Source organism: Panulirus ornatus, chromosome 2 (genome assembly GCF_036320965.1).
Source record: "Panulirus ornatus isolate Po-2019 chromosome 2, ASM3632096v1, whole genome shotgun sequence".
In the NCBI taxonomy this organism is placed as follows: domain Eukaryota; kingdom Metazoa; phylum Arthropoda; class Malacostraca; order Decapoda; family Palinuridae; genus Panulirus; species Panulirus ornatus.
Window position 1 is genome coordinate 101087346 of NC_092225.1, and position 72089 is coordinate 101159434.

Here is a 72089-nt window from a genome sequence, read left to right on the forward strand (position 1 = left end):
CTCCATATGTCCAAGCCATTTCAACACACCCTCTTCTGCTTTCTCAACCACCCTCTTTTGATTACCACACATCTCTTACCCTTTCATTACTTACTTGATCAAACCACCTCACAGCACATATTGTTCTCAAACATTTCATTTCCAAAACATCCACCCTCCTTTGTACAACCCTATCTATAACCCATAATGAGTTATTGTATTTTACTGTATGTGGCAGATGGACTTAGTTGTTTTAAAGCAAGGCAGATAGTTTTAAGCAGTCATTCAATCCCATGTACTCTTCTCTGGAAATTTCCCTTCTTCCCTAATCTCCCTTCCCTCTCAACACACATACATGCACCAAGTAATTTTGGAAGCAATGAAAAAAACACATGTATTTAATGTAATTCAAACATTTCTCTAGTCTTCAGCAGTTTATGTATCAACTGTGCATAGTCTATCTTCAGTACAATAATGTCAGTTAAGTAGAAGCTGTTTTATATACATAATATCATTGTAATCTTAAATTACATAAGCTAAGCTCACTGATACTACCTCTACACATGACTGGCAGGATTTCAGAATATTTCTGAAATCTGTAAACTACAGACCTTAATTACAATCATCATGGCAGTATGAAATTAAGTTATTTAAGAGATCATAATTACAGTTTTCAACATGACCAACACTGCTATTTACATCAACCAGGATCAGGCAATACAACACAGCCATCATATCCTGTTAGCTTTAAACTTGCCTATTAAAAAAAATCAAAGGTATATACACAAGCAAGAGCTTTATCAAATTATTAGCTGAAGCTGCTTAATCATAACTTAAGCATAATAGGTAGGTACAAAAAATGAAAAAAAGAAAAATGAGAATCACAGGCATACAGTCCACGTTCCACTGAGTAGCAGTAAATTATACTGTCAAAATACAATAATACCAGTACATAACTGATTGTCTAACCATGTGGAAAATAAAATTCCACATCAATGGAAAATAGGTACAACAACACACGTTATAAAACTGAAACATGGCGTGAAAGGAATATGTGGGCTCCCATAAAAAAAACTTATGTACAACACTTAATGATGCTTATGGAAGATAGTTCTTCACATATTCAAAACACATTATGACTAGAAGCATTATCAGTACGAGCCAACAATGCAGTTTATATATTATCTTTTTCAACACATAAAATACTGGAATGTGGACATTTAACATACATAATTCATGAACTTATGTACAAAATTGCTTTCCAAGCTTCATAAGCCCTATAAAACTGTTGTGACAATGTCACACTAATGTAAGTTGAGCTTTACAAAAAATATCACAAGTAAAGTCTCTCTTTGAGCTGCATGTCCCTGCATTAAACATTTGCACTTCCAATGAAAAAATGCCAACACCATCTGAAGTACACAAAAATGCAGAGCCATCACTTCACGTGATGGATTAAGTGTAAAGTACAGTAGGTGTTGGCATGGCAAAAGAATAATATACTTCTTACTATTTTTGTGACGAACTTCTCAAACACATAATAACTGCCATTATCTTGATTGCTGGACCTAATTTTATATGTAATAAACTAACTAAGTCATTTTGGGTCATCATTAAGAGAGCTTCACCATCAATCTGTTGTTCATTAAAGACTGTTGCCACTTGCTCACAACCAGGGATTCGTGCCACCAATTGCTGTACTTGCTCTACATCCCATGACTCGACATCAGACCGTTTGGCATCACCTAAAGAAGCAGTTAGGTGGCGGTGACGTTCCCAAGAGTGTGGAAGGGGAGCAGAAGGATGTGGATTGTAACCAGGATTAAAGACCGACTGATGAACCATCATGTCCATACCATGATCAGGAGGAGGAGCCTGTTGTGGTGTGAGGTTGTTTAAAGCTGGATGTGTAGAAGAGGTAGAGGGAGCTAGGCTTGTGGAGGACATAACAGTTGATGGTGTGACTGCACTGGATACCAGAGTATTTGTTGCTGTTATGGGCTTCATTTCCTCATTTGAGAGCTTAGGAACCTTTTGTGGCCTGTTAGGTTCTGGTGGACTAAGTTCATCAAAAAATTTTCTTCTCTTTCTAACACGTTTTTTCTGACAATCTGCTTCTTCAGTTTCACCATTTCCATCTTTATTTCCACTGTAAGGCCGAAGGTCCAACTTAACTCTTGGAGCAGCTTTACTCTTCTTCCTCTCAAGTGGAGGTTGTAATCTGTCAGGAATTATGCTGTCAAGATCTTTGTTAATGTTTTGGAATGAATAAGGGCAGCCATATGCAGTGTGATGAGTAGTATATATAGGGCCCTTGACATGACCAATTCCTTTACATCCTGGAGTCCCACAACCCATTCCTGAGTCTACATCCTCTGCCTGCTGCTCAGGAGTGAGAGGGGGTTGAAGTGCATGACCAGTTTTATTACACCACGATGGTGGGTGAATATCTGGGGAATCATCATCCACCAAGTAATCATACTCGTCACCCCATCCATCGAAGTGTATTTTCAATAGATAATCCTGAACATCAACTATGGTAGCAACACGGATTAAAGAGGGGTTCCGTTTATCAACAACCTCTAATTTCATATTCTTCTTGAATTCTCTTGGAGGCCTCGTCTTGAAAGCTCTTGCTGGAACAGCCATAGAATTGGTTTCTTGGAGATATTCATGCCAGTTGAAGCTCTCGGGGTTTGGATAGTCATTTGGGGGGTGAAGAATGATATTGTTTTCTGCACACCAGCCTACAGGATGGATGTATGGTGAAGATACTTCATTCCAAACATCAAAAGCTTTGTCCCACCCATCAAAGTGAATCAAAACACGGTTATCTAGCACATCAGCCACCGTAGCCACACACACCCATATATTCTTGCGATCCTCTGCCTCTAGTTTCATGCCTACTCGAAAGTTATTAGGAGGGATTATTGTAGAGCTTCCCTTATTTATAAATGCTTGTCTAGGTGCAGTCTGAGCTTTACAATGCTCTAAATAAGCTTTCCAAGAAAAGCCTATAACCCCAAGAGGAGGCTCCAATTGTCGGCCATTCTTTTCACACCAGCCAGCTGGGAAGATATTTGGTGAATCTGCATTAATCCAGTAATCATACTGATCTGAGTAACCATCAAAATGGAGTCTGAGCCTATAACCAATTATTTCTGCCACAGTCATCACACAAAACAGAGACTGGTGAGCGGGATCAATGGCTTCCAGTTTCATTCCAGGTTTAAACAAGTTTCTGCTAAAAGGGAAAGGTTCTGGCCATATTTTCAGGGGTGCAGCTTTTGCCAGTCCTTTAGCACGACCACAATGCTCAAGATATTTCACCCAGGAGAAATTATTTTTCCCGTCCTGCCATGGGTGCTGAAACCTACTAACAAGAGATTCAGATGTCAGTGAAACATTTTTAGAGTTTCTTGAATCATCATCACTTCCTCCCTGTGCACCTTCACCATCACTACGATTTCCTTCTCTTTTCCCTTCATTACCAACTGCCTGCTCTTCATCAGGTTTCTCACTTTGCTTGAGGCGTTTCCTCCTCTGCCGTTCCTTCTCCTGCTTCAAACGCTCCTTACCCCATTCCAGTTCTCGGGCATCATGCTCCTGAAATAACTCAAATAATAAATATCCTATCAAAAAGTACATGACTAACAATTACAAGAAATGCCTTAAAAATGTGATTATACATTCACAAATGTAAAGGATAACAAGCAGGGGTAACAATTAAGAAAATGAATTTTAAATCTGAGATGTTGATATATTCATTCCCAATATATCATTATATATACTTTGTCACTGTCTCCCGCATTAGCGAGATAGCAACCATTACTAACAGTAATTCTGAGTTATAAAGTTTAATAGTAGATACAGATTCACGAAAAATATGAAAATAGATGGATAATACATAGTAGAGTCGGTAATTTAAGAGAACAGAGTAAAGAATGAAAACACAAAAGGATTCATACAATGAATATATTAGAAATACATGAATGAAAGCCTTTTATGATGATCTGGCTATTTGAGTATATAACTTATGACAGCCTAAAGATCTAGGTAGAACTGTTGAAGACACAAAAGGCAGACTACAGTAGTAAACATGTACTGAATCACTGGCTGAAATTTTTAAGGCTACTTCAATTTTGTTTGTGAGGATACCAAACTCATAATTTGTGATCATGTCCAATGGGGAAGTTTAGTATATGATGAGAGTTTGAACTGAATGAATGGATGATACAGTTGAGGTAGAGGGGCGAATATGCACAGTTATCTCATCTGATAAATGAATGAAAAAAAAAAGCACTTAGAGTGGCAACCTATGTTCACTTCAGCATCCTTGATATAAGTTCAAGATGTGTGAAAAAATGATGGGCTGGATGCACTTATTATATTGTATGGGAATGTAATTTTGCATGAGAAATATATAGATCCAGAAAACATTATCATGATTGTGGAATTCTAAATTACTATCAGTTCATATAAACTAAACTCTGCCATAAAAAAATAAATAAAGTATATGCATATACACATGTACACAATTCATACTTCCTGCCTTTATTCATTCTCATCGCCACCCCACCACACATGAAATGACACCCCCCCCCCCCCACATGTGTGAGGTAGCGCTAGGAAAAGACAACAAAGGCCACATTTGTTCACACTCTGTCTCTAGCTGTCATGTATAATGCACCAAAACCACAGCTCCCTCTCCACATCCAGGCCCCACAAAACTTTCCATGGTTTACCCCAGATGCTTCACATGCCCTGGTTCAATCCACTGACAGCACGTCAACCTTGGTATACCACATCGTTCCAGTTCACTGTATTCCTTGCACACCTTTCACCCTCCTGCATGTTCAGGCCCCGATCGCTCAAATTCTTTTTCACTTCATCCTTCCACCTCCATTTTGGTCTCCCACTTCTCCTTGTTCCCTCAAACTCTGACACATATATCCTCTTTGTCAATCTTTCCTCACTCATTCTCTCCACGTGACCAAACCATTTCAATACACCCTCTTCTGCTCTCTCAACCACACTCTTTTTATTACCATACACCTCTCTTACCCTTTCATTACTTACTCGATCAAACCACCTCACACCAGATATTGTCTTCAAACACCTTATTTCCAACACATCCACCCTCACATCCATACAACATTGTTGGAACCACTATTCCTTCAAACAAACCCATTTTTGCTTTCTGAGATAATGTTCTCGCCTTCCACACATTCTTCAACGCTCCCAGAACTTTCGCCCCCTCCCCCACCCTGTGACACACTTCCACTTCTGTGGTTCCATCCACTGCCAAATCCACTCCCAGATATCTAAAACATTTCACTTCCAGTTTTTCTCCATTCAAACCTACCTCCCAATTGACCTGTCCGTTCATCCTACTATACCTAATAACCTTGCTCTTATTCAAATTTACTCTCAGCTTTCTTCTTTCACACACTTTACCAAACTCAGTCACCAACTTTTGCCATTTCTCACCTGAATCAGCCACCAATGCTGTATCATCAGCGAACAACAACTGACTCACTTCCCAAGCCCTCTCATCCACAACAGACTGCATACTTGCCTCTTTCTCCAAAACTCTTGCATTCACCTCCCTAACCACCCCATCCATATCAAAATTAAACAACCATGGAGACATCACGCACCCCTGCCACAAACCAACATTCACTGGGAACCAATCACTTTCCTCTCTTCCTACTCATACACATGCCTTACATCCTTGGCAAAAACTTTTCACTGCTTTAGCAACTTAACTCCCACACCATATATTCTTAATACCTTCCAAAAAGCATCTCTATCAACCCTATCATATGCCTTCTCCAGATCCATAAATGCTACATACAAATCCATCTGTTTTTCTAAGTATTTCTTACATACATTCTTCAAAGCAAATTCCTGATCCACACATCCTCTACCACTTCCGAAACCACACTGCTCTTCCCCAGTCTGATGCTCTGTACATGCCTTCACCCTCTCAATCAATACCCTCCCATATAATTTCCCAGGAATACTCAACAAACTTATACCTCTGTAATTTGAACATTCACCTTTATCCCCTTTGCCTTTGTACAATGGCACTATGCATGCATTCCACCAATCCCCAGGCACTTCACCATTAACCATACATACACTGAATATCCTTACCAACCAATCAACAACATAGTCACCCCCTTTTTTTATAAATTCCATTGCAATACCAAACAAACCTGCCACCTTGCCAGCTTTCATATTCCACAAAGCTTTCACTACCTCTTCTCTGTTTGCCAAACCATTCTCCCCTGGCCCTCTGACTTCGCACACCACCTCAACCAAAACACCCTATATCTGCCACTCTATCATCAAACACATTCAACAAATCTTAAAAACACTCACTCCATCTCCTCACTTCATCACTACTCATTATTACCTCCCCAACAGCCCCCTTCAACAATGTTCCCATTTGTTCTCTTATCTTTTGCACTTTATTTACCTCCTTCCAAATCATCTTTTTATTCTTCCTAAAATATAATGATACTCTCTCACCCCAACTCTCATTTGCCCTCTTTTTCACCTCTTGCACCTTTCTCTTGACTTCCTCCTGCTTTCTTTTATACATCTCCCAGTTATTTGCATTGTTTCCCTGCAAAAATTGTCCAAATGCCTCACTCTTCTCTTTCAATAACAATCTTATTTCTTCATCCCACCACTCACTACCCTTTCTACTCTGCCCACTTCCCACCATTCTCGTGCCACAAGCATCTTTTGCCAAAGCCATCACTACTTTCCTAAATACATCCCATTCCTCCCGTACTCCCCTTACGTCACTTGCTCTCACCTTTTGCCATTCTGCACTCAATCTCTCCTGATACTTCCTCACACAAGTCTCCTTTCCAAGCTCACTTACTCTCACCATTCTCTTCACCTCAACATTCTCTCTTCTTTTCTGAAAACCTCTACAAACCTTCACCTTCCCCTCCACAAGATAATGATCAGACATCCCTCCAGCTGCCCCTTTCAGCACATTAACATACTATCAATTAACACGTAATCCAATAATCCCAGACGCCTCACATGCCCTGGTTCAATCCATTAACAGCACATCAACCCCGGTATACCACATCATTCGAATTCACTCTATTCCTTGCACGCCTTTCACCCTCCTACATGTTCAGGCCCTGATCACTCAAAATCTTTTTCACTCCATCTTTCCACCTCTAATTTGGTCTCCCACTTCTCTTCATTCCCTCCACCTCTGACACATATATCCTCTTGGTCAATCTTTCCTCACTCATTCTCTCCATGTGACCAAACCATTTCAAAACATCCTCTTCTGCTCTCTCAACCACACTCTTTTTATTACCACACATCTCTCTTACTATATTATTACTTACTCGATCAAACCACCTCACACCACATATTGTCCTCAAACATCTCATTTCCAGCACATCCACCCTCCTGCACACAACTCTATCCAAAGCCTACGCCTCGCAACCATACATTGTTGGAACCACTATTCCTTCAACCATACCCATTTTTGCTTTATGAGATAATGTTCTCGACTTCCACACATTCTTCAAGGCTCCCAGAATTTTCACCCCTCCCCCACCCTATAATTCACTTCCGCTTCCATGGTTCATCCGCTGCCAAATCCACATCCAGATATCTAAAACACTTCACTTCCTCCAGTTTTTCTCCATTCAAACTTACCTCCCAATTGACTTGACCCTCAACCCTACTGTACCAATAACCTTGCTCTTATTCACATTTACTCTCAACTTTCTTCTTTCACACACTTTACCAAACTCAGTCACCAGCTTCTACAGTTTCTCACATGAATCAGCCACCAGCGCTGTATCATCAGCGAACAACTGACTCACTTCCAAAGCTCTCTCATCCACAACAGACTGCATACTTGCCCCTCTTTCCAAAACTCTTGCATTCACCTCCCTAACAACCCCATCCATAAACAAATTAAATAACCATGGAGACATCACACACCCCTGCCGCAAACCTACATTCACTGAGAACCAATCACTTTCCTCTCTTCCTACACGTACACATGCCCTACATCCTCGATAAAAACTTTTCACTGCTTCTAACAACTTGCCTCCCACACCATATATTCTTAGTACCTTCCACAGAGCATCTCTATCAACTCTATCATATGCCTTCTCCAGATCCATAAATGCTACATACAAATCCATTTGCTTTTCTAAGTATTTCTCACATACATTCTTCAAAGCAAGCACCTGATCCACACATCCTCTACCACTTCTGAAACCACACTGCTCTTCCCCAATCTGATGCTCTGTACATGCCTTCACCCTCTCAATCAATACCCTCCCATATAATTTCCCAGGAATACTCAACAAACTTATACCCCTGTAATTTGAGCACTCACTCTTATCCCCTTTGCCTTCGTACAATGGCACTATGCAAGCATTCCACCAATCCTCAGGCACCTCACCATGAGTCATACATACATTACATAACCTTACCAACCAGTCAACAATACAGTCACGCCCTTTTTTAATAAATTCCACTGCAATACCATGCAAACCCGCTGCCTTGCCTGCTTTCATCTTCCGCAATGCTTTTACTGCCTGTTCTCTGTTTACCAAATCATTTTCCCTAACGCTATCACTTTGCACACCACCTCGACCAAAACATCCTATACCTGCCACTCTATCATGAAACTAATTTAACTTATTAAAACATATTCTCTGTATCTCCCATAATGCAGAAGACAAGCAGAATCTCTATAACCCATGATCTCTAACCATTTTTACATATTACTCTACTAAGACAATCACACACCTTACCTCATCGTTCAATTCAACCTTTGGTCTTCCTTAACAGTTATTACCGATATAATCACTTTGTACAAAAATAATATACTTAAGACTATTTCAAATATTAATCAGAAAATACTTACATCTCCACATGCAATGGAGCAAAAGCTGCTATCTCGGAAGAATTCAGAGCTGAGGCCATAACAACCACAATTTTTACAGCGACATATATCATCTGATTCACGTGTAGACTTATTCCCTTGAGGTTCTGAGTCTTGAGAATTATCAGAAAATATTTCCTCATCTTTCAGTGCCTCACGATAGTTAGGTTTGCGAGCATGATGTCGAGGTGTCAACAATTCTGCCTTTTTGCTTTGATGGTTTTTAATTTCTTCTAAATCCCTATCTTCTACAATCTCGACTGCATTAAATTCATTCATTTTGAATTTCAGATCACTACCATCAAGTTTACCCACCCCATTTTCCCACTTTAAGAGGTCAGAAAACTTTATGTGCTCAGGCTTAACATCATCGCTGACTGAAGAGTACTCAGACTTCAAGGTTAACTTAGAATCTTTAAAATCTGTGTCATTATTCAAGGGTTTTTCTACAATGCTGTCTTCTACATTTTCTTCTTTAACTTGTTCTTGTGTATCATTTTTAGCCTCTCTCATTGGGCTTGAACTTCTTGTTGGTTCCTCTGATTTGCAGAGAACAGTTCTCAATACATCCTTCTTAACTTCCACAATCTCTGGCTCATCATCATTGCTCTCAGACTCATCTCTTGTGTTGTCGTCATCTACATCCAAGCATTCAGATAGAGTTTTTGGTCTGTGCTGACTATCAGAAAGTTTTTCTGGTATCAATGGATGAGAATCATTTCCATTTCTGTTGTCCTCTAGAGCCCCTCCCAAAGTGCTCACAGCCCTCTGGAGTATATCATCTTTCTCCCTAAAATGTGAATAAAAGTTTTAAAAAAATTTCATGTTTCTTTATCAATAACCTCTGAAACTACATATAATTCATAAAAAATTACCAAAAAAAACTCTGTCATTTATCCTACATACTCATTACTATTTTATACAACACCAGGACCTCTTCTGAAGTTGGACTCTTTTGAGGTAAGAAGTTACATGACTAGATTGTGCTCCCTTTAGTTAACTGATGATGATAATTTCACACATGATGTTATCAAAAGCAGGCAGAGATTAATGACTATTATATAACTATGAATGACCCTCACTGCTTACCTCTTTGTTGCTATTACAGTAACATCTTTGAGATTTGGAAGAGTATCTTTATCAGGTACTGGGCTTGAAACATGTTCTGGCATTGTCTGTGAAGCCGGGACAGTCACTGGAAGAACCATAGGTTCAGGTATCTTAAGTGTTGCAGGTACTGATCCTGTTACTGATACAGTCACAGACCCTGTCCCAACAGCATGGGCCAATGCAGTTCCAGCAACAACCACAGGAGTGTCTTTCCGCTCTTCAAGCTGCTTTCCACTTTGAAGCAAAGGACGTGCTTCTCGTAGCACTGCAGAGAAAAAAAGATTTCCTACATTTTCCTTCACAGTACAATAATTCAAATCATTTTTCAGTCCTTTGATATTTTACTGTCAGACAAAATAAAATATTGCTGGAACTGGTTGCCTACCTAAGCTACGCTGCAGATATTTCAAACAGCCTCCCTTCCATTCCTAGTTCATATTTTGAAGTCACATGCTTTTACTATGGATCAGGTTAGTGCTCTTATACCCTCTTAAACATGATGTAATTTTAAAAGAATTACTTCCCTCATTGCTGAACTACATATATTCCCTAAATCTTTCTTTAAAAACTTGGTGTACCTTATAAATAAAGAATCGCATTCTTTTCATGTTAATCAGCATATGTTCCTGAAAAAGCAAACAATATACAGCAGAGTATGTTATTTCAATATGTATGACAATTGTTCGGTTTATGACATTAAAAGTACTACTGTGTATCACGACAGATTCTGTATAATTTCTATTTGTAAAATGAGCATAGATCAAAGATTATGCAAGACTTTGCTTACATTTTCAGTGATAAGTAATTCTCAAAGATATGTTAGCTTTTACCTACCTATGCAATGACTGGAGCATTTGGAGGATGCTGAAAGTTTCTACCTAATTCTATACCAATATGCAGTACATATTTTGCAAGTTTGTACCTTCTTTTATCATGACACGTTTACAATGAAAAGAGTATCAAATTATGACTAAGTGGGACTCTTAACTGTTGGAGGATTGAAAAAAGAAATGTCAATAAGAGGGCTAGAGTTTTGGAAGTGGCCCACACTGTTACTTTGCAAGCCTTCTCTTACTAGCAGTAGAGTCAGAAAGAAACCCTAAAATTCTGTGTATCCATCAAAGCCAGATATTGGGGGCCATAAGAACTGTATCAAAAATTATTCAAAATACGAAAGGTGGAACATATGGAGAGAATGAGTGAGGAAAGGTTGACAAAAAGGATATATGTGTCAGAAATGGAGGGAACAAGGAGAACAGGGAGACCAAATTGGAGATGGAAGGACGGAGTGAAAAAGACTGAATGACTTTGGCCTGAACGTGCAGGAGGGTGAAAGACATGCACAAGATAGAGTAAATTGGAATGATATGGTATGCTGGGGTTGATGTGCTGTCAAAGGACTAAACCAGGGTAAGTGAAGTGTCCAGGGTAAACCTTGGAAAGTTCTGTGGGGCCTGGTTGTGGATAGGGAGATATGATTTCAGTGTGGTACACAAGAAGGGCCACAGAATGCATGTGAGTCGATGTGGCCATTCTTCATCTGCCCCTGATGCTACCTTGCTAATGCAGGAAACAACAATCAAGTATGAAAAAAAGATGGAGGAGAAGAAAGGATGTAAAGAAAGATAAAAAAAAATTATTTATTATTTTGCTTTGTCGCTGTATCCCACGTTAGCGAGGTAGCACAAGGAAACAGATGAAAGAATGGCCCAACCCACCCACATACACATGTATATACATACACGTCCACACACGCAAATATACATACCTATACATCTCAATGCATATATATATATATACACACACAGACATATACATATATACACATGTACATAATTCATAGTCTGCCTTTATTCATTCCCATCGCCACCCCGCCACACATGAAATAACAACCCCCTTCCCCCTCATGTGTGCGAGGTAGCGCGAGGAAAAGACAACAAAGGCCCCATTCATTCACACTCAGTCTCCAGCTGTCATGTAATAATGCACCGAAACCACAGCTCCCTTTCCACATTCAGGCCCCACAGAACGTTCCATGGTTTACCCCAGACGCTTCACATGCCCTGGTTCAATCCATTGACAGCACGTCAACCCCGGTATACCACACTGTTCCAATTCACTCTATTCCTTGCACGCCTTTCACCCTCCTACATGTTCAGGCCTCGATCACTCAAAATCTTTTTCACTCTTATCTTTCCACCTCCAATTTGGTCTCCCACTTCTCGTTCCCTCCACCTCTGACACATATATCCTCTTGGTCAATCTTTTCTCATCCTCTCCATGTGACCAAACCATTTCAAAACACCTTCTTCTGCTCTCTCAACCACACTCTTTTTATTACCACACATCTCTCTTACCCTATTATTACTTACTCAATCAAACCACCTCATACCACACATCTCTCTTACCCTATTATTACTTACTCAATCAAACCACCTCACACCACATATTGTCCTCAAACATCTCATTTCCAGCACATCCACCCTCCTGCGCACAACTCTATCCATAGCCCACGCCTAGCAACCATACAACATTGTTGGAACCACTATTCCTTCAAACATACCCATTTTTACTTTCCGAGATAATGTTCTCGACTTCCACACATTCTTCAAGGCTCCCAGAATTTTTGCCCCCTCCCCCACCCTATGATTCACTTCCGCTTCCATGGTTCCATCCGCTGCCAAATCCACTCCCAGATATCTAAAACACTTCTCCTCCAGTTTTTCTCCATTCAAACTTACCTCCCCCCAAAAAAATGAGATAAAAATTTATCCCTGGGATAGGGGAGAAAGAACACTTCCCATGTATTCCCTGTGTGTCGTAGAAGGCGACTAAAAGGGGAGGGAGCAGGGGACTGGAAATCCTCCCCTCTCATTTTCAATTTTCCAAAAGAAGGAGCAGAGAAGGGGGCCATGTGAGGCTATTCCCTCAAAGGCTCAGTCCTCTGTTCTTAACACTACCTCGCTAACACGTGAAATGACATATAGTATGAAAAAAAATCAAATATGAGTGGATTTATTATATATGGCTTAGCCATCTGTTCCAGACAGTACTTAGCTCATAATAGAAGAAACAGTGTATTCACATATCAAAGAAAAAATAAATTATCAAATATGCAGGAAGTGGCTTGAAACAATGTGAGACAGGCATACCTTACATTCCTCTTAACAATAATAAGAAAAATTCCTTCCCTGGGTGCTTGTGGTATACTACCTACTACATTACCTATCGCACTAAGATGCTCTAGCAGCTCATACAAGTATCGTATGTTGTAACACTAAACTCCACTGGCTAAATGTGTTAAAAATGCTCTTGAGAATTTACTGAAATGTCATAACCTGAGTGTGAATTCTACAACTGGATCTCCTCTGAAACTTTCTTAGTTATTTAACGGAATTTTTTTTTTTTCACTTTTATGTAGTCTGCATACAGTTTCTTTATTTAACAAATATTCTACCACAATTCTATGAGACAAAGAATATTTATTTTGCTTTGTCGCTGTCTCCCGCGTTAGCGAGGTCGCGGAAGGAAACAGACGAAAGAATGGCCCAACCCGCCCACATACACATGTATATACATACACGTCCATACACGCAAATATACATACCTATACATCTCAATGTACATATATATATACACACACAGACATATACATATATACACATGTACATAATTCATACTGTCTGCCTTTATTTGTTCCCATCGCCACCCCGCCACACATGGAATAACAACCCCCTCCCCCCTCATGTGTGCGAGGTAGCGCTAGGAAAAGACACCAAAAGCCCCATTCGTTCACACTCAGTCTCTAGCTGTAAATGTAATGATGCACCGAAACCACAGTGCCCTTTCCACATCCAGGCCCCACACAACTTTCCATGGTTTACCTCAGATGCTTCACATGCCCTGGTTCAATCCATTGACAGCACGTCGACCCCAGTATACCACATCGTTCCAATTCACTCTATTCCTTGCACGCCTTTCACCCTCCTGCATGTTCAGGCCCCGATCACTCAAAATCCTTTTCACTCCATCCTTCCACCTCCAATTTGGTCTCCCACTTCTCCTCGTTCCCTCCACCTCTGACACATATATCCTCTTGGTCAATCTTTCCTCACTCATTCTCTCCATGTGACCAAACCATTTCAAAACACCCTCTTCTGCTCTCTCAAACCACACTCTTTTTATTTCCACACATCTCTCTTACCCTTATATTACTTACTCGATCAAAACACCTCACACCACATATTGTCCTCAAACATCTCATGTCCAGCACATCCACCCTCCTCTGCACAACTCTATCCATAGCCCACGCCTCGCAACCATACAACATTGTTGGAACCACTATTCCTTCAAACATACCCATTTTTGCTTTCCGAGATAATGTTCTCGACTTCCACGCATTCTTCAATGCTCCCAGAATTTTCGCCCCCTCCCCCACCCTATGATTCACTTCCGCTTCCATGGTTCCATTCGCTGCCAGATCCACTCCCAGATATCTAAAACACTTTACTTCCTCCAGTTTTTCTCCATTCAAACTTACCTCCCAATTGACTTGACCCTCAACCCTACTGTACCTAATAACCTTGCTCTTATTCACATTTACTCTTAACTTTCTTCTTTCACACACTTTACCAAACTCAGTCACCAGCTTCTGCAGTTTCTTACATGAATCAGCCACCAGTGCTGTATCATCAGCGAACAACAACTGACTCACTTCCCAAGCTCTCTCATCCACAACAGACTGCATACTTGCCCCTCTTTCCAAAACTCTTGCATTCACCTCCCTAACAACCCATCCATAAACAAATTAAACAACCATGGAGACATCACACACCCCTGCCGCAAACCTACATTCACTGAGAACCAATCACTTTCCTCTCTTCCTACACATACACATGCCTTACATCCTCGATAAAAACTTTTCACTGCTTCTAACAACTTGCCTCCCACACCATATATTCTTAGAAGAATATATGGTCTGAAAATATAGCCAATCTGCCTAGTAATTCCATGATATAACATGCATTTATCTATCTTCCTAACTCCATGTTCATCTCATTATTACATTCCCAGTGCAATAGGGTAAATCAGGAACATACTGTCTCTAAACATAACTCATAATCTTCAACCTATGCCAAAAGAGTTAAAGTGAAACATGGACTTCCACCCACAAAGAAGTACTTATTACATCATCATTCTACAAACAACTTTTTGAAACCAAGTCCATTCATACTAACATCAAATATAGAATATTTATAAAGCATTCTATCCCAACATTCCTTCGCATCTTCATCTGAAACATCCTTAGCCCTAATCACAACTCCCATTGTATTTATCCATTTCCTCTGTAATCTACTTCCCCACCTTTTACCTTCTACTGTATTGCTTTATATCTTCTTGACCAATCTAACATTGGCTTATGTTCTCCATGACTATACCTTCCTTAGGGAATTTCATCTATGCACCTTCCTACTGTCTTTTTTGAATCAGAAAACTTCCTATTTTCATTCTATCTAATCTACTGATACCTCATAGCCTACAATTAGATGTATCAAGTATGGATGAGCAATACATGACCACCTCAGACTTGACAAGCATGACATAAAATCAGTGCTACTCTTCCTCTGTGAGATATGCTAAAACATTATCTTAAGAGGACAAAAAAAAAAGCAAATGAAATAAACAGTAATAAGGAAATAGAGGCTAAAAAGCTAGCAGACAGTGAGGATGGTGACTGTGAAGTGGAGATCAGGATGATCATGATTTAAAAGGAAAAGTAAATGAAGAAAGAATCAATAATAATGAAAAGACTGAAAGTCATTCTAGGAAAGAGAAGTGAAATATATAACACTGCTAATAATGAAAGCTTGAAAAACACTTTAGAAGAAAGTAGAGGATTAAGTAACATAACTAATACCGAAAACAGGAAAGACATTCCAGAAGAAAGTAGTGAAATAAATAACAGAGGTAACAGGGATGAAAATAAAATAAAAGATTAGGAATTAAAGAGATGTAAATCAAACAAGAAATAGATATGAATACTCTTCTATCTACCTATATCTCTGATACCCATTACCAACAGGAACTCCCATCAAGGGGTGGCCATGGCAAAAGAGTCTCCACTTACTCCACTTATTCTTCCTCTGTTTCCTTCCTCCAGTATTCCTCCACCTTATTTGCCCATGTCACAGATGGTCTTCCACTCACACCAACCCCTTTAATTGTACTATCTTACACTCCCCTCGTAAACTCCCAGACTCGCATTCTTTCTACATACCCAAACGACCCCAAAGTATTATGTTTCACCCATTCTACCACTCCACAATTCATTCCGTTTGCATTTCTTGCCATACCACAGCTTTCATACATCCTTTCATTTCCTTCTTCATTCCATCTAGTCACACCACATGCTCTTCTCAAATAGCTCATTTACACAGCCTGGATTCTTGACTTCTGTGCCTCATTCCATGTCCATGTTTAAGCTGCATTGGTCAGGGTTGGGAGGACTATGCTGTTCCTTAATCCTATCTTCACTTCCATATTAAACCTCTACCATTCATTATTCTGTTAAGGGACCCAATGACTCCTCTGTCCTGTACTGCTCTCTCCCTTATCTCTCCTACCACATCACCACACTTACCCAAGACAGCTCCCAGATACTTAATTCCCTCACTTCTTCATTCTCCCCCCCCCCCCAACCACAGCACAATTAAGTACACTTTCTTCTTTCACTCTATATGGTTTTAAAAAATCTTTCCTTTCACTCCATTTCCTTTCAAACACCATTACTTTACTTTTACCTTCAATCTCCTCCACTTACCTGCCTCACACCTACATGTATCCCAAAGCTTTTGCTCAGCTCTCCATTTACTCTTACACATCCATTTGCTCCTCTATAGAAGGGTTTTACACCATCTAACAGTTTTCCCCCTGAACCATACATCCTTAAAATATCCCACAGAGCATTCCACTCAACTCTGTCATATGCTTTCTCTAGATCTATAAAAGCTGCATACAACTTCTCACCTTTCACTAAATACTTTTCCATTGTCACCTTTACTCTGATCCAAACATCCATTTCCTAAAACCCCTTTGCTCTTCACTTATTTTGCATTCAGTCACTTCCATCACTCTGTCAATATTCTTGCATACACTTTTCCTTGTATACTTACCAGACTTATTATCTTATAACTGCTACATACATCCTTAACACCTTTTTCCTCAGAATAAGTTTAACTGAGGAAAATACCTCCCAAAGGGATGGAAAAGGGTCAATTATGAGTTCAGCCACACAACAAAAACCACATGCAGGCACTTTCAAAAATAAGGTGACTGTAATTGGGATATTTTATCTATCTACATATCTGATGCCATTCCCTTCGGGAACTCCCATCGAGGGGGCAGTAACAGCAAAAGTCTCTGTTTATCCCTGTCCTTATATGTCTTCCCTCATTTCTCTCTCTCCAATACTCTTCCACTCTATTTCCCCATGCCACAGGTGGTCTTTCTCTCACACCTACTCCTTTAATCTTACTATAATACACTCTCCTTGTAATTTCCTAGTCTTAAATTTTTTCACACACTCAAACCCACTCTACCATGACACAATCAATTCCTTTTGTACTCCTTACTATACTCTCATACATCCAATCAATACTTTCTTCATTCCATCTAGTCACACAACAAGCTCCTCTCAAATAATTCATTTTCAGCACCTGGATTCTTGACCTCTGTGACTCATATTTGCAGCCAAAATATGTCCATATTTTGGCTGCAAGGGGCAGGAGGAGGATGCTCTCCCTTAATCCTTTCTTCACTTCCATACTTACACCTTTACCCTTCATTATTCAACTAAAGGACCCAATGATTCTTCTACCCTTATCTCCCCTTCCATATCATCAAAATTACCCAGTAAATGGGGATAAATGATGTAGATTTCACATCCCCCAAGAACAGTAAGGCTATATAAGGAAATGCCAACTGAGAGTCACTATCACAAGATATATGAGAAAGACTGGACAAATCTACACCTGAATAGGCATTGGATACAAGACAACTAAGAGCAGGAACAAAAATGGGGACATAGAATACAGATGTCAAGAGAACATGACAAACATAGGAAAACAAAACTGGAATTGCAGAGAATACAGGAATGACAGGAACAGAGTGCTGAGACGTACAGAAAGTATATCAACAGAAAGAGTATGCTACAAGCCACTTGGCAGCAACAGTAACAACATGAAACCAAACCAAGCAATTTCTCGGCAGAAATACTAGTGGAAATATCAAGGAACCCAGCAAAACCAAACATGTGAAAGAAACAGACCAGAAAACAGTACATGTCAAAGAAACAGAACAAGTAAAGAACAGACACAGATATAAAAGAGAAAGAATAAACAAACCAAGAAAAATATCATATACAAATTTTTTTTTTTTTTTTTTTTGTCGCTGTCTCCCGCGTTTGCGAGGTAGCGCAAGGAAACAGACGAAAGAAATGGCCCAACCCACCCCCATACACATGTATATACATATGTCCACACACGCAAATATACATACCTACACAGCTTTCCATGGTTTACCCCAGACGCTTCACATGCCCTGATTCAATCCACTGACAGCACTTCAACCCCAGTATACTGCATCGATCCAATTCACTCTATTCCTTGCCCTCCTTTCACCCTCCTGCATGTTCAGGCCCCGATCACACAAAATCTTTTTCACTCCATCTTTCCACCTCCAATTTGGTCTCCCACTTCTCCTCGTTCCCTCCACCTCCAACACATATATCCTCTTGGTCAATCTTTCCTCACTCATTCTCTCCATTTGCCCAAACCATTTCAAAACACCCTCTTCTGCTCTCTCAACCACGCTCTGTTTATTCCCACACATCTCTCTTACCCTTACATTACTTACTCGATCAAACCACCTCACACCACACATTGTCCTCAAACATCTCATTTCCAGCACATCCATCCTCCTGCGCACAACTCTATCCATAGCCCACGCCTTGCAACCATACAACATTGTTGGAACCACTATTCCTTCAAACATACCCATTTTTGCTTTCCGAGATAATGTTCTCGACTTCCACACATTCTTCAAGGCTCCCAGGATTTTCGCCCCCTCCCCCACCCTATGATCCACTTCCGCTTCCATGGTTCCATCCGCTGCCAGATCCACTCCCAGATATCTAAAACACTTTACTTCCTCCAGTTTTTCTCCATTCAAACTTACCTCCCAATTGACTTGACCCTCAACCCTACTGTACCTAATAACCTTGCTCTTATTCACATTTACTCTTAACTTTCTTCTTTCACACACTTTACCAAACTCAGTCACCAGCTTCTGCAGTTTCTCACATGAATCAGTCACCAGCGCTGTATCGTCAGCGAACAACAACTGACTCACTTCCCAAGCTCTCTCATCCCCAACAGACTTCATACTTGCCCCTCTTTCCAAAACTCTTGCATTTACCTCCCTAACAACCACATCCATAAACAAATTAAACAACTATGGAGACATCACACACCCCTGCCGCAAACCTACATTCACTGAGAACCAATCACTTTCCTCTCTTCCTACACGTACACATGCCTTACATCCTCGATAAAAACTTTTCACTGCTTCTAACAACTTGCCTCCCACACCATATATTCTTAATACCTTCCACAGAGCATCTCTATCAACTCTATCATAAGCCTTCTCCAGATCCATAAATGCTACATACAAATCCATTTGCTTTCCTAAGTATTTCTCACATACATTCTTCAAAGCAAACACCTGATCCACACATCCTCTACCACTTCTGAAACCACACTGCTCTTCCCCAATCTGATGCTCTGTACATGCCTTCACCCTCTCAATCAATACCCTTCCATATAATTTACCAGGAATACTCAACAAACTTATACCTCTGTAATTTGAGCACTCACTTTTATCCCCTTTGCCTTTGTACAATGGCACTATGCATGCATTCCGCCAATCCTCAGGCACCTCATCATGAGTCATACATACATTAAATAACCTTACTGACCAGTCAATAATACAGTCACCCCTTTTTTTAATAAATTCCACTGCAATACCATCCAAACCTGCTGCCTTGCCGGCTTTCATCTTCCGCAAAGCTTTTACTACCTCTTCTCTGTTTGCCAAATCATTTTCCCTAACCCTCTCACTTTGCACACCACCTCGACCAAAACACCCTATATCTGCCACACATTCAACAAACCTTCAAAATACTCACTCCATCTCCTTCTCACATCACCACTACTTGTTATCACCTCCCCATTTGCGCCCTTCACTGAAGTTCCCATTTGCTCCCTTGTCTTACGCACTTTATTTACCTCCTTCCAGAACATTTTTTTTTTTTTTTTTTTTTTTTTTTTTTTTATACTTTGTCGCTGTCTCCCGCATTTGCGAGGTAGCGCAAGGAAACAGACGAAAGAAATGGCCCAACCCCCCCCCCCATACACATGTACATACACACGTCCACACACGCAAATATACATACCTACACAGCTTTCCATGGTTTACCCCAGACGCTTCACATGCCTTGATTCAATCCACTGACAGCACGTCAACCCCTGTATACCACATCGCTCCAATTCACTCTATTCCTTGCCCTCCTTTCACCCTCCTGCATGTTCAGGCCCCGATCACACAAAGGTCGTAGAAAGCGACTAGAGGGGACGGGAGCGGGGGGCCGGAAATCCTCCCCTCCTTGTATTAACTTTCTAAAATGGGAAACAGAACATCTTTTTATTCTCCCTAAAATTTAACGATACTCTCTCACCCCAACTCTCATTTGCCCTCTTTTTCACCTCTTGCATCTTTTTCTTGACCTCCTGTCTCTTTCTTTTATACATCTCCCATTCAATTGCATTTTTTCCCTGCAAAAATCTACAAAGCTTAATAAGTAAAGACAGTGAAAATCCACTACCTGAATGGACAAAAAAGTGAAAGTAATACAATACTTATCAGAAACTTGGCTAAGAGAATAAAAAAAAAAAGCAGACCTGGTATGTTATTAGACATTCAGAGCATACAAAAATATGATCTAATAAGGCAGTTTTCCAATATATGTACACAATGTAAAGCAGAGAAATTGTGAAACATCACCATTAAACATACCAGCCAAAGACAAATTCAACATAGCAACATAAAAAGTGCCTATGACTAAGACATACAAAGTGAATGATACCCTACTGAGTAGAATTACAAAGAAGTATGGAACAATCCAAGCAAACAATAATTTGGTTACCTGACTTCAGCTTTAATTTCAATGAATGGGGAAAAAAGAGAACCAGAGTATGGATGCAAAGTTAGATCTAAAACAGTAAACAACATATCAGCAAAACAAAGGGAACAGCTAGAAATGATGGAAAATGTATGTCAAGTAATATATCTAGTTCAAGTAATAAAGTGAACATCAAGAAACATCAACACAGACTGACTACATAAACAATACCACACTCATTACAGACAATGAAGTTAGCAAAAAATCTCAGATCATAACATTGTCAAAGCTACAAATTACTGATCAGCAATAGAGACATACAAACAGAATGTTCCTGTGGAGGATAAAAGCAAATTGTGTAACCTAAATTCCTGTTGTGTCAAAACAGAGGGAAATGGTTTAATAGCAAGACAGCATCCTCAGAATGGAGCATGGTCTTCAACAACAGTGGTGCAAAAATTAACACAATACTTTCATATGAATATAAGAAAGAACAAATTTCATATAAAACATGAAGCAAGAGATACCATGAAAAGAAAAACAATAAATGAACTGAAGAGAATGGATAAAAAAGTAGAGCTCTGCAATAAGCAAGGATAAGACGGAACAGCTGGATGAAAATGCAGGAAATGCACATGAGGAAATTATGGAGTCATATCAACAGAAAAAAGAGAGGAAAGAGTAATAGGAAGCATGGAGCAAAATCTAAAAGTTCTTATATTCATTTATTTATTATACTTAACCACTGTCTCCCATGTTAGCGATGTAGCACAAGGAAACAGACAAGGAATGACTAGCTGTCATGTGTAATTCACCAAAACCACAGCTCCCTTTACACATCCAGGCCCCACAGACCTTTCCATGGTTTACCCCAGACACTTCACATGCCCTGGTTCAATCCATTGACAGCACGTCGACCCCAGTATATCACATCGTTCCAATTTACTCTATTCCTTGCATGCCTTTCATCCTCCTTTACGTTCAAGCCCCGATCACTCAAAATCTTTTTCACTCCATTCTTCCACCTCCAATTTGGTCTCCCACCTCTCCTTCTTCCCTTCACCTCTGAAACATATATCCTCTTTGTCATTCTTTCCTCACTCATTCTCTTCATGTGACCAAACTATTTCAACACACCCTCTTCTGCTCTCTTAACCACACTGTTTTTATTACCACACATCTCTCTTACCCTTTCATTACTTACTCAATCAAACCACCTCCCACCACATATTGTCTGTCCTCAAACATTTCATTTTCAACACATCCATCCTCCCCTGCACAACCCTATCTATAGCCCATGCCTCACAACCATATAACATTGTTGGAACCACTATTCCTTCAAACTTACCCATTTTTGCTCTCCAAGATAACATTCTCACCTTCCACTCATTCTTCAATGCTCCCAGAATCTTTGCCCTCTCCCCCACTCTGTGACTCGCCTCCGCTTCCATGGTTCCATCCTTTTAAGTCCACTCCCAGATATCTAAAACACTTTACTCCCTCCAGTTTTTCTCCATTCAAACTTACCTTCCAATTAACTTGTCCCTCAACCCTACTGAACCTAATAACCTTACTCTTATTCACATTTAGTCTCAACTTTCTTCTTTCACACACTTTATCAAACTCAGTCACCAACTTCAGCAGTTTCTCACCCGAATCAGCCACTAGCACTGTATCATCAGCAGACAATAATTGACTCACTTCCCATACCCTCTCATCCAGAACAGACTGTGTACTTGCCCCTCTCCAAAACTCTTGCATTCGCCTCCCTAACCACCCCATCCATCACTAAAAGTTCTATTTGTATATATAAATAAAGCAAAGTACAGAATGGAAAAAGGTGAGAACAATGGAAGTAAGGGGAGTGGGGGAGGAATGGGATGTATTTAGGGAATCAGTGATGGATTGCGCAAAAGATGCTTGTGGCATGAGAAGAGTGGGAGGTGGGTTGATTAGAAAGGGTAGTGAGTGGTGGGATGAAGAAGTAAGATTATTAGTGAAAGAGAAGAGAGAGGCATTTGGACGATTTTTGCAGGGAAAAAATGCAATTGAGTGGGAGATGTATAAAAGAAAGAGACAGAAGGTCAAGAGAAAGGTGCAAGAGGTGAAAAAGAGGGCAAATGAGAGTTGGGGTGAGAGAGTATCATTAAATCTTAGGGAGAATAAAAAGGGGGCGAAAATCCTGGGGGCCTTGAAGAATGTGTGGAAGTCGAGAACATTATCTCGGAAAGCAAAAATGGGTATGTTTGAAGGAATAGTGGTTCCAACAATGTTGTATGGTTGCAAGGCGTGGGCTATGGATAGAGTTGTGCGCAGAAGGATGGATGTGCTGGAAATGAGATGTTTGAGGACAATGTGTGGTGTGAGGTGGTTTGATCGAGTGAGTAACGTAAGGGTAAGAGAGATGTGTGGAAATAAAAAGAGTGTGGTTGAGAGAGCAGAAGAGGGTGTTTTGAAGTGGTTTGGGCACATGGAGAGGATGAGTGAGGAAAGATTGACCAAGAGGATATATGTGTCGGAGGTGGAGGGAACAAGGAGAAGAGGGAGACCAAATTGGAGGTGGAAAGATGGAGTGAAAAAGATTTTGTGTGATCGGGGCCTGAACATGCAGGAGGGTGAAAGGAGGGCAAGGAATAGAGTGAATTGGATCGATGTGGTATACCGGGGTTGACGTGCTGTCAGTGGATTGAATCAAGGCATGTGAAGCGTCTGGGGTAAACCATGGAAAGCTGTGTAGGTATGTATATTTGCGTGTGTGGACGTATGTATATACATGTGTATGGGGGGGGGGGGGGGGGGGCATTTCTTTCGTCTGTTTCCTTGCACTACCTCGCAAACACGGGAGACAGCGACAAAGTATAATAAATATAAAATAAATAAAAAGATGTTCCGGAAGGAGGTAAATAAAGTGCGTAAGACAAGGGAGCAAATGGGGACTTCAGTGAAGGGCGCAAATGGGGAGGTGATAACAAGTAGTGGTGATGTGAGAAGGAGATGGAGTGAGTATTTTGAAGGTTTGTTGAATGTGTTTGATGACAGAGTGGCAGATATAGGGTGTTTTGGTCGACGTGGTGTGCAAAGTGAGAGGGTTAGGGAAAATGATTTGGTAAACAGAGAAGAGGTAGTAAAAGCTTTGCGGAAGATAAAAGCCGGCAAGGCAGCAGGTTTGGATGGTATTGCAGTGGAATTTATTAAAAAAGGGGGTGACTGTATTATTGACTGGTTGGTAAGGTTATTTAATGTATGTATGACTCATGATGAGGTGCCTGAGGATTGGCGGAATGCGTGCATAGTGCCATTGTACAAAGGCAAAGGGGATAAAAGTGAGTGCTCAAATTACAGAGGTATAAGTTTGTTGAGTATTCCTGGTAAATTATATGGGAGGGTATTGATTGAGAGGGTGAAGGCATGTACAGAACATCAGATTGGGGAAGAGCAGTGTGGTTTTAGAAGTGGTAGAGGATGTGTGGATCAGGTGTTTGCTTTGAAGAATGTATGTGAGAAATACTTAGAAAAGCAAATGGATTTGTATGTAGCATTTATGGATCTGGAGAAGGCATATGATAGAGTTGATAGAGATGCTCTGTGGAAGGTATTAAGAATATATGGTGTGGGAGGCAAGTTGTTAGAAGCAGTGAAAAGTTTTTATCGAGGATGTAAGGCATGTGTACGTGTAGGAAGAGAGGAAAGTGATTGGTTCTCAGTGAATGTAGGTTTGCGGAAGGGGTGTGTGATGTCTCCATGGTTGTTTAATTTGTTTATGGATGGGGTTGTTAGGGAGGTGAATGCAAGAGTTTTGGAAAGAGCGGCAAGTATGAAGTCTGTTGGGGATGAGAGAGCTTGGGAAGTGAGTCAGTTGTTGTTCGCTGATGATACAGCGCTGGTGGCTGATTCATGTGAGAAACTGCAGAAGCTGGTGACTGAGTTTGGTAAAGTGTGTGAAAGAAGAAAGTTAAGAGTAAATGTAAATAAGAGCAAGGTTATTAGGTACAGTAGGGTTGAGGGTCAAGTCAATTGGGAGGTAAGTTTGAATGGAGAAAAACTGGAGGAAGTAAAGTGTTTTAGATATCTGGGAGTGGATCTGGCAGCGGATGGAACCATGGAAGCGGAAGTGGATCATAGGGTGGGGGAGGGGGCGAAAATTCTGGGAGCCTTGAAGAATGTGTGGAAGTCGAGAACATTATCTCGGAAAGCAAAAATGGGTATGTTTGAAGGAATAGTGGTTCCAACAATGTTGTATGGTTGCGAGGCGTGGGCTATGGATAGAGTTGTGCGCAGGAGGATGGATGTGCTGGAAATGAGACGTTTGAGGACAATGTGTGGTGTGAGGTGGTTTGATCGAGTAAGTAACGTAAGGGTAAGAGAGATGTGTGGAAATAAAAAGAGCGTGATTGAGAGAGCAGAAGAGGGTGTTTTGAAATGGTTTGGGCACATGGAGAGAATGAGTGAGGAAAGATTGACCAAGAGGATAAATGTGTCGGAGGTGGAGGGAACGAGAAGTGGGAGACCAAATTGGAGGTGGAAAGATGAAGTGAAAAAGATTTTGTGTGATCGGGGCCTGAACATGCAGGAGGGTGAAAGGAGGGCAAGGAATAGAGTGAACTGGATTGATGTGGTATACCAGGGTTGACGTGCTGTCAGTGGGTTGAATCAGGGCATGTGAAGCGTCTGGGGTAAACCATGGAAAGCTGTGTAGGTATGTATATTTGCGTGTGTGGACGTATGTATATACATGTGTATGGGGGTGTGTTGGGCTATTTCTTTCGTCTGTTTCCTTGCACTACCTCGCAAATGCGGGAGACAGCGGCAAAAAAAAAAAATAAAAAATAAAGCAAAGAACAAAAAATTGGAGATTGGGCCTTCTAAAGTAGAGGAACAAAAGGAAAGTCACCCAAAAAATTATGTGGAATGCTAATAAACCAAAAACAAGTCAGCATTCAGCTTTAGAACTAAAGACTTCAGAAAATTAAATAGTCTATCCTTTGAGTGACAATGCCCCAGAGATGCTGAAATTACAGATTGGGCCACAACAGAAGCAAATGACCAAGTTAAACTCTTCACTCTACTAGCTGGGGATTCATGCATGCTGGCCAACTCCTCTAGATGCAAATTCATGCATTGAGTTTCATGCCTCTACTTCAAGACTGCCTGCTGAGCCTGGGTGGCTGCCAAATATTTCTCACCACAGTCAGTCACCCTCCAGCAATGCCAATGACAATACATTCTCATGAGTTTTCTATGAAGGACACTGAACAAATCTTAACCAAATTCTGTGGGCCAGGCAAATGACCCTGAATTTGTTGATAACAATTATTTGTCCAGATCATGTGGAGTGATTTTATGGACAATGACTTTACCAACTGACCAAACTGAAACAGAAAGTATTTCTAGCGGGAGTGTAGGTAGAGTTGCCAGAGTCCAGCTGACCTCAAAAACACAATGTTATGAAAAAGTTATCAAAGAAGCACACTAATTATAACCTGAAAAGATTTATCATATAAGACAAAATAATATCAGAGATCAATTTTTCAGGGGAGTCTAATAAACCATAAAACGTGTGGTGTGACAACTCGCTTAACAATTTAGTCTTACCACCATACTATTTACTGCATTTTGCTCAAACCTCATAAATTTTTACACATTATCAGAGTGAAAGTAGTGGATGAAAAATACTTCTGAATTTCTTTCATTTTCATATGAATATCTTTGAAATTATATGGCAAAATACATCATTTACACAACAATGAGTGAGATTCACAAGGTTGCAGAGGAAAGCTAACCACAGATAGAGAGAACTCAGTGTCAGAACCTGATGGGATACCAGCCATATTCTTAAAGACAAAAGTGACTATAATGCGTGAAAACCTATTTTGATATTACAGAGACAAAGCATCAATAAAACCAGCAAGCATACATACATATATAGGTAGTAGTTGGTAGGCAACCAAAAACCAGGGAAGTATATCACCAGTACTACCCGCCTGGATATCGGAAAGGGTTAGTGATGCCTACGTGGTAAGCCAGCACTTCAGTGGTTGTCAAGCCACACTCCTCTTACTCAGGTAGCTGTCTTTCCTTTCTGCCTCACCCACATGTGGACGACCGGCATTCACTCCACAAACATACAATCTCTCCTTGTCAGAGATAACACTTAACAACACTTAACTCACACTGCTCATTCTTTGTAACTAGATTTCCAGCAAAATGTTAGAAGCAATAGACAAAGTAGTAGGTAGGAATATTTTGACATGAGCATTCGGTAGAAGTAGTCAATAGGAACATTATGGAGGAGCCTCTGCAAAACCTGCACTAGACTTGCTCTCTGCCAGTGGTATTCTAAGGGTGAGGCACTAAAGGATAAGAAGTGGCACTGGAGTTCACTGGTTATGTAGACTCTATTGTTGTGGCCACCCTCTTAAGGGGATTTAGTTGAAAACAGGTGTCAGAGATATAGATATACAGCACATATACATAAAACTGGGTTAAGCAACTAATAAAGCACAAAGAGTTAGCTCTGAACAATCTGTCTCTGACATATTGGCATTTTGAATAAATAAATGCCTATGGCAACTACCTACTCCCACATGAGAAGGAGCAGGATGTCATTAAACAGTTCCTCTCTTAGCTACCCTATTTCATGGACTCATGGTTGCACATCAGCACTATACACCTGGGCACAACTAGACAAAGACAATGAGCTACATGGGCACCACATAACTGAATGGTGAGGGTAATCAAATTCATTGCATACAGACACAACACTAGATCAAATATATAATTCAGTCAAGCTGGATATCAGGGTATACAAAAAAGGTCTCACAAAATAAAATACATACCATCAACTTGCTGTATATTGTCTGCTTGAATCTGGCCATTAGAAATCTTGAAATTAATCATATTTGACTTGTTTTGTCCCAAATTCACAGACAGCATATTCACAGGATTGGTATTGGACACAGGAGCAGAGCCTTGTTTGGAACCCTATAAAGATGGAGGATTTTACTTGTTTATGCAAAATATAAGATATGCACTTTCAATAAAATAAAATGGAAAGGAGAAAGAGGAAATACGTATTCAAAATGGGAGAAAGCAAGATGGTAGGGTTGAGGGTCAAGTCAATTGGGAGGTAAGTTTGAATGGAGAAAAACTGGAGGAAGTAAAGTGTTTTAGATATCTGGGAGTGGATCTGGCAGCGGATGGAACCATGGAAGCGGAAGTGGATCATAGGGTGGGGGAGGGGGCGAAAATTCTGGGAGTCTTGAAGAATGTGTGGAAGTCGAGAACATTATCTCGGAAAGCAAAAATGGGTATGTTTGAAGGAATAGTGGTTCCAACAATGTTGTATGGTTGCGAGGCGTGGGCTAAGGATAGAGTTGTGCGCATGAGGATGGATGTGCTGGAAATGAGACGTTTGAGGACAATGTGTGGTGTGAGGTGGTTTGATCGAGTAAGTAACGTAAGGGTAAGAGAGATGTGTGGAAATAAAAAGAGCGTGGTTGAGAGAGCAGAAGAGGGTGTTTTGAAATGGTTTGGGCACATGGAGAGAATGAGTGAGGAAAGATTGACCAAGAGGATATATGTGTCGGAGGTGGAGGGAACGAGGAGAAGTGGGAGACCAAATTGGAGGTGGAAAGATGGAGAGAAAAAGATTTTGTGTGATTGGGGCCTGAACATGCAGGAGGGTGAAAGGAGGGCAAGGAATAGAGTGAATTGGATCGATGTGGTATACCAGGGTTGACGTGCTGTCAGTGGATTGAATCAGGGCATGTGAAGCGTCTGGGGTAAACCATGGAAAGCTGTGTAGGTATGTATATTTGCGTGTGTGGACGTATGTATATACATGTGTATGGGGGTTTGTTCGGCCATTTCTTTCGTCTGTTTCCTTGCGCTACCTCGCAAACGCGGGACACAGCGAGAAAGCAAAAAAAAAAAAAATATTTATTTATCACATTGCTTTGTCGCTGTCTCCCGCGCTAGCGAGGTAGCGCAAGGAAACAGACAAAAGAATGGCCCAACCTACCCACATACACATGTATATACATACACGTCCATACACACAAATATACATACCTATACATCTCAACGTATACATATATACACACACAGACATATACATATAGACATGTTCATAATTCATACTGTCTGCCTTTATTCATTCCCATCGCCACCTCACCACACATGTAATAACAACCCCCTCCCCCCTCATGTGTGTGAGGTAGCGCTAGGAAAAGACAACAAAGGCCACATTCGTTCACACTCAGTCTCTAACTGTCATGTAATAATGAACCGAAACCACAGCTCCCTTTCCACATCCAGGCCCCACAGAACTTTCCATGGTTTACCCCAAACGCTTCACATGCCCTGGTTCAATCCATTGACAACACGTCGACCCCGGTATACCACATCATTCCAATTCACTCTATTCCTTGCACGCCTTTCACCCTCCTGCATGTTCAGGCCCCGATAACTCAAAATCTTTTTCACTCCATCTTTCCACCTCCAATTTGGTCTCTTACTTCTCCTCGTTCCCTCCACCCCTGACACATATATCCTCTTGGTCAATCTTTCCTCACTCATTCTCTCCATGTGACCAAACCATTTCAAAGCACTCTCTTCTGCTCTCTCAACCACATTCTTTTTATTACCACACATCTCTCTTACCCTATTATTACTTACTCGATCAAACCACCTCACACCACATATTGTCATCAAACACCTCATTTCCAGCACATCCACCCTCCTCCGCACAACTCTATCCATAGCCCATGCCTCGCAACCATATAACATTGCTGGAACCACTATTCCTTCAAAAATACCCATTTTGCTTTCTGAGATAATGTTCTCGACTTCCACACACTCTTCAACGCTCCCAGAATTTTCGCCCCCTCCCCCACCCTATAATTCACTTCCGCTTCCATGGTTCCATCCCCTACCAAATCCACTCCCAGATATCTAAAACACTTCACTTCCTCGTTTTTCTCCATTCAAACTTACCCCCCAATTGACTTGACCCTCAAACCTATTGTACCTAATAACCTTGCTCTTATTCACATTTACTCTCAGCTTTATTCTTTCACTCACTTTACCACTTTACTGGTAAAAGCGATCTATAATAAAAAGTTTGGCAAAGATACTTCATTGGTGGCCCAACTGTATAACATAATAAACAGATTAATTTTAAAACTCAAATGAGCAAAGTCTACACAGAGTAAATAAAGTGGAAATGTAATGTTTCTCTAAAGGGAATGGGCATCAAAGATATCGACTGACAGACTGATAGAATCAACACAGACCAGAAGTCTGATGAAACCTTGACAATGATAAGCTAAAGTGTTAACAAATCATGATTGAACATGCAAAAGAATACAAAAAAGATAAATAAGTTATTCAAATGCAACTGGGAAACATTCATGATGTACAGTAAATTATATTTTTCCTAAGGAAAATGGAAAATTGTCAAAAAGTACCTTGCCAGTAATAATGCTAATCGTGGCACCTCCAGTCTTGGCCAAAGCTGCTGCACCCTTGACAGTTGATGGTGTGGCAGCTTGTAAAAGCAGTGGTTGGGGAGAATGGGGTGAAGATTGCCCCTCCTTCTTGCTAGTGACACCACCACCTGCCCCACTACTCCCACCACCCGTCCCCGCCTGAAGAAGGGCACTGTACGAGAGGACTGCTTTATTTGCAACTCCTGTGCGTACCTGTGACAGAGATGATAAATATATGTATGCAATAGCTGCATAAGGATAATTCAGCAAACTATACCCTTAGCTTCATTCTTCATGTATTTTTCCTGAAATGCTTGATATATTAAACACATATAAAATGCAAACACAAGGAGGAAAGTTTACTTTCATATATTTTGCACCAAAGTAACAAAATAGAAAATCAAAAGTTTTTATGAAAGACTCTTCTGAACTTTAGATGTGACAAGCTGATGGCACAACAGCTTCTCAAGTTTTAGGACAATGTTTTGGATTGTGAATTACATAGAAGGCCCAAAGCAAGAGAATAATAGTCCCTAGACCACCCTAAATCACCGTCAGTAACTTTCACAGTTTTTTAATGAACTATGAATTCATAAAACAAGGTTAACTAGGTATGTCATCTTAACTATGGACAGCAACATATTTTCCTTTTTACCTCTGGTCACAATGCCAAGCAAGAGTCATTTGGAGGAGAATAGGATCAAAAAGCAGAATAACAGGAGAAACAAGTTCAGAAGGTACAATGATTTGAAGAATACATAAAGAAACAGAGGAATGATCATGAAAAGTGTCACTGTATGCAAGAGGAAGTTGGGAACCAAAAAATATATTTAAAAGGCATGATAACAATAGTAAATCAATGAAGGGATTGAAACAGAATGTAACTAAAGGAAAGCAGGATCAAACAATGAAAGTGTTAGAGCAAGAGCCCAGATAGGTCTTCCCAAGTTGTCCTTGAGATAAAACTAGAGAAAATGCCCATAACATTGAGACTGGAGGCTGTACATTAAAGAGGGTAGAGATCATGAGCAAATTCTGAGCCTGTTGATCAGATACATATGGTAATGACTGATGCAGTGGAACAGAGACTTGGGGACGCTGAAACCAAGGCTTTAAATTGTGCATATCTGTGGATGATATGCACTGTTTAAGACTATGGTCTGTTATATAGAAGACTCAAAAAAGCGCAGAATATTCAGGGTCAGTGTGACAAAAAGGAAGATTTTAGATAAAACCAGAGATGGAGCTTGATGAATCAACACAGCAGAATTAGCAGATAAGTGGGTTGCACCAAAATGAACATTAGTAGAACATTAGGAGGACACATAAACTAATGATTTTTGAACTGCAAGACGATCATACTCAAGCCACAGAGGAAAGGGTGGAGAAGGAAGAAATACTGATTAAAAGACTACTAAAGGCTACAAGCATGACAAAAGCATTTTCTAAGATGGACAAAGAGAAATGGTACACAGATTCAAGACATAAGGGGATTACCAGAAGTGATTACATTCAATATGGACTTGTGTATCCACGAAGTACTAAAGCAGGATATGAAACTTGCAAGCAAGAAAGAAGGCAATTTATTACAGCTGAGAGACCATGGGAAGACAGACAAAGAAATAAAGAAAACAGCCAGAGGGCAAAAAAAGGATGACATCAAAAGAGGCTAAAGGGCAGAACAGATTACCAATCCCTCTGATAGGTTAGGAAAATCAAGTGATGTGAATATCAGGCTGAAAGGAATGTATACACATACAAATGGACTGGTGATTAAGAATAGAGTAAGACAAACAAACCTGATACTGTTCGAGTAGTAAAGACAAAACTCACTAAGAGAAAAGGCCTCACCTGTTGTCCAGAAGGATACACAATTGCAAAAGAGAGAGACAACAGGGGGGGAAAAGAGGACCAGAGCACTTAATAAGGGACACCTTTAAGTTTTAGGAAAATACTGGATGATGGCCCAGTCAAATAACACACCTTACGAAAAGTAAATGGTAAGAATTGCATAAAAGTTAATTACTGATAATCATCTAAGGAATTTCAACGAGTCATACCAACTATACAAAGATAATGACGAAGAAACAATCAAGATGACACTTGAAGCAATAAACCTGTCAAACTGGTAAAGTTATAATAGGGGATTTCTTTTATAAACAGGTGAACATAGATTCTCAAGAAGAGACAGAGAGAGCCATGGACACAAGTTCTTCAGAGAATAAACAGAAGTCCTGTACTAGAAGCATGGACACATGATACACCAGTTAGAAAAACTAAAATAATATCTGTTAATACATTTAGTAGAAGCTGTAAGCAACAAACCTACTTTCTACCTTGGGAATAATCTAAGTCATATCTAGAACAGGGGTATGCTGATGGCACATCCACAATAGTACGAAGAAATATCAGCTATCATTAAAAAAAGGGCCCTTGGTCACCTTGGAGCAATACTGTAAGAGAGCTTATTCAACCTTTTCTATAGCACAAACCTTTTAGTCAACCAAACTCATACCCATCCTGGGACAGACATGTCCTAGGTTCAAATCTCTTGGCTAATCACTGACTTCTCTTAGGCTAGACAGTTACTTATTACATCAAGGACAGACAGTTATTCATTACATCAGAACAGTCAATATGGGATGCTGTTTAGAAACAGTCTGCTGACTGGTACGACAGAATCTACAAAATCACAAAGAGGAAAATTTTTGCAGATGATGAAAGCCAAGAACTATCCCGAGATTACAGCATATGATAATGCCAGGTTGCATTTCTGGAATAGAATATCTTACAGTTTTGAAAGGGATATGCTAACCCCATTAACTTATTTATAACAGTTAAGTCAAATATTACCTATCTAAGGATAAAAGGTCACATTTACATATTAACTATCAATGATGGAGGCAGCTGGGTCTAATACTGTTCTGTGGAGGTAAAATTGCCTTCAAAATCATAGGGTATATGTGTGGTATAATTTGAATTACTGGACAGGATACAAGTGCACCAGAGTAATGTCTTTCTAAACCCTTAAATGTTGGTAGAGAAGATGCTCAAGTGAGAAAACAATCATATTTTCTGTTTCCCAGTTTTCAATGAGACAAATGCAAGTAAAAGTAAAGGAAACGTACAACAAGGTAAGCCAACATAAATTATATGACCACAGTACGACTCAGAAGTTAACATATAGAGACTCTGGCAAGGGGTTAGTGAAGAGGGTGAGCCTCTGACAAATTTAATGACATCACTATCCATGAAAGAAAAACATGTGAACATACAAAAACAAATGGTCTAACATAACATTCATGGCCATGAGATAGCCCTAAAGATAATGCTTAATTTTCCTATCATAGGTAGTGGAGTAGGGGGCTCATGGGAGTTTCTTTAGCCTCGAGGCCCTCACCACATGTCATATCACTATTTTTTTTATACTTTGTCGCTGTCTCCCGCGTTTGCGAGGTAGCGCAAGGAAACAGACGAAAGAAATGGCCCAACCCCCCCCCATACACATGTATATACATACGTCCACACACGCAAATATACATACCTACACAGCTTTCCATGGTTTACCCCAGACGCTTCACATGCCTTGATTCAATCCACTGACAGCACGTCAACCCCGGTATACCACATCGCTCCAATTCACTCTATTCCTTGCCCTCCTTTCACCCTCCTGCATGTTCAGGCCCCGATCACACAAAATCTTTTTCACTCCATCTTTCCACCTCCAATTTGGTCTCCCTCTTCTCCTCGTTCCCTCCACCTCCGACACATATATCCTCTTGGTCAATCTTTCCTCACTCATTCTCTCCATGTGCCCAAACCACTTCAAAACACCCTCTTCTGCTCTCTCAACCACGCTCTTTTTATTTCCACTATTTACGCTTCCTATTTACTTACATAAAAAGAATTTACATATATTTCATTTATTCAAATATATATATATTCACAATAAGAATTACTTCTAGACAGTGGTAGCCCCTGGAATAAACCCCTCTGGTAACTGAGAGAGATTTAGCAGCCATACAAGGTCAATATACTGTTGGTTTTTAAAGTAAGCCCAGGAAAACTTATGTAAACATGACCACTCCTGGTGTTTGCTACACATATCACCATACAATGACTCCTGGCATTTAATGGTTAATTAAGCCTTTAGCCAAGAAATCAATTTCTAGTAGCATTCCCAAGGACTGTGCATTCTCCAATCAAATATGAAAATGGTAACTGGTCCTTTTTTACTACTTTTCTATCATGGTATATCCATAAAGTTTCCATAGCTGGCATTTCATTTTCTTAAAAAACAACATGATAACAGGGAAAACAATTATAAATAAAAATCAATATAAAGCATTCATTCCTGATGACTGTAAAATGGCTTTAACTTCAAGTGTAACAGATTTCTTACTCTCTATACCCATGACGATAAACTAATTGTTATGCGAGAAAGAAAATTGGAAGTGCCACATTTACAGGCACCCTTATCAGCCCTGTGTTGCCAGCCCATAAGCACTTGTCCAAAACATAGAACATCATTATTACCTATATCAATTCATGCATTATAAAACATAACACATAACTTTATAGGGTGCAAAAAAAAATAAATAAATAAAAGTCCCAGATTCAAATGGATGCTAAGCCACTCCATGTTGCCAGTTCATGAGTACTCATTAAAAACACTATATATTATCATTGGATATCTTTATCTATGCATCATAATGCAGCACATCTCCATACCATAATAACTATAACTAAGTTAGGGAAAAGCAAAGAAACAAGAATAAACAATGAATGAATCACTTTGTAGGTGACAATGGCAGCATCAGCTGGCGAATGAGTCACTGTTTTGGTTGAGACCTTTTACTTGATGCAGGTATATGGCACTACAGACTGGTTGCTAGTGACATCTATAACTTTTCTTACGGTTTAAGCAATAGTAAACAGGAAAAAATTGTCAATGTATCAATAAAGGGTGGCATGCTATATGATATAAGTCACTGTTGTGTCTGGGTGGTTTAATCTTGGGCATGAGCAGAAAACAAGACTATCTGAGTTCTGGAGGCCATTTTTCTGATCATGGGAATGTTGGCCAACGCATGGGCTGTTCAAATAATTTTTAATATGCCAGTGACTTTCACTGCACATTGTGGAAAGCTTTAGTGATCTGTACGTTGACTTAGATTGATTATCATTGACTGAAAAATCGAACAAAATCTAGACAATTTGCTAAAATAAAAAATCCAGGTTCATTGACATTTAAATCATTTCTGATACAACAAATAAATACTCTAGTGCACTTGCTACCATGCTACATTATACAAGTGTAAGTGGCTATCAGCTACTTAACATCATCATTAGTTCATACCACTGAAGTACTAATACATAAAGTGTAGATGCCTACTGGCAGGCTTCGGCAACATTTCAGATTTAACTAAAATGTACCATGAAGTGTCAACCACTAATTCCTAGCAAATGCACAGGTGTGCAGGCCTTTACACTAATGGATTTTGAACTTGCCAAATAACATACCAAAAATGAAACTTTGGATACACTAAATATTCAAGGTGAGGCATCCTCAGCTTGTTGTTGGGCTCAGAAAAGCAACAAATCATTTACCTTCTACATGAACTGGTATATGTAATCCCATAACAATATCACACAATTCTAATGAAGTTCCACCACTAAAATAGTAAAAAAAAAAAAAAAATCATTTCTTTATTTTGCTTTGTCGCTGTCTCCCGCATTAGCGAGGTAGCGCAAGGAAACAGATGAAAGAATGGCCTAACCCACCCACATACACATGTATATACATACACGTCCACACATGCAAATATACACACCTATACATCTCAATGTATACATATATATACACACAGAGACATATACATATATACACATGTACATTATTCATACTGTCTGCCTTTATTCATTCCCATCGCCACCTCGCCACACATGGAATAACAACCTCATGTGTGCAAGATAGTGCTAGGAAAAGACAACAAAGGCCCCATTCGTTCACACTCAGTCTCTTACTGTCATGTAATAATGCACCGAAACCACAGCTCCCTTTCCACATCCAGGCCCTACAGAACTTTCCATGGTTTACCCTAGACGCTTCACATGCCCTGGTTCAAAAAAAAAAAAGAGGCAAATTCATTTGTGCATCTGAGACATAACACTCAGTCACCCTGATGAAATTCTAATATGATTCAACTTGTAACTTGTAAAAAAAGTTTATATCAGAGACAATAATAGTCATACCTGAGTGATTGGTATTGGCACAAGTCGTGGGGATACCCCTTTACTGCTGGCTGTAGAGGATGTGACAGGAGGTGGAACTTTGGATGTATGAAGAATAACTGGTCCATGAGGCTGAGCACCCTGAGTGGTGGCAGGACGTAATACTGGGGTTGTGGCACCAGAAAGACCACCACTTGACCCCAGGACAGTTATGGTTGTAGCATTTGGAGACATCACTGGCCTAGGAACACCTGGATGTGACAAAACATGACGCATTTATTCAAAATGCTAAAAAAAGGGCTGCTAAATAAAGATAATGTTTGTAAGATGTGGTACTATCTGTCAAAATTATTCATTCCTATTTCTAACAGCTGGATCTGGTAGGTTCATCCTCTGTGAAGATCACGTGCACATATCCTAAAATCTTGTGTATTGTACTAAACAGACAAATGAAAGTCCACATTTTTAATTAAAAGGTGCTTTTCACCTTTTTCACTTTGCACATGAAGTTGATCTGCTAAGTGAGACCACTGTCTCCATTCACATATCCTCCCTGCATAAAATGCTTCCACTACATCTATTTATTCTATTCATTACACTTGATCGCCGTTTCCTGCGTCAGCGAGGTAGCACCAGGAAACAGACGAAGAATGGCCAATCCACCCACATACACATATATATAAAAACATAATATAAACTTGCACATATACATATCTACATATGCACATGTACATACACATAAATATACATGCATACACATGTACACATTCATGCTTGCCTTCATCCATTCCTGGTGCTACCCCATCCCACAGGGAACAGCATTGTTACCCCCTGCTTCAGTGAGGCAGCACCAGGAAAGCTGACAAAAATGGCCACATTCGTTCACACTCCATCTCTAGCTGTCATGTGTAATGCACCGAAACCACAGCTCCCTATCCTTATCCAGGCTCCAAAGACCTTTACATGGTTTACCCAAGACGTTTCACATGCCCTGGTTCAGTCCATTGACAGCATCTTGACCCCAGTATACCACATCATACCAATTCACTCTATTCCTTGCACGCCTCTTACCCTCCTGTACGTTCAGGCCCCGATCACTCAAAATCTTTTCACTCAATCCTTCCACCTCCAATTTGGTCTCTCTCTTCAGTTGTAATGTTACTAGTTCTATCAATTACCTCTTTGCATCTATCCATTTCTTGTGCAGTCAACCTCTCACTCTTATACCTTTTACCACACAGAACTACAGTACTGACTGTATAGCTCCTTGATTAACTCACTGTCTGCCATGAGCTCTACATGACCAAACCATCCTTGAAATCTTTCATCCAGGTACCCTTCTGTTCATTTACTCATATCATATATCCTTCCCACACCTTCACTTTTATTTTTTCTTTTCACAGTAGCAAACATGGTGCAGGGAATTGCATATCCCAATCATGATATCACATGAAAAATAGTTAACAGGCATAAGAAAGAGAAAACAAGAAAGGATAATCAGAGCTTCTCTGGTGTTTGTAGACCCACCCATCAAAGGTGGAAAAGTTAGCTGGTCATGCACATGGGGGATGAGACACATGCGAGCAGCTCAAAAGAGAAGAGACTGAAATAGTATCCACAGAACTGACAAAGGGAAGCAACATAGCCACAGATGGAAACACCAGGTGCCATTGGCATATGCAGTGAGCACTATGCATTAGCCCATCTAATGGCAAAATCTCATCATAAGTACCCATTAATACTCTTTTATCTCCTCTCCACCTCTAGCACACAGTCGGGTCTTTCTGTGCTTATTCTTACCATAAGTCCAAACCTTTTCAGGACATCCTGTTCATTCCTCTCATTTTTTCGTACTACTACCATTTCCCGCATTAGCAAGGTAGCGCTAAGAACAGAGGACTGGACCTTTGAGGGAATATCCTCACCTGGCCCCCTTCTCTGTTCCTTCTTTTGGAAAATTAAAAAAAAAAAAAAAACGAGAGGGGAGGATTTCCAGCCCCCCCGCTTCCCTGATTCACACTATAAATGCATATAACCATTCTTTCCTGAAAACGTGTTCTTCCCAAAACTGCACTTAAAATAATACCATGAAACAACAAAATTATAAAAGATTATAAAGGAATGAAGACAAATATAAACAAACTTTACCAGATGAAACAACGACATTAGTAGAATGAGTCTTTCGAACAACAGATGCTGCACCTCCTGGTTTGGATGCAATTGTTGTCACTGGAGATGCAATAACAGGTCTGGGACTGGTCACTGTTACAGCTGTCACTACTGCAGACCGAGAAGATGGCATACTTACAGCTGTAGCCACAACTGGACGAGTTGCTGCCATTGTGACAACAGCAGTTCCCTGTAATTATGATTCCCAATTAAGTAATCAATAAAATAAGCCAATAAAGCAAATCAACTATATCAGAAAGTTGTCACTAAAAACCGCACAAAATCTTCATAAGTCAGAAATGACAAATATGGGTAATTTCCTTAAAATTAGCCCCTCTTACCAAGGATAAATCAACATCCAAATAACACAAATTTCACAGGTATAAATTACATTTACCTAAAGTCAAAAATAATGACTAATACCCTCAATTCAACAGTACATGAAGGAGATCTGCAGTGATGCAATACATAATATAAGATTAAAGCAAAATATTGAAGTGTGGAGGTGAATCACCTGTAAAATTGATATGCATGTGTCTGGGAAAAGTGCGAGGCTACTATATGACTGGCCAGGAGCAGTAACAGTGCCTTTGTACATACAAAAGGGGGTAAGGATGAGTTTACACACTATAAAAGAGCCAGTTCACTTAAAAACAAAAATGTATAGGAGAATTACTGTATAGAGATGAAAATAAGAAAGGTAGGAAAAAGTAGAGCAGGGGGACTTTGGGAAAGATAAATATTCACACTCCACATTATTCCTTGCATGGCCCAGTTATGTGCAGTGCAATACTTGTTATCTAGGCCTGAAAAATCCCTTTAACTGTAACTGTGTGGCATCTTTTTGTTCCTGAACATTTCTAGTCTGAATGTAAATGCTATCCATTAAATTTCTTGCTTTGACTGTAATTGTACGATCTGTTATCTTATTCCTAGACAATCATTTTCATTGCAATTGCATGATCTGTTATGTAGTTCCGGCATATTTCTTGTGTGAATTGTAGTTGTATGGCCTGTTCTAGTTAAGTATAATTCTTGATCAGAATGTAATTCTATGTTATCTTACTCCTGTGTAAATTTCTAATTCTGAGTGCAATTGAATAACTGTTCAGATTGTATCACTGCTAAATTGCTTCAGTAAATTTCTGATTCTGAGTGTAATTATAGAATTCTTATCTATCTAAATCTCTGATGCCCATTCCCTCCTGGAAGTCCTTCAAAGAGAGGGCAAAGTCAAAGGAGTCTCCAAAACTGGTCAACTCCAGTGTTGCTTCTTAGCCTTCAGTGTCTCACCCTTAACAGGCCAAAGGCAGAGGGCAATTCTAGTGCAGTAATCTGTTTTCATACACTACCTGTATATTAATGTACAATGTATCATTACAAAGGAATCAATAAAAAAAATAAAGAATATGATCAAAATATTCTCTGTGAAGGTTGAAAATAGAAAAGTATATAGCTAAAAGAAAAGTAAGAAAGGTTTGGGAAAGATAGATGTGTTGATCATATTGTATCCGTGATGATGGTTGCTAAAATGTATACAGAATAAGAAATGTATATGCACCATTAATGACTCCGGATGATACATATGATGGAGTATATGAGAATACATTGTGGAAAGTACCATACTAAAAATCTGTACTCTACAAGGAAAACTAGTGAATACATAATCATTCTACAAAAATTTGAAAGCATGTGTTTCTGGAAATGGATGATTAGTTACGTTCTGAAATAAGCAAATAAGTGTGAGAGAGATGAAAGCAAGAAAAAGAAAAGAAGGAACAAAGCTTGTGTTGGATAATAAGCTCAAGTCACTGTTGACTAGCTTATTTGCAAACAATTCATTGCTGCTAGAAACTAATAAGTTACAGAAGGCAGTGAAGACTTTATACAAAGAAAAGAATAAAGTTGATGGTAAATGCACATAAATTAAGGTGAGGGTTTCTGAAAAGAGGTTAGGGTAGTGGCAGACTCTGCAATCACATACAGAGCTGAAGTTCAAGGTTAAGATGGATGATGAGTTACTATTAAGTGGCTGCAAGAATTTAAGTATTTGGGTTCAATACCATGTCAACAAAAATCAATGGAAGGAAAAATAATGAGATACAAAGAAAAAAAGCTGTTTTAGAGAAGAAAAAAGAATAGGAAATAATTTGACCAATAAGCAGCGTGCTTTCAATGCAAACATTGACAAAGCTTTCACCACTTTTACCCACCAGGAATCAGGTCCAAATGATAATCCTAAATGGGACAAGGGATTACTGAATGGTTACTTAAGTTATTCCATTATACACATTGTTCATGGTGAAGTGCCTGAGAATTGCTAGAGTGCATATATAGTTTCCTTGTATAAAGGCAAGGGGACAGAAGTGAATTGTTAAAATGTAAAGGTATACGTCTGTTGAGTACACAGAATAAGGATTATAGGAGAGTGGTGACAAGGGATTACTAAATGGTTATTTAGGCTATTCAAGCATACACAATGTTCATTGTGAAGTGCTTGAGAACTGCTAGAGTGCATATGTAGTTTCCTTGTATAAAGGCAAGGGGACAAAAGTGAATTGTTAAAATGTAAAGGTATAAGTCTATTGAGTACACAGAATAAGGGTTATAGGATAGTGGTGACTGAGAGGGTGGTAATGTGCACAGAGGATGATTAGGGAAGAGAACATAGTTTCAAGAGAGGTAGGTATAAAGACCAGGTGTATGCTTTGAAAATGTGTTAGAAAAATACTTGGAGAAAGCATACGAGTGTGTTGACAGAGATGCATTAAGGAAGGTGCTATGGATAATGAGAATATATATAAAGTTACAACATACATTGTGGAAATTTCACTGGGAAAGTAAGGCAAGTGCGCAAGTACAAAAGAGGATGAGTGGTTCCCAATGAAGGTGGGTCTGACTCAAGGATGTGTAATATCACTCTGGCTATAAGATTTGTCTTTAGACTGGGTAGTAAAGTATGGAAATGTAAGTCTTGGAGCAAGGGGCACATCTGCAGTACACTGAAGGTTGGAAGGCACATAAGGTGAATCTATTAGTATTTGCAGATGAAACAGGTCAGGTGGTAAACTGAAGTAAATGTGAATAAAAGTATGGAAATAACATGAAGCTGGGAGGGAAGATGAGACATGATAGTTTAAGCGTGAGTTTATATATGGAGGGCCTGGAGGATGCAGAGTACTTTTAGGTACTTGAATTCAAAGCGGAGAGAGCAGCTGAAGGAACCATGGGGTCTGAAGTGAGTCACATGGCAGAGAGGGTTAAGGTCCTGAGTGTGTTATGGAGTTTGCAGAAGGATAGGGAAATATCTGTAAGAGCAATCATGAGTAAGTTCAAAAACATGTCAGTTGCAACAGTTTTTTTTTACTGGATACAAGTCTTGAGTACTGAATGCAACAGAGAGAATTATATGTTTAAGGATGACATGTGGCATGGGATGGGTTGATCACGTATGGAAAATGACACTGTTAGAGAGAAACGTGGTAGTGAGTATAGTGTGACTGACAAGCCTAACTAAGGAATGCTGAAAGTTTGGTCATGTGGAAAGGATGAGCGACAAAGAGGATATATGTCAGAAGTGGAGAGAAGAAGGGTGGAGTACCTACCTAATTATAGCAAGATTTAGCCTGAGACAGGGGTAACAAGTGGTACTTACCTCCTTGGAAAGACCAAATTGGAAATGGAATCATAGAGCAAAGGAGACTTTGGGTTATTGGGGCTTGAACAATCAGGAATGCAAGAGGTATGCTCTGGACAGAATGTTTTGGTGTGATGTGGTATATGAAAGGTGGCTTGCCTTTATGTGCTAAACTAAGGCACATGGAATGATCAAGGTAAACTCTGGCTATAAATGGCTCTGGTTTTGGTACTTTATACATGACAACTTGAGACTGAATGTGTGCAGGTGTGGCCACTGTTTGTTTGTTACTAACACTACGTTGCTCAAATGGAAAGACAATTACATTTAAAAAAAATAAGTACTTATCTTTATTACACATAGAAAGAGTGCAAGCAACAGCAATGGATTTCCTACTACTAGAAGTAGGATCAGTAGGTAAAAAGATAAATGAACATGTAAGAATAAGGCATGGAACAGTGACAGAAAAAGTTGTGAAAGTGAACATATGGCCAATAAGATGGTATAGGTTTAAGGAAAGCTCAATCTTATAATAATGAGGGAAGGAAACCAAGAAAGAGGTGGAAGGACACACTTGAGGAAGTGTATGGCTGAGAGGGGTGCCTGCCTAAGAGGGTTATTCAGACTGTGCAAGGAAGGGGATGCATGGAGAAGCCTTTGCATGGGTTACCCTCTTGGATTATGGAAGCTGGCATTATCAACATTAAAATAATTAAGCATACCATATTCCATGAGTGTATTAAGTTAAAATTCTCCAAAACATAAGAAACATATAAGGTAGGTCACATAGTACATGTTAATTAAGGACACCTTACCCAATCCATACTTTTACATCACAAGATCATTTGCTTACAAAGAAGTCTAAGTAGACACATCAAAATCTTACCTAAACTTTCCCACATGACAAAGATCATTTTTTTTTCTCATAAAATATACTGATGGTACTGTCAAGCATCATACATCACAATTCCTAATTATCAGCCAAATCACTGAAATTCCTCTCAGATCATTTCTTACGACAGCTTGACATATATATTTTGTTAGTGTCTCACAGTAAAATGTACTACACTTCTCAAATAGTGGTAACAGAAATTTACATGAATTAAAAATGCTGGAGCAAAAATTAAGAGGATACATATGCTATATAATATGCAGGGTTCATGCATCATATTCTTCCTTCATGAGTTACCCTACAGATACTAAAGGACATGCAACACAATGATTCATAACTCATATAATCACTTGCCTGGCTTCGGGGATTTGGTACTGATACAGTGGCACGGTTAGGTCTTGAACCAGACCCCAACACAGATATGGAGTTAAGTTTGGCGGTGAGAGGGATAAAGTGAGCTGGTCCAGCTGTCCCTCGACCGCCAACCAAGGTTGCCACTCGTCCAGTTCCATCACCGGTCTGAAGTATTAAACTGTTTACTTTTCATGTCTGTCTGTCTATTCATGTATCAAAATGTTTATCTACCTCTATCTATTCAGCTACAGATCCTTCACCCTAATTTCATCTCCATAAACAGGGTGGAACAGGAACAAAAGTCTTAAATCAAATAATGAAATGAAAATAACTAATATAAACTGTTAAATATACAAGCTTGCTGATCACAAGTATCAAGGAAATATCTTCTGTACATGCTTTCCTCTCCCACCTTAGCAAGGCAGTATCAGAAGCCCACCCTTTGGGGAGAAATCTTCGTCATTCTTCCCTAACCATCTCCACTTCCAGAAAGTGACACTACAAGAAAGGAGAATTTCCAGCTCCCTGCCCCCATTCCCCTGGCTCATCCTCTACAACATACAGATGTGTGGGTAACATCCCTTCTACCCTATCACCAGTCAGCTGACAAAAGGGAGTATCGTCTTGTTCAGGGACTTCTCACTCAAAAGACCATATTTCCCTGCTCCTGATTATCAGCCTCTAAGTTGCAAGAGCCCCATATGAGTTCCTTATTTTATATATGAAAATATCATACATATACCATTATCCCAGAATGTTACCAAACTCAGCCAGCATGAAGTTACACTTCGAGGGAAAAGTGAGGTTGTCCCACCCAGAGTACAGTCTCATCAAAGATTTCACAACAAAGAATTCCACATTTCCCTACTACTGGAAGTAGCACAGCCTTGGGCTGTAGGAGTCTCTGAAAAGAAGTCTTGGTTAACACCAGGACTCTTCTTTATGAAAAAAAAATCCATGTACAATTACTAATAAAATAAATAAATATTACCTAAGGGCCTCTTTCTCAGAAGGAGGCCTGGTGTTATCTAGGGCATGCTTCCTGAGGCTCCTACAGCTCAAAGTGGTGCTACTTCCAGCAGCAAGGAAATGTGGGCTCCTATGAAGTTAGAAGTTCTTTAACAAAACAGCACTCCCAATGACACAACATTATCAAAAGTGACTTTTCATTCACAGTAAACCTTATGCAGGAAGAGGCCAGTAACACCTAATAATGATATTATCTATCTATAATTTTTTTTTTTTTTTTTTTTTTTTCAAAAGAAGGAACAGAGAATTGGGCCAGGTGAGGGTAGTCCCTCAAAGGCCCAGTCATCTGTTCTTAACGCTACCTCGCTAATTCGGGAAATGGCGAATAGTTTGAAAGAAAAAAAAGAAAAATTACCCTAGGACCAATTTCTAAGAAAAAGAGTCCTGGTGTTATCCATGACCTTTCTAAAGGCTCTTGCATACCAAAGCTGTATCATTTCCAGTAGCAGGGAAATGTAGAATCCCTTGGAGTGAGTTCTTTGAGGAGACTGTACTCCCAGTGATACAGCCTAGCTAAACTCACTTTTCAATCACTGTGTAACCTCCTGCAAGTGAATCCTGGTAACACACACACACACACACACACACACACACACACACACACACACACACATACATTTCTTTTTTTCCCTTAATTCTTGTTCTACACTTTCCACATTAATGAGGCAGTGTCAGGAACAAATGAAGAAAAGGCCTCATTTGCTCTCATTCATTCTCTAGCTGACATGTGTAATGAAACAAAACCACAGCCACTACCATCCCCACAGACACTTCTGTGGTCTCCCCAAATTACTTTACATACCCTGGTTCAGTCAAATGACAGAATGCTGCCCTCAGTATAATATGTCACTGCAGTTCACTCCATCCCAGGTACACTTTTCACCCTCCTGCATGCTCAAGCCCTAACCACTCAAAATCTTTTGTACTCCACCCAACCACCCCAGTTTGGTCCTCCCTTCCTATCCCCTCCATTCTGACATATATCTCCTCTTGGTCAACCTCTCCCCAATCATTCTCTCCATATGTCCAAACCTTCTCAGCACACCCTCTTTGGTTTTCTCAACTATTCTCTTCATATAACCATGCTTCTCTCTTACCCTTTTATCATTTACTCAATCAACCCTCCTAACACCACATATTATCCTCAAACATTAAATTTCCAACATATCAACCCTCCTCCACCCATTCTCATCTACAGCCAATGCTTCACATACATACATGTATGGGTATTCTTCCTTCCCTATCCTAGTGCATCTTAATAAATATCTGAAGTTCCAAGTACAACTGAATATGATTAAGACACTCGCAAGATCAAGGAATATCTTGATCACTTTCCAGTACCTTCAACAAACATGCATACTTGATTTTCTCAAACACTGTTCTCAAGCTGCAACAAAAATCAAAATGTTTTCAAAGATTAAAGAGGACCTTAGAGTCCTATGCTTTTATTTATGAATGTCTCACCTCTTTTCCATGATCAAATGAGTTACAATGGCCATGAATTCCTTTCCAAATTCATTACATTCACTTGTAAGACACTACGAGATGTACATGTGCACGGCAGTTTCTTTATTTATTCAAAAAATGTGTTTCAAGATCAAAATTTCTATCAAATATTCTAATCCTTTTGAACATAATTAATGAGTTACAGAATTAACATTGTCCACAAACATATTTTACGATAAATCATGCCAGCTAGTTCAGTATGATAAGATAAAGAAACTTAGTTTCATTCTCCTAACATTATATAATCAACACAGGAAAAGAATTGTCTGATATATACAGCAGACCTCTTACACAAAGGAAAGAATACAAGGATAATGGAAACACAAAAATCAAACATGGCAATATCTTAAAGGATTATGTGAAGCTTGACTCTGTATAGAAGGCTACTGATTAAGGCTTGTAGCAAGAATATATTACTGTAAAGAATGATCAGTTTTAGAATCAAGTATGCACAATAAACCCCACTGCTACAACACCATTAATCATTAAGGAATCTTCAACAAGATATATAAATGTTGCTCTTTAGAATGAATTTTTTCATGTGCTGATAGATTTAGTTACAAGCTTAATGATATTTCAGATGTTAACCTGCTGCAAACACAAAATAATCATAAGTAAAAAGACAAAGCATTCCATCTATTTAGCTTATGACTATTAAACAATTTTCTTTTTCATTGTAAGGCACGTTTACTACCTTATGAACATGCATCAGTAACTGGATGTGTACTATTTCTTAAAACACAAAAAATATAGAGATCACCATACAATACAAACTGTCATTTAATGGAATAGCCTACTTATCAAGATTCAGCGTTTTTTATTAGTAGAGTAGAGCCATACCATTTCAATGTCAAGAAATATATTTCAGTTCAACATCTGATGGACCTGCATATCAATATCACATCACTTTTCAAACCTCATATGGCAAAACTTCAACAATGAAACACCACTTGGGTGACTTGAGTGAAAATATCTTCACAAAATCATAAAAAATCAAAATCTTCACATGACTTACCCTATCCTGCTGGAGTTGTAAGTAAAGAAACTTTTGTGGTTCCTTGTTTTTACTCTCAACTTTAGTTGGAGCCTTCTCGGGCACTGGTTGGTCAGCCATTACAGCTGCTGCATCCCCTACTGAAAACAATAAATTCTGTTACAAGGTTGTAGGATCCAAACAAAAAAATCTGAAACTCACTATGCCAAACTAATACATGGAGATCAGTTCCATTGTGAAGACCAGAAAATGATACTGGTGAGACGAAATCTATGCTAAAGTTTGATAATCATACTTTGTATTTAAGTTTCTCTTGTGCAGATCTATCTCCTATCAAACTAATCAGGCTTTGATTAATAAAATAATCAATATTTCACAAATGCCGTCTCTAATACTGCTAAACACTGCTTGTAAGTCGTAATGAAAACAAAAGTAAATCTGAGGTATGCCTTGTGGCTCAATCTTCAACACTATATATATATACATTATATTAGTGAGGAATGGTCATCCAGGATTCTTAAGAAATACAACAGACTCATTCCCATGTAACTTTATATCCAATATTGTATGACTATCATCATCATACTAACTTCATGAGGTGCTTATCAAATACAAAAAGTAATCACAACATTAATAAAAACAATATAATGAATTTTAAAGCAAGATAATTCTTATACACTAAATTTCCTGCATCTCAGAAGACACATAACACTACCAAATTTTGCAGTGCACCAAATGAAGACAAATAATTCATACTTATAAAACCTTTAAATCAATATCATTATAGGAATAGCCATGTTCCACAGGATATACTCATCCAAGCACCTCAAGAGGAAATTCAATCATATATAACCTGACACTCATAAAGTCTGATTTATAACTTTTCCAAGACATACTTTGGTTTCAACATGATGCAAGTGGATCTCCACTCAAAATACTTTACTAATTTGGCTGAAATGTTTTCAGTAACAGTGAAATTTATATATGAAAATGAGAAGCCTTTCTGTAAAACATTTACAAATTATTATGCCCAACATGTAAATCACAGAACAAAGTTACAAACTCTCTCAACAGCCATCAAAATTTGTAACACTATAACATTTGGAATGTAAATTATGATGAGAATTTAAGGGAAATTTTGAGTAAGAAATTCTAGTACATTGTCCTACAAACATTTTCCACTATAATCTTTTCTCTCATCCATAGAATCATGGTATTTTCTCGAATTACCATCAAAATCTACTTAGAGAACAAACGTACTCAAGTGAACACTAATACCAAGTTACTAACTTGACAGGTCAAGTTCCTGAAGTTAGTACAGAAGAGCAATCATTACTATCCAGTATTATATCACAAGCCATCTAGAAGCTGCGAAATAATGTATATTTACAAATCCCTTACACCAGCTGGACATAGTAAGATAATGAACATCCGGACATTTAATCTTTAAAAACATCAAAATATTGATAAGGGCCGACCCGTCCGGAGTTAGGTCACAGTGTGTTAGTCGGGGACATTATTTAAAGAATAATAAGGGCATACGTGAAATGATAATGAAGAATGGCGTGTGATATGTGTTGGGAAGACTATATAACTGTTTATTTCATTAATGACACGGCAGGAGACTGCCAGTCGGCCAGGACAGAAGTGAGGCTCTTAGACTGCCTACATCCCAGCCAAGAGTCTAGCCCTCTACTCTCTTTTGCCAAAATTTTCGAGAATTGCGCCCAGCTCCCGCGATTCATTTTATACCAATCGATACAATGACATTCAGAGATATAACTGGTATCAACTTATTGGGATCCGCCTCAATTATAGTGTCATTTGGGACGTTAATCGTTCCTCAGAACTCATAGTGCCCGCTCCTGCTGCTCACATTCTGGAGCATCAGCTGATCACAGCGCCAAGGGCTCCCGGACGTGCAAGGCTCACATTTCACATAAGAACAAGATGGAAACACACTCGATGGCTGGTATAGCCGTCCCTTACGTTCAGACACAAGCTGCCCTCCCCAAAACAAGTCAGAAACAAACATAACAAGTCGCCCCTGTTGAGTTCTGGGTGAAACAACAGCGAGCGGACGCCTACCTCACTCTCCTCCGAGTCACCGTACGAAATTAGGGAGGCAAACAGAACAGCCACAACGAACAGCCCTCGCGCCACCCCGAAAGCTGTTCATTTAACTCGTTATAATCGTTCCAGAGAGTTTCCATGACATTTGGAATTATATTTCTTTCTGCATTATACCCACGGTTTAACGTACAGATGATTTACTAACTTTATATTGACCTGTTTGAGTTAGTTGAGACAATTACTCTGACTCCGTGTACCAACCTTGCCTCGCGAGAGAATGGCGGGTTTGGCTGATATGTTTAGCCAGGGCCACATACATTCCTTGCATATTCGCATTATGTCCATCTCTGTATCACATGTAAACCATGTTTCAATGCATTCGAGCCTTATTTTCAAACTGAAGTTCTTAGGATAAGTTTTAGACCTATTGGATAAGAAATAAGACCTATAATCATAACGGGTAAGACATTGACCGTCTTACTGGATCTATTCTTCTGTTTCATATTATGACCATCTTCTTGGCCCTTGATATTACCTTAAGCTCTCTTGGCTGGCCAGTTTCTTCTCCACAGACAATGAAAACATTTCTCGAATCTACTTTGTCAAGTCCTCATACGCAAGCTCAAAACACAATTGATTGTGTTCCATTCCAGATATTTTCCGTCATAATCAAAGGAAATCAGAAGTGATGATGTTCATGGTACGAATGTGAGATAGTTATGAGTCATACATCTCCATGAATGAGAAGATTCCTACAAGACGTGTTCAGAAATGTGCTTTCCATAATCTCTGATAAATGAAAACGCTAGAGATGAGAAGCAGACATGTTCAAGGAAAAATTCTTCTATCAAAAATAGCTTATTCAACCTCTGAAGCCTTAACCTTAGGAGTATCTCTGAACTTCATTCTTGTAGCGTTTCATCTAGAGTATCAAAATATATTACATTTTTAAGTTTAACGCATATACACAAAAGTAGATTTTGTTACACCGTTAAAATGTAACTATTTTCCTCATTTCAGGTTGACCAACCTTATATTAGTAAACAAACATTTTGCAAGAAATGAAAGGAATCATACGAGAAGATGGCATTTATAATTTTTGAGGGGAATAATGATATATATGATATCAATCTTAAAACTGCTATAACTATTAGAGTTTCACATATACCCAGTTTGATGCGTGATGCAGATAAATAAGTCGATTTTGACAAGCTTTTGAACAAAGAATGCCTTGTCAGAAAATATAGAATATGACGTTTGTACATAATTTTAGAATTATTTTCCATAACTTCACACCAAACTTAATAGATATATACACCAGAAAATTTAAAAAAACGTTTCCATATCAAGTCAATTGGTACCCCTGATCCCCGCCATTCACACCGCCACCACTTTCCTAAACATTGATGTCTAGTTTTGCGTATTAAATGTTTTTGTATTCACTAATTGGTTATATAATACCATATTTCGTTGAATTTCATGAATCATTATACTTAGAAAGACAAGAAATGTTCAATCTTATAATTCATCTCTTAAATTTTGATTTACTATCATTTTAACATAAGTATTAGAATTTTCTGTCGACAGCTTCATTTTGAGCACAGTAAACCGATGAGCTTCATGATTAAATAAAAATTACTCGCTACTTTCTTATTACTCATTTCTGCAATATAATTTAGTACCATATACTTATGTTATGCCCAAGAGAGAAAGCAAAATTCTAATCCTCAAAATTAAGGATTTTGGCGAGGCGCAATATGAATCAATGATAGATCCAACAAACATATCATTATGCATTAATCCCAACAAATCTTCGCCAAACTTTAATCACACCAATGCATTATCATAGGCCTTTTCTGTCAAATGTATACACAATAAATGAAACTCTTTGCATAATATTACCATGAAAAGAAATATCAATGTAGATGCTCGGTAGTGTTGTTTGGGTACAAACCACCATAACCCGAGAGTCTTTCCTTAATAAATGTCCACCGAACGGGGGTACTTATGTAATGATGACATTTTGATATCTTAATTCATACCTAAACCTATCGTAAGGCATCTTGCAGGGACGGCCAGTCCACGAATATGAATATTCCTTTCAGGGATAAGGTGCTTCCTGACCCACTTTCTGTTTGTGAATTAACTATCGATTTTTCATTTACACACCAGCCAAACAACTTCAAAATTAAAGTTCAGAGACTCCCTTTTTAACATGTTGTTCTGATATCCGTTATTTGCAGATCCTATTGTTTTAGTTTCCATGATTGGAAAGTAGAATGGTATTCCCTGATATTTGACCGCCTCAGTTCCAGCCTTTTTCATATTCTTAAAGTATTTCGGTACAGATCACCTTCAGTTGATCACTCTCTCTATTTCTTCCTGCCTTTATGCTCATTTAAGATAGATAATTGATCTAGAAATTGTGATCTAACCATCAGTATCGTCTCAAGAATGTTGTTCTCATTTCCTGAAATAATCTCGCCCGCAGACCTTCATTACGTCATTGTCTCCCTGCCATGGCTGAACTCCCTGGGGATGGGGGAGTCACGGAGGATTAGAGACTTTCTATTGCAACTAACTTGACTCTAATCCCATATAACTAATTCATTTTCTCAAGTGTATTCTTCATTATCATCTTATATCTGATTACGCACCCGGTTCCTTCCTGCCTCCGTTCTATAATTACCCAAGGCTAAGACAACAGACAACATGGACAAGAAGGACGACGACTCGAAACGCCAAATATATAATCTTCTCTTATCTCTCTGTTTCTCCTCCTTTTTTTCTCAGTATTCTACTCCTCGTCTGTCGTACCTGCTCACAGTCACGTACTTTTGAGGATGTTACATACATACATCGTTTGACCAACAATGCGTAGTCCAAATCTTTCATTTCCTAATTTCAGAGTAGAATAATCATGAAATCCTAATTTTTCTACTTAATAGATTATATGATCATGGTATGGGTAAAGGTGGTAGTGCACAAATTCCTTTCGGCAACAACTAAAACTGGCGAAAAATTAGAAGGAATTTCAAGAATTCTAAAGATCTTTCCTATTTTTGTCTTTGTCACGGTACGATTTCAAGATATATTTCTTATTCGTATCATGGTGATATATATATATATATATATATATATATATATATATATATATATATATATATATATACATAAAGAGCCTTACTGACACACTTCAAGCACGCAAATATCTGCTGAGCAACTATATGGTCCCCGGCGCTATATGTATATATGTATATATATATATATATATATATATATATATATATATATATATATATATATATATATATATATATATAGAGAGAGAGAGAGAGAGAGAGAGAGAGAGAGAGGTGGAATGGAAATTATTTTTTCCCTCTTTGCTGGCTGAAGCGAACTCGTTCTCGCATGGAAAATATCAACTTTAAACTTAAGCACAAAAAGATTCCATAAAGAATCTTTGTACGAGAATGTCATATTTATGCATTTGTTTCCTGCATGACTAATGTATCTTCATGTATACTTTTCAGTTGTTCTTTATGAATTCCTAATTTTTCGTAAACATTTTCTAGAAGGTTAGGGGAGCGCATAGCTGGTACTACTTTACGAGGCGGAGGGAGGGAGCCGTTATTGAAGTGCGTGCTGAGACTTCCCCCACGGAACACTATCTTTAAATCTTACAAATTATTAATCAGTCTCTTGATAAAGTGACACACACAAGCACTCACACACACACACGGGCAAAATGACTCAGATATCTATGCAATAAATAATTAAATTTCTCACGAGGAGAGACATTGCCGATGGGGATAGAATATCTCGACGCTCCTGCTTATTGATAAAACATCCATGGTATTGTCTATTAAAGACTGGCGCACAGGCATGACACTATCGTGCTCATACCTTTAACCTAAGCACAGACTAGTTTGCTCTTTATTTCAGCCAACCAGTGTGCGCGTCTGTTAGCATTTTCTTTAAAATGGAATGTGCGTAATACGCTGTGGTTGAAGGACAAATGTCTACCGGCTTGTTATGTAAAATTCACAACCCGGACGGAACTTTTTTGTAGGTTCAAGCGTCCGATATATCCAAAAGTAGTATAATTAACCATATCTACTTAGCATACACAGACGAGAGTGGTTCATTTACTTGGCGTATGATAATGGTATATTTACTGAGCATACGATGATAGTGTATTCAGTAATCATACGAATATGGTGATATACGGTAATGGTATATTTATTGAGCATACGATAATCGTATATTTAGTAATCTACGATTATGGTGTGATAACATATGATAATGGTGTATTAACTGAGCATACGATAATTGCGTATTCAGCAATCGTACGAATATGGTGCGATAACATACGATAATGGAGTAGTTACTAACCGTATGATGATGGTGTATTTACTAACCGCATGATGATGGCGTATTTACTGACCGTATGATGATGGTGTATTTACTAACCGTATGATGATGGTGTATTTACTAACGTACGATGATGGTGTATTTACTAACCGTATAATGATGGTGTATTTACTAACCGTATGATGATGGTGTATTTACTAACGTAAGATGGTGTATTTACTAATCGTATGATGATGGTGTATTTACTAACCGTATGATGATGGTGTATTTACTAACGTACGATGATGGTGTATTTACTAACCGTATGATGATGGTGTATTTACCAACGTACGATAATGGTGTATTTACTAACCGTATGATGATGGTGTATTTACTAACCGTATGATGATGGTGTATTTACCAACGTACGATAATGGTGTATTTACTAACCGTATGATGATGGTGTATTTACTAACCGTATGATGATGGTGTATTTACTAACCGTATGATGATGGTGTATTACTAACCGTATGATGATGGTGTATTTACCAACCGTATGATATTTACCTAGCATACGATAATGTCGACTGTTTACATATAGATGGTATACAATAATGATCGAGCAGCCATCAGGTGACAAATTCACTTTTGCAGATAATTAAAGATATATCATGTTCAGGCATATTTTCATATTATTGCAAAGATGAAAAATATATTTGAATATTGGGCAGAAATTGCAGACCTTGACACTAATACACTGCCTTGACAACAATACTCATACGCATTTTAGAACCACAAGAGCAAAGTGTAACCCAAAGCCTCGCTCCAGTAATATTTTTTTATTGATTTATCTATAATCTCGGAAAGCAAAAATGGGTATGTTTGAGGGAATAGTGGTACCAACAATGCTGTATGGTTGCGAGGCGTGGGCTATGGATAGAGATGTGCGCAGGAGGATGGATGTGCTGGAAATGAGATGTTTGAGGACAATGTGTGGTGTGAGGTGGTTTGAGCGAGTAAGTAACGTAAGGGTAAGAGAGATGTGTGGAAATAAAAAGAGCGTGGTTGAGAGAGCAGAAGAGGGTGTTTTGAAATGGTTTGGGCACATGGAGAGAATGAGTGAGGAGAGATTGACCAAGAGGATATATGTGTCGGAGGTGGAGGGAACGAGGAGAAGAGGGAGACCAAATTGGAGGTGGAAAGATGGAGTGAAAAAGATTTTGTGTGATCGGGGCCTGAACATGCAGGAGGGTGAAAGGAGGGCAAGGAATAGAGTGAATTGGAGCGATGTGGTATACAGGGGTTGACGTGCTGTCAGTGGATTGAATCAAGGCATGTGAAGCGTCTGGGGTAAACCATGGAAAGCTGTGTAGGTATGTATATTTGCGTGTGTGGACGTATGTACATGTGTATGGGGGGGGGGGGGGGTTGGGCCATTTCTTTCGTCTGTTTCCTTGCGCTACCTCGCAAACGCGGGAGACAGCGACAAAGTATAAAAAAAAAAAAAAAAAAAAAATCTATAATACAAGATTATACAGACTGTGATGTAATTATTGCTGCGGTTCAATAATGACTGGCATACGATACAATTATAACCACAGCAATCCGCTCCCTCTTGTCTCTCTCGATCTGCATCTCATCTTGGTACAGCCTCCATAATAAACTCAGACTGAGGTAGGATTATCTCAGTGGGGTACTCAAGGTTTTGTTAAGTTTAATGCCACCAAGACCCAGTTTCTACCCATCTATCGAAAAAAAAAAAAAATCGTCTTTCCTTGGATGGTTCCACCTCCTGACTTAATGATCATCCTTAGTATTACTGTAACATCCACTCTTTCTTGGAAACCCCACATTACGGAAATAGCTACGTATGCCTAAAAAAAAAATCGGTTGTCCTGTTTAGATGTCGAAACTTCTCCTCTGAACAGTTTCTCAGTTTATAAAAGGGGATTGATCCATCCTTTTATAGAGTAATGCTCTCACATTTGGGGTGGTTCTATCTCTGTATCCATACTTGAGTGTTGCGTTGAAAGCGGTCCGTCTTATAAACTGTCCCAGGCTAACGTCCAATCTTGACCCCCCTTTCCCTACGCCGCAATGTTGGTTCACTTTCCCTCTTCTATAGGTATTACTTTTTTTTGCTCCCAAGAGTTGGCTGCCTGTTTGCCCCCTCCCCTACTAGCAAGACTATGCAATACTCGGCAAGCTGCTGCGTCACATGAATATTGTGTGGCCATAAGCAACTCAAGGGTGGGCTGCTTTTGACACCTGCTTCTTTCCCTACACGTCGAAGCTTTGGAATTCTACCTTTTCCTGTCTTTTCCAGGGTTTTCACTTCATCCAAAATTCATAAATACTTTCTCTTATCTTTTCTTTTTCCGTTTCATAATTCTCGCTGTTTCATTTAAGTCCCGGCCTTGATGTGGACATATCCGCGACTGAAGCCTTCAACATGGAAATAAATCAACTGACCAGAACAAGAAATTATCTTTGAAAAACGTAATAGCTCAACTTTGCAAGAGGTACAAATAACTAGCCATGGTCAAATCAGCTTCAGTAATAAACCTCTTCCACGTCATAAGTCATCACAGTGTAGTAAAACACATGCATTGCGTTATCAGACATCCCAACAGCGAGCCCTATCAGCACGTTCATATCTAACAGCCTCTCCTGTGCACGCCTATCTTCTGCAATGTTAACCAGTATCAATCGCTGACCCCAGTCCCATTCACGTGTGTGTACTTATGCATGAAACTTTTTTCAAATCATGTATCCCAGATCATCATTCGATTTCAGCACACAGTTCGTAAAGCTTTTTCCCTTCTTTCAATCGATCTTAAACCCATACCAGCCTAGTTATACCCTCAATGCCACATCATCACCCATACATTCAGATTCCCTCCCATCAAGACTCGATCCTCTGCATCACACTTCCAAAGCACTCAGCGACCCTCGCAATGCACACCGTTCTTTTCTCCCTCATCCCACCGTTAGGTGCAGAGCAATAAAAACATTCACTTACCTCTCGTCGTCCACTTCCAGTGTAACCCACATGAATCTTGACCTCACTCCCTTACACTGTCAGACACAGTTACACAACTTCGTCAGAAGTGTCTGACACCTCCTTTGCTCTCGTCCTTTCATTGACTCAAGACTTTACCCCCTGAAGATTTCCGAACCACCCTCTCTCTACCTGTGTCCCTTACACTTTATTTCACTTATTTCAGCCAGAATGCATCAGTTTCTGTCATCAAACAGAGCATCTGTTTCTGGCTCTCAACTTATTCAGACATCCTAGCTTGAGCCTCCGTACTCAAGACCCTCCATCGACTCTTGATCCTGTTTTTTAGAACCTGATAATACCGGGGGGAAGGGTTTCCAGTCCCCTTCTCCCGTTCCTTTTAGTCGCTTCACATGAAACCCCAAAAGATCTGTGGTTAGCGTTCTAATTTCCTTTCCTTGAGGTTAGGTAACCCGCAGGAGAGCTTAACCTGAGGTGGCTTGAAATGGCTAGCACCTCCATCATCACATATACAGTTGCTGCCAACCTCGGCAAAATTCTTCCTTTTGGCGTGTGAGGTTTATACCTTTGTGATCAGGGCTCGTCCCCGATAACATAGATGCCTTTCAGCCACCACTCCCTCCGTACGTAATGGCTCCCGCGACCAATGAGAGCTCTACTCTGTTCGAACAAGCCAGAATTGTTCATATAACAAAGGTTGGAATGGCAAGGTGGATCAAAGACCTTAAACCAAGACAGTTTCATGTCGAAGTTCCGATACTTGTGAATAGGAATCTATAGTATAGAGTCACGACTCACTTTTCATGTTCCGCGAGATTCTAGCAGGTGTTGTAGTAATGGTTTATTGGAGTGGTAAAACCGAGAGAGGGCCATAGAAACACGTTAAACAACAAGAACAATATTTTATTGGATAGAATATACAAGGTGATGTTAGAAAGGGCAATGGGTTACTGTATATGCAGGATTATGGTGAAGAGGCAAAACAAGGTAGGGCAAGTAGTACGCGATAGGCTTGATTGGGGCCCTTTGAAGCTGGTGGTGTTAGGAGGCGTCAGATGAAGCGGGGGTACATGGGAGGAGTGCGAGGCTGTTGAGTCAACATGGAACTCCTGTAGGAGGAGGTTGGTGTGGCCCGTATCGCTGCTCCTGGGGTGTGCAGTGACTGTCACATAGTGCCTAGGTTGCAGGAGGCTCCTGAAAGAGACGGTAGGGATGCGGGAAGGCCGCAGGTCCCTCATTGTTACAGCTTCTACTCGTGACGGTGGCGGAGGCGATGCCCCCACGCGAGTCCTGCCGAAGGTGGACGTCGGAGATGAGGCACCATAATCAAACCCGCCGCGAAGATGAAATGTCAGGAGTCCCGCTGGAACCTTTACTGTAGGGGACGCCCTAAGGTGCGGCTGGAGTCTGTGGGTCACCTCGCCGAGACTTCAGGTACCGGAGTGGTGGGTGCACTTGTCCAGTGGCGATCCAACTGCCTGGTTGCTTTGCGGCGTCGACACCCGGGGTATCGAAGAGGTGGTGAGATCAGGTTTGTGAGGTGTAGCTATTCCCAAAGGGAATGAGAGATGTCGAAGCTGAATGTCGCAAACGTCTGACCTTTCTCCATGCTGGTGGACTTGAGGTTCAGGCCGTGAGAGTGGCGCTTGTTATGGAAAAGGCCAGGTCATCTATATGATTACAGAGTGTGGGGTGTGAGGGATTAATACTGCAGGTGCAGACGTGTAGGATGGGCCACCAAACACAGTCTTCCCAGGATTATTGGGTCAAGTGAGGTTATAGGTTGTTACCCAGTCAATGGCAACGTCATTAAGGTGACCTTGGGGCACTACAAATTATTCAATATTACTATCAGTCATCCGTCATCAACATTCATGCCCAGGCGTTCGTCCACTAACGTAGTACAATTTTTTGGCTGGACGGGCTGAAATCGATGTTATGAAGTCCTCCACAGCCTTGCTGTGGGAATGTAGGTCTTTCTTCGATAAAGGTATCATTGCTGTATTGAATGAAGAACACGAAGTTCCAATACTTCAACAGCTTCTGAACCACCAAATTCCTTCCAAAATTATTGCACATTCTTTGGCCTACAATTTAACACCAATGGAAACTGTAAAATACACATTATCCATCTTGAATTGATAATGTATGTAATAAAAAACAATAACGTATAGGTGATCACATATCCTATCCCCGACAAAACTCCATTCCATCGAAAATAAATAATGGCTCAGCAGGTGTAGGGAAGTGACGCCAGCCACCCTGAGCAGGGTTGATGATCTGTTGTTCTTAACGTCTTGTATTTCAACACGATTGTGCGATGCTCGTTGTGTCGTGTCTTACAATATTATCGTATTCCATCCTTCCACCTCCAATTTGGTCTCCTGCATCTCCTTGTTCCCTCCACCTCTGACACACATATCCTCTTTGTCAACCTTTCCTCACTCATTCTCTCCATGTGTCCGAACCATTTCAACACACCCTCTTCTGCTCTCTCAACCACACTCTTTTTATAACCACACATCTCTTACCCTTTCATTACTTACTCGATCAAACCACCTCTCACCACATATTGTCCTCAAACACTTCATTTCCAACACATCCACCCTCCTCCGCACAACCCTATCTATAGCCCAAGCCTCACAACCACATAACATTGTTGGAACCACTATTCCTTCAAACATACCCATTTTTGCTCTCCGAGATAACGTTCTCGCCTTCCACATATTCTTCAACGCTCCAGATCCTTGCTCCCTCCCTCACCCCGTGACTCGCTTTCGCTTCCAGGGTTCCATCTGCTGCTAAATCCACTCCAAGATATCTAAAACCACTTCCTCCAGTTTTTCTCCATTCAAACTTACCTCCCAGTTAACTTGTCCCTCAACCCTACTGAACCTAATAACCTTGCTCTTATTCACGTTCACTCTCAACTTTCTTCTTTCACACACATTACCAAACTCAGTCACCAGCTTCTGCAGTTTCTAATCCGAATCAGCCACCAGCGCCGTATCATCAGCAAACAATAACTGACACACTTCCCAAGTCCTCTCATCCACAACAGACGGCATACTTGCCCCTCTCTCCAAAACTCTTGCATTCACCTCCCTAACTACCCCATCCATAAACAAATTAAACAACCATGGAGACATCACGCACCCCTGCCGAAAACCGACAGTCACTGGGAACCAATCACTTTCCTCCCTTCATACTCAAACACATGTCTAACATCCTTAGCAAAAACTTTGCTTCAAGCAACTTACCTACCACACCATATACTCTCAAAACCTTCCTCAAAGCATCTCTATCCACCCTATCATATGCCTTCTCCAGATCCATAAATGCTACATACAAATCCATCTGTTTTTCTAAGTATTTCTCATACATTCTTCAAAGCAAACACCTGATCCACACATCCTCTACCACTTCTGAAACCACACTGCTCTTCCCCAATCTGATGCTATGTACATACCTTTACCCTCCCTTGTAATTTCCCAGGAATACTCAACATACTTATGCCTCTGTAATTTGAACACTCACCTTTATCCCATTTGCCTTTGTACAATGGCACTATGCATGCATCCCGCTAATCCTCAGGCACTAAACCATGATCCATACAATCACTTGAATACCCTTACCAACCAATCAACAACACAGTCACCCCCTTTCTTACTTAATTCCACTGCAATACCGTTCAAACCCGCCGCCTTGCCGGATTTCATCTTCTGCAAAGCTTTCACTACCTCTTCTCTCTTAACCAAACCATTCTCCCTGATCCTTTCACTTCGCTCACCAACCCGACCAAAACACCCTACACCTGCCACTCTATCATCAAATATATTAAAAAAAGTTTCAAAATACTCACTCCATCTCCTTCTCCCTTCATCACTGCCTGTTATTACTTCCCCCCCTTTCCCCTTTCACCGATGTTCCCATTTCTTCTATTGTCTTACGCACTCTATTTACCTCCTTCCAAAACATCTTATTCTCCCTAAAATTTAATAATAGTGTCTCATCACTACTCTCATTTGCCCTGTTTTTCAACCCCTGCACCTTTCTCTTGACCTCCTGCCGCTTTCATTCATACATCTTCCAGTCATTTGCACTCCTTCCTTGTAAGTATCGTCCAAACGCCTCTCTTTTCTCTTTCACTAACAACTTTACTTCTTCATCCCACCACTCGCTACCCTTTCTAATCAGCCCACCCCCAACCTTTCTCATACAATAAGCATCTTTTACACATGCCAACACTGCTTCCCTAAATACAAACCATTCCTCACCAGCTTTCCTCGTCATTTGCTCTTACCTTTTGCTATTCTCCACTCAATCTCTCCTGGTACTTCCTCACACAAGTCTCCTTTCCCAGCTCACTTAATCTCACTACTCTCTTCTCCCCAATATTCATCTCTTTTGAAATCCTCTACAGATCTTCACCTTCGCCTCCACAAGATCAGATATCCCTCTAGCTGCCCCTCTGAGCACATTAACATCCAAAAGTCTCTTTTACACGCCTATCAATTAACAGGTAATCCAATTATGCCCTTTGACCATCTCTCCTACTCATATATGTATACTTATGTACATCTCTCTTTTTATACCAGGTATTCCCAATCACCAGTCTTTTTTCAGCACAAATCCGCAAGCTCTTCACCATTTCCATTCACAACACTGAACACCCCCATGTACACTAATTATATCCTCAGCTGCCACATTACTCATCTTCGCATTCAAATCAACTATCACTAAAACCCGGTTTCGTGCATCAAAGCTGCTGACACTATCACTCAGCTACTCCCAAAATATTTGCCTCTCATGATATTTTTTCTCATGAATAGGTGCATAAGCACCAATAATCACCCATCTCTCGCCATCCTTTTTCAGTTATACCCTGCTTTAGGAATAATGCTACTCCTTGCTTAGCTCTTGTCCTCTCACCAACCGCTGACTTTACTCCCAAGACTTTTTCAAACCATTCTTCCCCTTTGCCCTTGAGCTTCGTTTTACCCAGAGCCAGAACATCCAGGTTTCCTTCCTCAAACATACTACCTATCTCTCCTTTTTTTCTCATCTTGATTACATCCACACTCATTCAGACACCCCAATCTCAACCTTCGAGGAGGATGAGCACTTCCTTCCTGACTCCTTCTGTTTCCCCTTATATATATATATATATATATATATATATATATATATATATATATATATATATATATATATATATATATATATTATATATATATATTATATATATATATATATATATATATATATATATATATATATATATATATATATATATATATATTTTTTTTTTTTTTTTTTTTTTTTTTGTCGCTGTCTCCCGCTTTTGCGAGGTAGCGCAAGGAAACAGACGAAAGAAATGGCCCAACCCCCCCCATACACATGTACATACACACGTCCACACACGCAAATATACATACCTACACAGCTTTCCTTGGTTTACCCCGGACGCTTCACATGCCTTGATTCAATCCACTGACAGCACGTCAACCCCTGTATACCACATCGCTCCAATTCCCTCTATTCCTTGCCCTCCTTTCACCCTCCTGCATGTTCAGGCCCCGATCACACAAAATCCTTTTCACTCCATCTTTCCACCTCCAATTTGGTCTCCCTCTTCTCCTCGTTCCCTCCACCTCCGACACATATATCCTCTAGGTCAATCTTTCCTCACTCATTCTCTCCATGTGCCCAAACCATTTCAAAACACCCTCTTCTGCTCTCTCAACCACGCTCTTTTTATTTCCACACATCTCTCTTACCCTTACGTTACTTACTCGATCAAACCACCTCACACCACACATTGTCCTCAAACATCTCATTTCCAGCACATCCATCCTCCTGCGCACAACTCTATCCATAGCCCACGCCTCGCAACCATACAACATTGTTGGAACCACTATTCCTTCAACATACCCATTTTTGCTTTCCGGGATAATGTTCTCGACTTCCACACATTTTTCAAGGCTCCCAAAATTTTCGCCCCCTCCCCCACCCTATGATCCACTTCCGCTTCCATGGTTCCATCCGCTGACAGATCCACTCCCAGATATCTAAAACACTTCACCTCCTCCAGTTTTTCTCCATTCAAACTCACCTCCCAATTGACTTGACCCTCCACCCTACTGTACCTAATAACCTTGCTCTTATTCACATTTACTCTTAACTTTCTTCTTCCACACACTTTACCAAACTCCGTCACCAGCTTCTGCAGTTTCTCACATGAATCCGCCACCAGCGCTGTATCATCAGCGAACAACAACTGACTCACTTCCCAAGCTCTCTCATCCCCAACAGACTTCATACTTGCCCCTCTTTCCAAGACTCTTGCATTTACCTCCCTAACAACCCCATCCATAAACAAATTAAACAACCATGGAGACATCACACACCCTGGGGATAGGGGAGAAAGAATACTTCCCACGTATTCCCTGCGTGTCGTAGAAGGCGACTAAAAGGGGAAAGAGCGGGGGGCTGGAAATCCTCCCCTCTCGTTTTTTTTTTTTTAATTTTCCAAAAGAAGGAACAGAGAATTGGGCCAGGTGAGGGTATTCCCTCAAAGGCCCAGTCCTCTGTTCTTAACGCTACCTCGCTAATGCGGGAAATGGCGAATAGTTTGAAAGAAAAAAGAATATATATATATATATCATTTGATGAATAATTTTGCCACATAATGTCTTCTGGTAACGAATTCCACCTTTTAATTAATCTATTTTGGAAACTCAATTTCCTTAGATTTTCTTTCCTCCAATTCATATCATTCATAGCCATGATCACTTGCCATTCTGTATGTAAGAATTACATTGACATTAACATCTCCCAGTCCTTCCACGCATCTAAACAGCCTAATCATATCACTTTGTTACTCGTTTTTCTAATGTTGATATGTTCAGTTTATTAGGTCAAATTCAAATTCTCATAATATATGAGCAAAACATCAGGTCTTCCCTCATGTTTCAGACCTTCCAAAAATAGACCCAATATGTGGCTCTCTGTACTTTTTCTAATAATTAAGTAGAGTTCCAAACAACTTCAGTTTATTCCAGTGCTGACCTTGATTCATATTGGTCAATAATCCGCACAATTTTGTTTCTTATAAATATGGTCCTATAGTAATATCACAGAATATGTAATTATGCCTAAATCTTTCCCTAATGTACTTACAGTATGATCTCCCATCTTACAATCATATTGTTACATGGTATCTAACTACATTAAATCTCACACTCCATCCCTGGTTCCAAATCACAAATAATTTCTAAAGATCCTTGAAGGTCCATGCATATCATCTCTGAGTGTGATTGGCCTCAAACTTTTGTTTTTCCATCATCAGCAAACTTATTCATACGCCTGCCTGAACTCACATTGTCAAGTACATTATTTCTATATACTAACTTCACGAATGGGGTCCTCGGCGATCCTGGTGGTGCTCTACCAGTAACATATCTTCACCCTGAAACCTTGCATCTCATAACCGTTTTCTTTTTCCTTTGATTCAAGGAATTCTTCATCCTGTTTTATGAGGCTCTATAAACGCCTCCTGTATGTAGAAATCCATATACATATATGCAATCGCCTCATCCTTACCATTCCTGGATTACCTCTGATACCATCATGAAAACTGGAAAAAACAAAGATTTGTGAAAAACAAACTGTCAGTTAAAGGGTCATGCTTCTAAACATGCTCTACTCAATGTTTCCTCTTCACTCCATTTAATGATTTACATAACACATTTGTATAGGACACAAGTCTGTACCTTAGAGCTTCATCTCTCTTTCCCTTCGTGTATAATGATGCTTTGATCGTTTCCATGCCTATGGCAGATTTCCTTGTTAATAAATGTTCAAAAATGATCCTGAAAGCATTTCTAAATTCGTCTGCAGCTTCATGCAATGTACGGCAAGATATCGAGTTCATTCAGTCCTTTTATCCAATTTACTTATATTTCTCTTTATCAATTATATTTCCCTTAAACTCAATGCTGCCTCCAATCTTTATCTACAAATATAAAAATTCTTGTTTAAAATTTCACACATCTTGTCATTATTTTTTCCTTAATGCTATACTTTATATCTTGTATATTCATCTTCTGACATCGTTGTGGAATAATTTGCTCATCCATACCCTATAGCTTTGTCAAATATCGTTTCCTCTTATGTGTGTATACTCATTCCGAGCTTTGACATACGCATGACATACTATCACGTATACTGCATCTAGTCCCTTGCGTATCCCAGCAGTATGACGCTACTTCAGCGACCCCGCTGTTGCCAGGAGCCAAGCTACGCCATTCCCTTCCTTCATCATGGCCTCCAGGACGACGACCATGTCACAATAACCTAACCTACGGACGGGATCCTCAGACACAGAGCTGGGCTTTTATTGCCCGCCTTAAGGGCCGCCCACTGAGACGTCAACGGACTTGGCTAATTCATCATGCCCCTTCCCCCGTCGCTATACTCCACACAGCTGTGCCATTCCTTCCCTCACTCGTTCTCCTCCTACACCGGACCCGCCCCATGAAGGTCACAACCAACCTCGCCATCCGCTGCAAGGAATGTGGTGGTGTGGCAGCGAGAGCCGTCCACGGCCGCACTCCATCCCTTCTTGCCCAACGTCCGTCATCAACCCTGGGTTTATGGATCAGCGGTGAGGACGAGTCGCTCTTTCATATTACCACACACCTCACACCCCATGGCTTCCTGGGCTTCATGGTGGCCGCTGTGGACCTCACCCCTGGTTCACTCAACCTACCAGGAGGAACAACAAGGAATTATAATCAAAGACATTATGGGTATCAATGAACATGTGCCCACTATTTGTACCTACAAATTCATTGGCTGTTAGCCTACCTGTACCTAAAACATTTTTATGCTATAAAAATATTTTTGTATATAATTTTTGGCGTGTTAAAGCATTTTGAAAATCTTTTAAGATACCTCTGCAACTAAAGTATTTTACGAAATCACCATAATTTTCGTACGATCGTCTTATTTGCGTAATACAACAGGAAAGGAATAAATCGGAAGACATATTGATGATGATATATGAACAAATACGGTGCTCACTAGAACGGGGCCTTCAGCTTGTACAATTCTTTGAGACATGGGTCCTTAACAAATAGAAAATACTCTGCTAAGTGAAAAGCTGCACGGAAAGAGTAAACATCTAAGTCAAAAGTATGTTTATATAGATCGGTTATAGCAGAGACGCAATAATACATTGTACTATATCAATTATATCTTCCAATACATAATAATCGAAAAATTATACATCAAACTTTATGAGAAAGCTTCTATTCTGCCAAGTCATATTACAGTGGCTATGATGGCAATAGCTACACATTAGCTAGTTTTAAGTTTTACAAACAAAGTAACTTCACTTATAAGCGGAAATTTTCATTTAAAATGTCTCTAATTTTTCTTCTATTTTGCACAGTAATAATAAAGTTGAAATTCTTAAGTTTCGGAACAAATGTTGTTTGAATATGGCGCGGGCGGAAGCCATTCCTTGCCACTTACACTTCGACTGCCGCAAGATCTTTACATTATACAAATATTGCAACAAAACACAAACAACATTATGTATACATGTGAAATACAAATTTTCAATTTCTAAGGAGGTTTAATCAAGAAATGCTCGCTACACAAAATTCAGAAACATTGGGACATTAAAATTCCAGAAATTAGTGGCAATTGTCACATGTAGTGACGGTAACATTTGCCCAATTCCTGATTATTACGTAACTAGCCGTACAGCGCCATCAAATAAACATACATTACACAATCTTCATGATATATTGGTCACGTATTCGTATTTTTGTCCAACAGGATTAAAATGATGACTTTCCATTCCCTGAGGTTACTCAACTCACATCACTTGAAGGTTAAATCGGGCGGGAGGGAAGGTTGTGTGGGTGCGCGGGGGGTGTTGGTGGGCTGTAAGTGGAACATCACCGTCAATATATACTAGCCAAAGTTATCGAGCTTTGTAAATGTAGATTTCAGAAAGGAATTCTATTGACCAAGTGAAAAACCTGAAACCATATTGTTCCTACGGAGGCAAGGTACAATCGATTTTAAATGTCTATCGGTTCTTCAAACGTGTCATTTTATGAAATATGAACTAACCTTGTTGGTTTCGTCTACTGACGGCCGGAAAACTTAATCAGACATACATACATAAAGCACCAGGCCGTCGCTTCTATCCTGAACAATTTAAATTCTTTGAGAATCAGTTCCCAAGACAATGCAATCACAGTTCATCTACTTGCACGTGGGTCTACCTAATCAAGATAGATTATTGCGGTATTTGGTTTCATCATGGACGCACGCCACCTAACATGTACCCATGCGCTAGAAACAAGTCTGATTTTCTCCTAGAGAATTAACCGAAGTCAGCAATGAGAAATATTTTACACAAAAACGTTGTCATTAAATACCATAGACTGTACATGCACCACTTCATAACTTTTTTGTCAATACCATGCACTGTACATGAACTCTACCACCATCATTTTCAATTGTACATGAACTCTACCACCATCATTTCTAATTTCTAGACTTACATACTGAACTGCATCATTCCTTTCACAATTAATTTCTCATACATAGCACATTCTTTTTTTTCCACAAACATTTCTCCACCACCTACCCACATTTAGCTCCTTCCATAACAGCTTGTTGAGTCTATCATTTAGTTTTCTTTTATCCATTTGCAACGTATTTCTGGGGGTTATCTACTAAAGGCTATACACAGTATTGACTACTACCATGCATGAATTTTCTGAGTGATTCTATTTAGTAATTAAACTTCAATACTGCTTATACCAAGTTTTATTTTCACATTTCAATATATACATAAATACAAGATAAATACCATGAACCTATTACCATTTTTTTTAAATAGACTATTAAGGCAAATTCATCAACAATATCAACACATTACTATTAACCAACAGTAGTAGCAGCAGTAGCCAGGATAATCCATGATCTGCAACTTTGAGCAGGAGTCTGAGTTTTCTTCAGGATTAGATCCCTTAGTCAATGATAAGGAAAGTAACCCTTCCTCACCTATCATAAGCTAAAGCATTATATCATGTAATATATTATGGAAGGCAACAGTTCTCCTCAGACTGAGACACTGACAAAATGTAGAACTAGACATGGTTAGCTATTTTGAGGCCGAAATAGAAATGGTTAAAAACTATCTAGAACCCTATTACAGTACTGTCAATTAAACTGCAATATCCTTGAATATCTTTAATCTTTTAGTTCATATCACAATCATAGGCTTTTCAAGAGTTTCAAAAATTTCTCATATTAGGTTTTATTTTGACATTTGGTGAAGTTTACTGTATTTGATCAATGTTGATAAGTTAAACACTACTGTATACAAAAAACTGGCAAATATGGTGAAATCTTAAAGCAGATTTTCATAAAGGGTAATTTCAGAGAGTTTATGAGGTCACACCTTACTGAAACACATTACAGTATATGTATATAACAAGAAAACAAGATTTCATGGCTACAACACATAAATTACAGTGATTCACATTTCGACCTCATAATTGCTGACTTGTCTTGAACAGTCACAGCAAATCCTAAATACATCTTTTCTGATTATTACTTAAGACTTTGGTAATTTACTATACAACATTGTATCTAGGCACACATCCTTATACAGGGCAGAGTTCATGGAAGTTGCTTAATGATCGATGCTATTATTTACAGTCTAACATTCAGGTCATAAACCTACCTTAAATGATCATAAAGTTAATCATGTAATTGCAACAAAATAAATTATTCACATTTTCATATCTGTCATCACATCATTGCAGCAAAATAAATTACCTGATATTACCATACAAAGTATAAATGTCATTACAATGAAATATACAGTTCAATAGTACCAAACCTGAAACATCACTCTCCAAACCCTTTCATCTGAAACATCACTCTCTAAACCATCCTACTTTAAACATCACCCTCCAAACCCTCCTACTTGAAAATTCGCTAATCATCCTACTTGACATTTACATGAACTACTAATACAGCAAGTATACCTTTCAAGTGAAATTGCTCCATGAACACAATATGAGAGATATGTCCGACCGCATTTACAATGTGGAAGTAACATACAACAACTACTGCCATGTATATTTTGTTCCTGGTTCTCATTACTTAATTATAAAAGTTCAAGTTCTTATGCCTGGAAAAAAGTTTCAAACAAATAAACCTCTGTAGCCAGTTAGGATTAAAACATAAAAGAAGATGCCCATAGTTCTGTTACGTATTATCAGATATACCATCACCCAGTGATAAATACTATGGAACAAAGTAACATACAACACACAAATTAACATCAAAAAGCAGTTATCCAGAAGATTATACCAATGCAGTTATCACACTACCATATAAAACATCATGTTTCAGTACATAGGCTCAATGAAGTGTAAGAAAATAAATTTTATTCCTAAGTACATTAATGTATTGAGCAATTTGAAGAATACATCTGTTCTCATATCAGTAATTTCATATTCATTTCTACAATGCAACCATGTAGAATATAATCTTTAATGTCTGAAAATCGGGTAAAGAATCTAAACACAAATCATATGAATGGCAAATAGCATGCCATAAAATGAGTTTTGAACTTATGAAAAGCTATTTCTTCCTACAAAAGAGTATAGTCACAAAGGGATGTTAAACAGCTCCAATGTCTATGGTTTTAATAGGGTACTAATTGCATTCCAATAACAACCTATGAGTAAAGCCACAGGATCACCTTGTGCCAATCATTGCTTGCCACCACCTCCTCCACTGAAGAAGGCTGACATCATAAACCAAGATTAAGATATAAAAGAATGAAGAAAACCAGTTCTTTCCCACAAACCCCTAAACTTCACTGAAGGAACTGAGGACTAAAGAGTGTTACGAGATGCAGCGAAGAGCGTAAGAGCCTTTACTTACTGGTCTCATCTGCAAACAGAAAGATTCTGAAAAGCTCCACATTCACTTTCTCAAACATAAGTCAGCAAGGGAGATGGGAATAAAGCAGCATGGAAGTCAATGAGATAATCTCTGACTAGAAGTGATGTGGAGAGGACTGGGTTAAGAAGAGGTGATTAGCAGACCCCTAAGAGTTGCACAGTGAGTGCCCCATAGATCCTGACTCCTATAGTAAGGGATGAAAGTGCTGCCAGAGCTTCAAAGCTACCATACAACCAATACCCTTCAGTGAGGGCTTTCCTAAAGAGGAAAGTCTGGAGGCAATCTTTCTGATGGCATGGGTATGGGTGACTGAGTGAGGCTGGATCTTCAGGAAATGTTTACAGAGGTAATGATCATTGCTGATGAAGTCTTAAAGATAGGACAAATAAAATGAAGAGAATGTAACGAATGTCTACCTCCTTCCAGCTGGAAATAATTATTTCCATTTTGGCAACTTTGGCTGTTTCTTCTTTGTGGGAAATTTGGGATTAGGACAAATCCTTACCCATTCAGATCTCAATGAAAATAGAAGTACTTGTGAGGAGACAGGCTCCTGAAATGCAATTTTGCAGCAAGTTATGGTGTTCGTAGTCATACCTTAGTCACATAAGAAAAAAAGAAGCAAGGGGGATTGGTAACCTTTTGGATTTTTTGAAAAAAGGTTCTTGCAAGGCTCTCCAAATTAATGGTGCAGAAAATGGTCAGTAGCAAAAATGTTCAACAATGATCCTGCATGAGAAACCCTCATTAGGAAGTAGGAAAATATGTAAATAACACTGAAGATTTCTTAAAAGTGCACAAGGATGGTAAGTGATTAAGCTGAATGACAGCTATATAAGAAACCAGAATGCTTTGGCAACTGTAGAAACACTTATTGGACTGCAAGTAATATATCATACACCATGGAGTTCTGTTGTATAGAGTTTTTTGAAGGTCCTATAATCTAGGAAATCTCAAATGAACAAATATTGAAAGGACATTTAGTGCCCTAGTTAAATTCCCATGACTTATCCAGCGTTAAAAATTATTTTAAGATTTGGGTGGTAAATAATGCAAATCTAAATACATCTATCATATCAAAAATTTCTTAGATTATTCTAAAAATTAGCACATTAAGTATTTATCATTCAAATGGATTTCAGATTCTGAAAGCAATATAATTGTGATGTCAAAACTTACTATTATCACTGATGATTACAACAAATGTATTGTTCATTCACTTTTTGTAGTTTTTTAAATCAATTCTGGGTGGTAATTGCTAACAGGTATCTTGGAACATCTGCAAGAAGTATACCATCATTGTGAGAGACTGATTAACACATTTATTAAACTCCTGTCAATACTGAGCTTCTTTCCTTGTTAGTGATTATTCAGTTGAAGTTTCCATTTCTCTGTTACTATTTTTCCTTAAGTATTCGATAATTACATTTGAAAATTCATGTACCTAGCACCAGGAAGATGATTTAGTCTTCAACTAAAGAGAAACTTTTCTTACCAATGCAGGATACTATACTAATCATGATTATTAGTCCTGTTCCATGCTCCTGAATAGAGTGCAGGCTTGATGCTGCATAAAAGGGGTTCTGAGGATACATGGTAATAACAATAATAATAATAATAATAATAATAATAATAATAATAATACCAGACTTGAGAAATATAAAGACAGTTTATCATGTGGTAAACATTCACACAGTTTACGACAATGGAGTATTGATGAACAGTAGGATTTGCACGTTAAACTTTTACAGCTTGATTCAGAAACTTATGAAATCGTTATCCTGAGAAAGTAAACATTTAATGACTTTTAATGCACATGAAACGACTGGAAGAATATATAGGTTTCCTCTGAAGATATTGATTGAATAAGCTATAAAGAGAAATTTTATAATTGAAACTGGTGACCCAAGTTCTGAAGCCAAACTTCTGGTTAATTTGTTGAACTAACAAAAATAGTACAACAGCACTAAAACAACTCAAAACTAATATATTCTCAGACAACTGCACTGCAGATATTAAATCTACGGTTGATCAAATTGTAGCAAATCACATGAA

At 39.3% G+C, this 72089-nt stretch overlaps 1 protein-coding gene across 3 annotated transcripts; it reads right to left on the reverse strand.

Annotated features, from left to right (window-relative positions):
- Nucleotides 1–372: 372 nt before the first annotated feature.
- Nucleotides 373–49703, reverse strand: l(3)mbt (lethal (3) malignant brain tumor). Of its 3 annotated transcripts, none has more exons than XM_071680759.1 (10): nucleotides 49664–49703; nucleotides 47597–47715; nucleotides 44047–44211; nucleotides 39143–39353; nucleotides 37016–37245; nucleotides 30740–30973; nucleotides 28109–28253; nucleotides 10016–10301; nucleotides 8909–9716; nucleotides 373–3585 (listed from the first exon to the last, which is right to left on the reverse strand). In XM_071680759.1, exons 2-10 carry the CDS (start codon nucleotides 47693–47695, stop codon nucleotides 1489–1491), a joined length of 4275 nt encoding a protein of 1424 aa, XP_071536860.1. In that variant the 5' UTR covers nucleotides 47696–47715; nucleotides 49664–49703; the 3' UTR covers nucleotides 373–1488. The 3 variants fall into 3 exon arrangements, with proteins under 3 accessions (XP_071536860.1, XP_071536849.1, XP_071536853.1); XM_071680748.1 differs by lacking the exon at nucleotides 49664–49703 and adding an exon at nucleotides 49565–49652; XM_071680752.1 differs by lacking the exon at nucleotides 49664–49703 and adding an exon at nucleotides 49565–49629 and having other exon boundaries at nucleotides 47597–47712.
- Between the last annotated feature and the right edge of the window lie 22386 nt (nucleotides 49704–72089).